This window comes from Pelecanus crispus, chromosome 7 (assembly GCF_030463565.1).
Source record: "Pelecanus crispus isolate bPelCri1 chromosome 7, bPelCri1.pri, whole genome shotgun sequence".
NCBI lineage: Eukaryota > Metazoa > Chordata > Aves > Pelecaniformes > Pelecanidae > Pelecanus > Pelecanus crispus.
Window position 1 is genome coordinate 16,444,874 of NC_134649.1, and position 71,828 is coordinate 16,516,701.

General features: G+C 39.8%; 2 protein-coding genes across 2 annotated transcripts; both read left to right on the plus strand.

Moving 5' to 3' along the window:
* Window positions 1-1,808: 1,808 nt before the first annotated feature.
* Window positions 1,809-47,234, plus strand: MYZAP (myocardial zonula adherens protein). Its single transcript, XM_075713965.1, has 13 exons — window positions 1,809-1,974; window positions 8,300-8,389; window positions 16,801-16,959; window positions 19,566-19,658; window positions 22,084-22,197; window positions 23,055-23,207; window positions 26,151-26,276; window positions 27,237-27,365; window positions 29,537-29,622; window positions 32,371-32,476; window positions 45,559-45,642; window positions 46,068-46,168; window positions 47,129-47,234. Exons 1-13 carry the CDS (start codon window positions 1,891-1,893, stop codon window positions 47,232-47,234), a joined length of 1,431 nt encoding a protein of 476 aa, XP_075570080.1. The 5' UTR covers window positions 1,809-1,890.
* A 9,068-nt stretch (window positions 47,235-56,302) lies between these two features.
* Window positions 56,303-61,141, plus strand: POLR2M (RNA polymerase II subunit M). The gene is made up of 4 exons (XM_075713963.1): window positions 56,303-56,355; window positions 57,069-57,764; window positions 58,409-58,631; window positions 59,622-61,141. The coding sequence occupies exons 1-4, from the start codon at window positions 56,321-56,323 to the stop codon at window positions 59,757-59,759; spliced, it is 1,092 nt and encodes a 363-aa protein (XP_075570078.1). The 5' UTR covers window positions 56,303-56,320; the 3' UTR covers window positions 59,760-61,141.
* Window positions 61,142-71,828: the final 10,687 nt, after the last annotated feature.

The following is a 71,828-nucleotide window of genomic DNA, read 5'->3' on the forward strand; positions in this document are numbered from 1 at the left end:
TAGTAGCATGATCATTAACATCTGTATTGGGCTTGCGTGGCAAGGTTTTGGTAGCGGGGGAGCTACAGGGGTGGCTTCTGTGAGAAGCTGCCAGAAGCTTCCCCTGTGTCCGATAGAGCCAATGCCAGCCAGCTCCAAAACGGACCCACTGCTGCCCAAGGCCGAGCCTATCAGCAACAGTGGTAGCACCTCTGGGATAACATATTTAAGAAGGGGAAGAAAACCCCACTGGGGACACAAACTGCAGCTGGAGTGATGAGTGAGAATATGTGAGAGGAAGAACGCTGCAGACACCAAGGTCAGTGAGGAAGGAGGGGGAGGAGGTGCTCCAGGCCCCGGAGCAGAGATGCCCCTGCAGCCCCTGGTGTAGCCCCTGGTGAGGCAGCTGTGCCCCTGCACCCATGGAGGCCCACGGTGGAGCAGAGATCCACCTGCAGCCCATGGAGGACCCCACACGAGAGCAGGTGGATGTGCCTGAAGGAGGCTGTGACCCCGTGGGAAGTCTGCGCTGGAGCAGGCTCCTGGCAGGACCTGTGGACCCATGGAGAGAGAGGAGCCCACGCTGGAGCAGGTTTGCTGGCAGGACTTGTGACCCCACGGGGGACCCATGCTGGAGTAGTCCGCTCCTGAAGGACTGCACCCCATGGAAGGGACCCACGCTGGAGCAGTTCATGGAGAACTGTAGCCTGTGGGAAGGACCCACCTTGGAGAAGTTCGTGGAGGACTGGCTGCTGTGGAAGGGACCCCACGCTGGAGCAGGGGAAGAGTGTGAGGAGTCTTCCCCTGAGGAGGAAGGAGCGGCAGAGATGATACGCGATGAACTGACTGCAACCCCCATTCCCCGTCCCCCTGCGCTGCTCGGGGGGAGGAGGTAGAGAAAAAACATCAGGAGTGAAGTTGAGCCTGGGAAGAAGGGAGGGGTGGGGAGAAGGTGTTTTAAGATTTGGTTTTGTTTCTTACTACCCTACTTAGTTTTAGATTTTCCCCAAGTCGAGTCTGTTTTGCCTGTGACAGTAACTGGTGAGACATCTCCCTGTCCTTATCTCGACCCATGAGCTTTTTCGTTATATTTTCTCTCCCCTGTCCAGTTGAGAAGGGGAGTGATAGAGCGGCTTTGGTGGGCACTTGGCATCCGGCCAGGGTCAACCCACCACAACATTGTAACAGGCAAGGACATTGCATAGCCGTAACTGTATTTTCTCCTGGTTTTAATTGTTCCAAGGTAATTACATGGAGACAGAGGATAATCTATTTTAAAAATGCCGTTACAGCTATTTGTTCTGCAATTTTTTTTTTTTTTTTTCAGACAAAAGCATCTCCTTCAGTTGTAACTCCTTTGATTAGCCGAGGAACGTACTGCTCATGAGATGCGCAAGGTTGCAGGGGTGCGTGCGCCTAGGCCTGTGCACAGCGCCGTAGGGTTACAGCGTTCCCTTTATCCCGAATCCTGGAAAGAGCTGGGCATCCGAAATGCTGCAGTCCGCACCTGCAAACCTGGCTCGGGGCCAGCGAACTCCAGTGCACCAGGCTCACCTCCCTCCTTGTTGGACCTTTGGCACCGAAGGCTTAACGCTGTCGCTCACGCATTGAGCTTGCACCGGCTTTGTGCCTGCCGGGCCAAGGCTGGCTGGGCTCTGGGTGCTTCGCACCAGTCTGGTACCCGTTCCTGGAGCGGTGGCTCACAAAAAGCAGCTGGGGCAAGGAGGGGAGGACGCCAGCGCAAGTCCGGCGGGGGCGGGCCGGGGAGGGGGAAGCGGGGTTCCCCCGCTTCCCCCTCCCCGGCCCGCCCCCGCCGGGCAGCCCGGCCCCCGCGGCCATGTGCGCGGGGGGCGGAGCGGCGCCGCCGGCCAAAGGCAGCTGCAATCGGCGGCAGCTCGGCGGCCCGCCGGCATGTTGCGCTACAGCTCGGGGCTCACCGTCACCGCCACCACCCCCCGGAGGCCGCCCGGAGACGGCGGCCGCGCCCGGCGGAAGGTGCGCGGGGGGGGGGGGGGGGGCGGCGGGGAGGTCCCGCGGGGGGTGGCGTGGGGCGAAGTGGCGGTCTGACACCCCCCCCCCCCCCCCAATAGCTTACCTGTGGAGCGCTTTGGGGGTTTTCTCGCTTATTATCGGCGTTTTCTCGCTTATTATCGGCGTTTTCAGGTGAAGCGCGCGGCGTGCCAGAACATCTTTCCGCGCGTTCGTAGTCGGCGCTGGGAAATGAAGAGCTTTTGGGGTGTCCCGCACGGCTTTCGTTAGCGCTAGTCCCTGCCTTTTCCTCTGGAAACCTGCGAGGAAGGTGTGCTTGTGGTGGCGACTTCCCCCCTACCCCCCCTTGAAATGCGCCTTAGGGTTTACAACCGAGAACTTGCCTACTCAGGTGCTGCCTATCGTGAGGAAGCTCACCGTCATGATTTAGATGGCAGTAGTAATTCATTTTTATAACCAGTTCCTGATTTAGATGGCAGTAGTGATGCATTTTTATAATCAGTTCCTCAAATACCGACTTACCGATGTTCGTTCTGTAATTTTCATAAATGAGGTAAATAATAGCCATGTACTAATCTGTTGGGAAATGCTTCTAAAAAGTTGTGGAAACTCTGGCAGATATGACAGGAATGTCTCTACAGCCACCCTGCTTTAAATAGCCCTTTTTTGCTGCTGAGACCACACTGCTATCATTGCGAGTGCACATTCCACGTGTGAAGTAATAAATCAAAAAAAAAAAATGATAAGAAAGACAATCATGTCATCATGACGCTTCTTGAATTTCTTAGTGATTCATAGAATCGTAGAATCATTTAGGTTGGAAAAGACCTTTAAGATCATCTAGTCCAACCATTAACCTAACACTACCAAGTCCACCACTAAACCAGTTAAGGGTAGACTAACAATTAATTTCATGTTTCCTGGCTTGGTGGTTGGATTATTTTTTTAATGAAAGTAAAACTAGGATTGTTTGGACACTCCAAAAAATTTGAGCTCATAATTGAAACAATGAAGAATGTCATGTTGCCATGTTTTACATGATAACATGAGGGTCAGGCTCTTTTACAGAAAAAAATCCCTGGCCTTAATAAAAATGAAATTGCTCATGCATGTGGAAAAATTAAGATAACTTGGAAATCATAGATATGTTCCCTACATGTCTTCCGCGTTCCTATGGAGTTTTTCTGTTTCAGTATTTCTTAAAGAAGTTAAAGCTAAGAGAATTTGTGTTTAAGTGATAATTTTCTTATTTTCATCCCCATAATATGTTTGCTGGAGACGATGTAAAATGAACTATATTTGATATATCCCCTTAAGGAAACTGGTAAAAACCTAATTTGCAGATAAAACCCACTGGGAAGCTGCTGCTCCTTTTTTTTTTTTTGTGAAATCTGACTCCCATGAGTTGTCAAAAGAGGGGAGGAAGACAGTTAGAATAACTGCTGAAGCTTTCATTTGAAAGATATGTGTCACATTCCTGTGTGCCTGTGGTCACAGGAAAAGTGCCCTTTAATTGTGTGGGGAATCTCATAGCAGAGATTTTATAAATGGAGCAGGCTAGTCAACAGATAAATGACCAAAGAAAGTACTTTCTTCTTTGCTTTTTAGGACTGACTGAAATTAAACACCCACTCCTTTTCTGCGTTCACCTTCAAAAGTCTAAAACTAACATTGGGTTTCGGGCAAAGGGAGTGATTTTTGGCCATTCATCTGACAGGTTAGCAGATAGTTACTCAACAGATGTGTTATCCCCAAACCATTTTATTATCAGACATTAGAAAGAGCAACAATATTAAATTCTGGTGATGTTAACTCTAAAGCTGATTTGAAGCCAGATCAATATTGATTGACATCTTCCCTGTGGGGGGACTGTAAAAATCTTAGAATGGGACTGGTTGTTAGTAGAACAGCTTGTGTTTTTGTGTTGCTGTACTAGTAACTTTGGTTATTCTATAAAATCATTGTTCATTATTTTAAAGCTAGCTCCGTAATTATTTCAGTACATAGTTAACTATGATCAAGGCCTTTCTGGGTGCTTTGTTTTTTAGAAGGGGGAAGAAGAGACTGAAGAACATTACTCAAACTGAATCTGTCGCCTGTATTTGTTTTAAGTTGCACCCTAGTGATTTGAGTAGGATGGTAAACACGAATGTGGATTGTGGATCTGGGCCATGAATTGTTAACATTTTTAACGAACCTAGATTGGCTTTTTTCTTAACTGCCATACTGCAGTAGCTCTCATCTATGCTGTCCCACTAGCCTCTTAAAAATTTGGTAAAAGAGCATGTCTTCACCTGTGCATTTCCGTTGCACTCAGCAAACTTTTACTGTCCGATGTTGTGCCGGGCCAAACCTGTCAGTCTTTGTTTTCCTGCCTGCATATTTGTTTTACAAATGATGTCAGATGAGCTTTGGAAATACTGCTCCTGGGTTGTTGGTGTCAAGAAGCTAGGAGCGAACACAAAATGTTGGCACAATTAAGATTACTTATATTGTTGGCTTGCCAAAGCTACAGATGCTCCAAATCAAACTAAAATCTGATAGATTTTAGCCTAGAAAACCTGATACCTGCTTCTTCTTCTACCCAGTATTTCTTTTTAAAAGTTATGCCCACAAAGTTACAACGTCGATGACATAAAGGTAGGGTAGAAGACATGTCTGTCCCTGTCTTTCTCCTCTTGTTCTTACTGTCAGTCAGCAGTTGAAGGAAATTGAATCACAGCCTTTTCCTTGCTAGGGGAGTTCTCTTTCATTCTCCTCCCTGCTTTCTCTCTGCTTACCCCAATTTGTTTCTGGAAATTACTCCTTCATCCTCAGTTGCACACTATTCTACCACTGTTTGGCACAGAGTTGAGGCTGTTCCTGTTAGGATTTCATTTCCATTTTAAGGCAGCACTGCAGCAGCTTTTTGCTGTTGGAGGAGGGCTTGCTGCCATTTCCAGCCTGCTCATTCATTTGGTCAAGTAAACTTGCCGACAAATGGTGCAGTGTGTTGTTTCTTCAGGAAGCACTGCACAGCAGGAACAGTATAGGTCCAGTATTCATAATTGCTTCTGGAGGTTAGAGGAAAAAGCAGTGCCTGTTGTTTTTCCCTTCCAATCTCTGTAGTGTTCTTAAATTTTAACAGATTGGTCTGTAGTTCTGTCCTTAAGAGTGCATCATCTGTGGCCCAGGAGGAGCAGGAGTGAATGGCTACTTTATGCGTTTGCTGCTGTTTCCCCAGGGATGCTGAGGAAGTCCCATTGTTATAAACAATAGCAAAAGTACAGCCTGTATAAGTTTGTCCTAGTGAGGAATTGGGTGGTGCTTTGCTGCTGCCGTACAAGCCTCGCTGGGCATGACTTCAAGGCTGGACTCCTCAGATGATTGCCAATGCCACCTTCTGTTTGGCATGCAACAGGCTGCAAAGTAAAGCATTAAAACTTTATTTTGTATCAGAAATACTGCCAAAAAGATGATACTGGTTTGAGGTGTTTTAAAAGTAAGGAGCTAGCGTGGAAATGAGGAAGTGGCAGCGGGAGAAAGCATTTTGGGAGGTAATAAAGAAGGCAGTGTGAAAAGGGCAAGAAAAACAGTTTAGATTATAACAACCCTTTGATTGTACAGTGTTTTTAGTCTCAACAAATTACTGTTATTAATTTACATTTCCAACCTAGTTATGATTTGACTGCCATCTGTACTGGGCTTCTGTGATTTCCTTCACAGTAACCCTGTAACACATCAATTGCTGTAATGTGATGGGCAGTCATGATTCACGAACTGGTATACAGGTACAGGGATAATTACTTATTTACAATCACTGCACTGTGAATCTCTAAGTATGTTGGCTATAATTAGTCCCATAGTGATTAACAGGCAAGCCATTTGCCAGCTTCAGAGAATCATGCACAACTCCATTTCTCCTAACTTTGAGTTGCTAGTCGTTATCTGTTTCTATTCATTTGAGGTATTTTTCATGTCTCCTAACAATCCTTTCATTCCTTTTAGTCCAGTTTTCCTTCATTTGAAATCACTGTAAGAAAAAGTTGGCCTCGTCTATCATTTCCTGCACAGCACAATTTCAGTTCTATTTCCTATTTATGGGTCTGGTCTTTCTTTGTTTCCCTACATGGAGGAATGCCAGACTGTTTCCCTTCTTGTTGTAAACAGGCATGTTTTAAGAGGAAAGAGCCTTGCTAAGCTAATGGGAAGAAAGAACGGGGGGAAATGGAAATTAAATAGGTGAGAAAAGGTGGTATTAATTACCTTAAGAATCAATGAGCTCCAAAGTTGAGGAGTTTATTAATAATATACTTTGACAACTAATTTGTAAGCAGCAAGCACCTCCAGCTTCTGCAGTATATGGGGAGAGTCTGGTGTTCTCAGAAGAACAAACACAGCAGTCAATCAGTGTCAAAAGCTCATGTGCAAGGATTCATAATTTTTAAATGTATTTTATTGTTTCAGAATTCTTTAGCAAATATGAAAGCATAACCTGCTTTTATGTAAGTTTTAGGGGTTTTATGTCACATTCTCTCTGGCTTCTTCTTGTAGATTTGCTAGCATACAGATGAATGATGAATTAATGGTGAGGAGCCCATTGCACAAAAAGTAGCCTCCACAGATGTGTCTAAAGAGTAGGTTATATTTCACCTTGATCTTGTTGTAGACTTTTTTTTTTTCTTCTTCTTTGTAATACAGACATAGCTCTCATATTTTATAGGAGCTTTATCTGTATCTCAGGACACTGTTCCTTATTGATGGAAGGCCTTGCAGACCTGGGAGACCAAACTGAGAGAGGAAGATGGAAGGCAATCCAACGTAGCATTTTTTTAATACAGTTGACAGCATACCGGTAGTCTAAACCCTGTTGATTTGTCATCTCAACAGATTTAAAGGAAGGCTGGAAGAAAAATAGTGAAGTTGCTGCAGATGCTTGCAGATAGGCCTTCCAATTTTTGCTTGGGAAGGAGAAGAAGTTAAAGCTTGTTTGAAAAGTTGAAAAAGGTCCATTGTTTGGAAGCAGGGAAAACGGGAATCCTTGTCATGATGCTGAATAGTGGTGCTCTGAGGAGGTTGTGTTGTAAAGAGCCTTGAAAGTGAAGTAAAGTTAGCTTAATTGATATGAGAGACAGTTGGATGAAATGAATTATAAAATGGTAAAATTTGGGGTCTGTGAAAAGGACTTTGCTGCTGTGCTCTGAATGCCTGTGAGGATAACGTCATTGCCATTTTCAAGGCAAAAGGAAGTGCTGTAATGACCAAGACATGAGCTGTGACCTTGGGCAAGTGCAATGGAAAGGTGTATTTCAGAGAGAAGGTATACATTCAGCATGACTGGAGGTAAGTAGTTAGGAGAAACTACAGAGAGCTAGATCAGATGAGATGCTGGGCTATATATAGAAAAACAGTGGTGATGGCCCACAGTAATCATGAAAGAGATATTTTAGACATTTTGAGGAAAAGCTTTAAGAGCCCTGTTTATTGTCAACAGACAGCTGGCATTTCATGGGAGGGCATTGTACAGCTTCAGATTTGGACAGACAAATTTCTCATTTTAACATTTGCTATGCTCTCTTTAGTTGTTTTCCACAAATATGTCTCATGAATAGGACTAAGACTGAAAGTTTGAACCATGTTTCTTGTATGAAATGCTTTGCTTTAAAAATATCATTGCAGTAAAAATCTCTCAGCCAAAAGCTAGGCAAACCGCAGTTGAGGATAGAAGGGTGTCAACCCTATTGGGCTGTTTCCTCAGCAAAAGAATGGCTTTTCTGAAATCAGATAGGAAACAATACCTCTTAAATTTTCTCTGAAGCGTTTTGAAGATTAGTTTTTACAAGCAACTTGTATGTATCAGATTTCAATAATATTCCTATTCACATTCAGTGGAATTGCAGTACTGAGGTATCCTTGGATCAAATACTTGGATATATACTGAACAGAAAAGAGGCATTCAGTCCAGAATACACTTTGTGTTTCTAAATAATCCCTTTTGATGATTAAAAGTATGCCAAATCTGCAAACAAAGCTGAGAAACTAGAAAATTATGTTCATTGTTCTGTTATCTCAGCTCTCAATGTCATTTATGAGTATATAAGAACATGTTGTTGCTTGAAATGGATTTTTGCTATTTCAGGTCTGTAATTATGGGGATGCCCTTGAAGTATTTCTTGCTAGCGAAAAAAACCCTCCAACCTTTAAAAAATAATCTTTTGTTAGCTATGTGGCAGAAGGTAGAAAATAGTAAATTGAAACTTGAATGTTAGTACAGTTCATTCTGTAAAGCAAGTTATTAAAATGATTTTTTGTAACACTTAAATCTAAAAGCATACCTTTGTTTTTCTTTCAGATGAATGTCTGTAGGTTACGCTTAACAGTACCACCTGATGAAGGCTCACAGCCTGAACAGGGAGCAAAGGAACCTGAAAGAAAGAAAAACGTAAGTTTTAATAATCAAAGTTAAATGCTGTATAAACCAGGAGTATATAGTAAATAGTAATAATTAATTTTGTACAGGGGTGTTTAGTTGTAGCACTTAAGAGTAGCTTCCCCCACCACTTACTCTGTCATTCTCTGTCAGTTTGTATCTGATTGCAGAAACCGCCAGACTGGCCTAAGCATATGGGCCCATTGCCCTAAGAGTAATGTAAGTTTGTTTTTGAGGAGGATAGATATTGACTCCTGGCTTACTCACTACTCAGCCCAATAAAGTGTAATAATAAGAAACAAGTGTGAATGATTAGGGCTTGGATAATTTGTAGTGACTTTCTTATGTGACCAATTTTTTTCTCTGTGGGACCTTTTATTTAATGAGAGCTCTATTTCCCCCACAATACAAGTGAAGGCAAGTGGGTTTTGTATCAGAGAACGTTAAGGAGAGGATATGAAAGGTAATAAATACATTATTGGGCTCATCTTGTATTCCAGTATATTGCACAGTGATTTTTAAAAGATAGGTCCGTTTTAGCTGAGACCAAAAAAATGGTATGCAATTTAATTATTTTATGTTCTGAGCAGTTTTTCTGAAGTTCAGTACTTCTACACAATTTAAAGACTTTTAGAAAGCGTACATACAGCCTTCAGAGCCAGGTGGGATCTAATTAGTCAATTTCATAGCAATTAAAAAACACAGAGTAACTGTGCCATCTACTTGTGTTTTATGGTTTTTGTGTAATTAAAAAAATAGCCCTACAGATTGTATAGTCATAGTATACAGAAGCAGCTACAAAAAAAATCACTGATCATGAACTGGTTTTTCCTCATGTCTCTAAAACAAGACAGTAATGTATTACCTATAGATTTTTATGGTCTATGTAGCATATTGCCTTATGTATTTGAATTAGTTACACAGTAACTTACAGTGCACACAGGACTCTTGACTAGTCATGCTTTCTTTAATTTAAAAAAAAAAAAAAAGCATCTCCTAAAAGCAGTGATCGGATATCTCTGCTGATCCACCCATATTCAACTGACTCAATGTTAATGAAATTACTTAAAGCACTTTGAGAATAACAGGTTTTACAAATGTTAGATAATCCTCACACAATCCTATGAGAACTGTGCCCCCTTCTTGGAAATAGAGGTAATAGAGAGAAATTAGGGAACTGCTCAGTTTTCTGCCTTGCACTTTACAATTTAAGGTCAAAAAATAACAGCTTCACCAAGAATCAAATTTAACAGCAAGTCTCTTGTTGGAATCTAGAGTTCTATGCTGTCTTTAAACGCTGAGTATTAAGAAAATGGGAACATGGAAAATGTTTTTGGTATTTAAAATATATTAGTGTGATTTACGGAAATGAACTGCAGGGGTAACCTGTGGGATTGCGCGTTTTTTGCTGGAGTGCTCAGGCAGATCAGGCAGCCCGAGCCTGGCTGCCAGGCGCTCTCCTGTTTGGGCAGGACAAGTGCTGGAGAGAGACGGACTCTTCCCTGCCTCTGCGCGCTGCTGATGAGGGAGGAGAGCAGAGACCTGGCTGTGTCAGTGCCAGAAAACTATAAATATACCATGGTGTGACATTTGGTTGTAATCTCCTCTTTCAAATCTTTCATCAGAAGGAGATGATTTTGAGCTGCCCTGATGTGATGTAGTGATGGCTTACTGACTGTTGGTTATTTTTCTGTATCTTTCTGGGGCTCAGTACCGTTAAGAGATGTTTCAGTTGTGAAATCAGCTAGTGAACTGCACAGAAGCCCTTGCTAGTGCTGATCCTCCCAATAACTTGGTTTGGAGCCTGATGTTAGATCAGAACTGATTCTTTATTGGTTGTGTTAGTAGCTGTTAGCTTAGCCTTCTTCACTGTAGTCCAAGTTGAGCAGAAAATGTATGCTGTATTTCGTTAAATCTGTATGAGTGCATTAAGTTTCCAGATCGACTTTTTTATTGCTATACATCCATGAAATAAAAACGAACCAGTGTAAGAGATTAAAACAAAGTGATGGAGCTGGGCAGTTTTGTTGCAACAAAATTACTGCAGGCATTACTGTACTGGGATGGCCTCTCCCTGTCTTTTGTGAAAGTGACAGATGGTGCACAGAGTTGATCTCAAAAACTGAAGGGGGAGTTAACTTGTGCTCCAGTGTGTCAGGCTGGATTTTTATATTCATATTTAGGCTATGATACCTTGAAAGAAGCCTATGGGAACTGAAGTCACAAGTAGAGGCTTGTTGGTTGGTTGGTTGGTTTGCTTTTTAAAAGCCTACTTGCTAAATATCTCTGAATTGTTAGCACTTCAGGTAGAGAGAATCTGAAACTATCCTGATTTTGTTCTGTTATTTCTGTTAATGACAGATAATGGATGACAGTAGTGTGAGGCTGTTTACTTCACCATGAAGTACAAAGGAATATTGTGCTCATCAGATTGTATGCAAAATCTGCATGTCCTGAAGCCTGCCTTGTCTTGCATAATAAAGGGCTACCAGACAATTGTATTGTCCCTGTTTGGGATTGGGCTTATTTTTATCCATCAGTCCCTTTCTTCATTGTCACGGCTAAATTTGGAAGTGTCATTGGAAGCTCAGCTAGGCATTTCAGGGCAGAATACGGAGATACGTATAGACAGATTTTTTTCTTTTTCATTTGGTCACATGGACAAGAGAATGAAAATGAGATAACACACTAGAAATTTGTGTCGCTTTCCTGTCTTTATGGCTTTCAACAGAGTTTGAGCAGTGTTTAGTCTTAAACTCTAATTGGTACTTTGGCTGTATATATCCTCAAACTCTTTAATTTTCTTATGTTTTTAAAGCATCCAGCCAAGAGGTGAAACTGTTTTTGCTTCCTAAGCAGGAATACAGAAGCACAGCGACATTTTTTTCCCCAGCAAAAAAATAGGGTTTAAAGAAGCCAGAAGGGGAATTTGCTCCTGTATGTGATGGAGAGAATCAAGCAGAAACTTACGTCAGGCCTGGATCAAAGAATATGAGTGCGATGAACGTGGGGCTGTTGTGCACACTGAATCTAGGACAGTGCCTACTTTCTCTGCTGATCTGCTGCTGCCAGCCCACTCCCATCAGCGCAGAAGAAGTTGTGTCATAACAAATGTGGTTCACCTGCTACAGGTGGCTGATGGTACTGTTTCTCAGCCTCTCCAGCACTGATTGCTTGAGTTTTGATGTGTACTAATTAAGTGACACCTTCATTAAAAACAGCACTACATGAACACCACAGAAAATTCCACTGACTCCTGTGGTTACTGCTGTATTTGTTGCATCTTATTTTCTTAGTGTATAAATGTTGGTATTCTGTGTACGGATTTCATTGATTAGATATGACTTTGTATAATGCTTGCCACTTCTACTTTTTGAGATAGGCACTTAAATTCTGCATTTCAAGGAGCTTAAAAGTTGGAATCTGTTAAATGATGCTTCTTATTTAGCATCATGAATTTAAGAACACTCATGTCTATGTTTTGGCATATTTTCCCTATTTTAATACTATATGAATAATATATGAAACATCTGTAAATGCAACATGAGTTTCATGGGCTGTAGAAGGATATGAAAAAAACCCATTAAAACATAGCTACCTTTTGTCAGAGCACAGTAACTTTCCTTGGTGAGCTCAATATTACAAATTTGTCATTCTGCTGAACAGAAAATATGTAACCTGAGTAACAATGTGAATGTTCTTGTTCCTTGTATAACTAGTGAACAAACAAAAGATAACTGGATATTTCAGAAACCTCTGGAATGTGGCAGTTGAGAAACAGATAAAGCCTTGCTTAACTGCTATAGTTCTGGTTAAAAGAAGAGTTTTTAGATGGTGTAGGTAACCAGAAGATCATGATTTAGCAAAATTTTAAGGCTGTACGAGTACTAAGCCCAGAATTGTGCTTGTCATCACATTAGATGTCCCTTTTCCTCAAAATAAGGTACCTGCTTCCAATTTTGGGGCAGGGAGAAAGTATGAAGTATGGGGGTATCTGACTTTAATTTCAAAACCTGATGGAGATAGATTACGAGGCAAATCATCCTTCAGTGTTAATTACATAATGCCAATAAAACCATGGGCAATACAAAAAGCAGCTAACAACTCTTCTTTAGGGTTTGTTTTTATAGTGTCTTTGCTTCACCTGTTTCGTGCTACTTGTGCTACTTCCTTGGACAGAGACATAAACAGGATGCACGGCAATTATCAAGACTTTTGCAACCTTGGGGTGTAGGCTTCTGTTTTAAATATTTATTCATTAAGTAAATACAGTCTGCATTTCTTTGGTACGTGCTGTGTGATCACACCAAGTGCAACATGACTGTTGCTGCAACGTAGACAAAGCATGTTCCTGGAAGCTGCTATAGTATTCACGTGTATCAACGTGATGTGTTCTTGCTGTTACCTTGGACTATCATATAACATACATGACTATAGGTACAAAGAAATATTCACAAACTGCTTAAGCTAAGCCTGCCTTTTCAGATCAGCAGCTCACATCAGAAGGGATTTTGAGCACAATTTGGGGGAACAACTGCGCTTGTTCCAGTGCAGTGAGTGCATAGGCAGGTGGGGAGTGAGAACTTCCCTGTACTCTGGAGCTGGCTGATATTTTGACCTTAAACAGCAGTAGTTAACTAATCTAACAAAACCTTCCATCTTCAAGCACTTTTCTGGTTAGCTTTACAGTATTTACTTGCCCTTAAATGCTTGCATGTGTTTGTTTATCCTGTTACCATCACAGAGATGCCTCACTGCAGATCAGCGTGGAGACAGGTGAGGACCTTCTCAGAAAAATATCTTAGTTCTGAGAGTGGGCATGTATGGGACATAGAGGAAAACAATGAAAAGTATTTGACTTAAAAAACATTCTGTAGTCTTTGGGGACGTGGAAAATCCAGGATTTGTGGAAGAGGAAATGTGAGAGAGAGAGAGAGGACATGACAGCGGACAAGGCAGAAAAGGAAAAAACACTGAAGGGAGAAAAATAAACAAAGGTAGGCGGAAGTAGCTTGAGAGAGGAGACGAATTGGCAGAAAGTATACTCCATGCACACTTAGTGATGCAGTTCTGTGGAGCAGTTTGAGAACTGAGCTATTCAGCAAGGCCTCCTTTAGAGGCAAAGGTGTATTAACCTAGTCAACAAGCAAAGCAACCCATCCACCTCTCAACCCTGTATTGAGCAAAGTTTTCTGATTGTAACCCTTCCTCTAAGAGGTGATGGCATCAGGTTAGCCCTTTTTTTGTCAGGGTATATGCTGAACCCTGAAACAAGTGGTCATTGAGTGGAAATTCACTGAGTTACCAACCAGAGAAAAGGAGGAGTAGAAGGTAAGCATAGCTGGAATAGAACAGCAAAGAAAAAGACTAAAGAAATATGAGAGCAGTTATTTGTATAGTTGTTGGTTCACACAGCTTTAAATCAAGCAAGAACTGTACTGAAATGTTACCAGGTGCTTGCCTGGGGATTGTGATACAAAGGAGGAATAAGGAGAGGATAAAAGCAATATCCTGTATTTTAAGTACATTGTAGAACTGGAACACTCAACAGATGATGGAGATTCTTTTAACCTTCTGAAAGAGAAGTAACAAAGGGATCTTGGGAGGCTTGTGCAAATACAGACAACAAGCAAGTTTAGCATTGTTGCAAGAGACATGTAACCAATCTGGCTTTGTGCATATTTAATCCTGCATGTACTGCCCATTATGATGTAAATTTAAGTCTGTTTGTGAAATATGTACGTGCCATGGGTGATTCTCCAGCTGCAAACCCATCGTCTGAATTTGTAGGTCTTTCTTAGAGGGGAAAAAAAAAAAATCCTTCAAAGCATTCTTTAGGAATGTGTTTATAATATTCTAAAAATAAGGAACTTGGTCACAATTTTCATACAGAACTCTGCAAACATCACTTTAAACAATTCTGCTAATGTTTCAGAGGCACAAAGGATCTTGGTAGTTGCTATTATTCAGCTGTTCACCTCAGAAAAAATGAATGATCATGGGTAAAAGGTATGGATTTATTAATTCAGTGTCTGGCACCTTAGTAACCTCTAAACAATAAAAGTGATTATTCATTTGGTTACCAGATTATTCATTTGGTTATCAGGAAGATGGAAACTTGTATGTAATCCCTTTATCCAGATGCAGGGGAGGGGCTGTGATGAAACTATCAGAGAAACTGTACAACCCTAGAAGCAAACAAACACAAAAAAATTTTTGAGTTATGTCCCCATCTAGTTTCTGTATTTTCTCTACTCTCAAAAAATCAGGTGTGGTGTTTTTGTTTGTACATATCCAATGGCAAAACAAAAACCTGAATAATACATAATTATGAAACTTCTGATTATCAGGATATGAAGCTTTGCATATAATGTTTTCAAAGTGTAAAATGGTGTCATGGATAGGTAGGGCTGGTTGCCCAATTTTTTTCCATTAAGTGGTTTCAAGGCTTTCTTTTTAAACGGTTGCTTATAGCTTTGTCGTTCTTTGCCTGCAATGTTCTTTATCAGGTGTCTGCTCCCTGATTGTTCCCCTCCCAGCCCTGCACACACAGACCCAGAGCTTCAGCAAAATGGTTAAGCTATTAATGATACAGTAAAGGAAAATGTGTAGGATTTACAATGTTGAGAAGATCTGTCAGTGCCACGCAGGAGGGACACAATATAAAACAAATGTCTATCTTTACCCATTCTTCTTAATGCAAGTAGATTTTCCTGTTCGTTTTTCCCTTACCCAAAGAAGTATTTATTCTTACTTTGCCACCATAGTTAGTTTGGCTGCTAAAAACTGCAAGTGCTACTGCTTTAGGCTGCAGATGCTATCATCACCATCTGTCATGGTAAGGCATGGAGACTCTCTAGGGTGCAGCTGCAGATGGGTATAAGATGCTGAGTTTCATCTCTTCCAGCCTCTGTTTGGTGTCGAAGAGGGTATTTAGACACTGCTTAGACTCTTAATTTAGTAAAGAATCTCAAAGTTTGTTGGTTTTCATACAGTGTCATTACTGAAAAACAAAACAAAACTAAACATATTCTAAGGTCAGTGTAGTAACTATTCTCAGATTTACCTGTATCCTGGTATATCTAGTGTGAGAAAGAAAGTTCAGTAAAATTACCTATAACTGATTTGTTCCCAGCACTGGGCTTTCAAAGACAACGTACAAAGCTAAGCAGTAACAGCTGTGTTTCCAAGATTGTGTCTTTCTAACTTTCTATTTGGAAGTAATCACTAATTTTGGGTTCCTAGTTTGCAAATATTTGAAGTTAGGTAAGAATATTTTTTTTCCTTCTTTTTAAAAAGTCATAATGTGGATGTCTTCATCTAAGCTAGTTGTTAAATTCTTTGTAATCAAGAAGAGAAGTTAGTACTTCTGGAGACTGACTCATTTCAGATGATTGCTACAGAAGGATGTTTCTCTGGGTTGATTAGAAGGAAGCCCAGGTGAGTAGTCAGGTCAGGTGGCTACATCTGACCTTGCAGATATTTATTTACATGCTAAGGGAAATGATATCTACTGTGTGCATGAATATTTTTCTTACTAAGTGTATTGATGAGGTGAATAAGAGTCATCTGTTGCAAAGAGTGCCTTAAAGTAAGACATACAATTATTACAAGTACGGTTTACCAATTTCGAAGTTTTATCCTCCTACAATAGTTAACAACATTGGATGACCCACATGAATGCTGTTTCACAGCTTTGCTTTGGCTCTTACAATGTCAGTTCTACAACTTCTATGAGAAATGCAGCCCTGAAATGAATGTTTGATTGCTTTGGAGGTCCTCAGCTTTAAATGCAAACTGAAATTCTACTTTGTTTATCTCCAAGATAAACAGATTTTTTCTGAGCACTGTGTAAGGAACCTTGCCTAAAATGTTTTAATTTCAGTTTCTTCTGAGAACTTTCTAAAATTTTTGATTAAACTTGTGAATTTTTGTGTTTCCTGCAGCAGGGAGTTTGGGGAGTAAGGGGCAATTCTGTGGTTGCAAGAGTTTAAAGGGAACTGTGAGAGCTGACAATACTCTGGAGGAATGCAGAAAAATAGCACATGTTGGTGAATGAAAATAAGCCAGGATAACTTTTTCTCTTGCATGTCTCTACCTCTCCTTGCACAAATCCAATCTGTTGTCTCTAGCTGTACCTATATCACTTCCATTGAAGCCAGTGGAAGCTAGACATCTCTGTCATCTCTATCAATTATAAACTGGTCATTGATCTTCCCCAAAACATGAAGCTTGACAATTTGGCCCTAAAATATTTGGGAACTAGTGTTCTCAGGTACTGTCGTGCTTTAACGATAGTTGGCTGTCTCTCCTGGCCCTATGTTACTGTATTTTTGTTTGTTTTTTTTTTTTATTCTAGTACTGATTTAACAATAACTCTTTTTTTTTTTTTTTTTTTTTTTTTTTTTTTTTTTACTTTTAAGGAGCTCTACCATGTACCAAATGGCATGTCTCCAGGGAAGCTCTCTCATGGGATGGTGTATGGCGTTGTGCACCGAACTGACAACAACCATAAGAGAGAAATGGTGGTTTATGGCTGGTCAGCTGATCAGCTGAAAGAAGAGATGAATTACATTAAAGAAGTGAGTTATGCAGCTTCAAAATTTGTCAAATATCCTTTCCATATATCCATGTAGATCTGTGAATGTGTATGGGATGACTGCTGTCTAGCCCAACACCTGAATTTGAATTGGGAACCTACTCAGAAGCTAAAGGCTTGCCTTGCTACTATTCAGGCTGGGAAAAAAGCACGCTATATGCCTGGGAACTGTGTGGTCCAGACTCAAGGCCTCTGTGCCAAGTGATACTTGTTTATGCTGGCTGACTGGGCTACAGCTGGGCAAGCAAACTGCCAAACAGATCTTGGGGTTCCTGTCCTGAAGCCTTCAGAACTTGGAATGTGGTACAGAAGAAACTGTAAGCAGACACCTGAAAGGATAAACTCTCTTCTTTCTTCCTCTGCTTCCCCCATCCCCAAACCCCCCAGTTTTGAAAAGGCTCCTAAACTAGGTGACATGGTAAAATCCCTTGGGTATATTTTGGGGCAGCCTTAAAATAGTCAGCCTAATAAGGATGACTTTGTACTACTTTCTCTGTGCATGCTCATTTATCATAATTGGCAGAAGCTCTCCTGAAAGAAAAAAAAAAAAAAAAGACATTTCTGATGCTGCTGGTTTCTGTGCTTAAAACTCAGCATCTCTTTGCCTGTCAGTCCTTGGCTCTCGGGCTTTGGCAATAACCCCCTAATTAGCCCAGGGCAAATAATTTGACCGGCTCTTTCCATCCACCTTCACCCCCCCAGGAAGCTATTGGTCAATGGTTGTCCTGTTACACTGATTTAAGTGCAAGGTGAGTTGATGTAAAAGGGAGGAACGCTGACTCGAGCCAGCAGTGTAAGAGACTGTAATTACGTGTGCTCCTAATGTCTGCCTGGTCTCTAGCTATCAGCACTTGCTTCTGTCCTTTCTTACTCACAGTTTGTTAGCTCCCAGCATTCGCCACTCTGAAGTTCCTGCACTCCCAGTTAGGGTATGTCACTGCTGCAGCGCAGGCGAGGCACGCAAGCTGCCTCAGCCACTGGTTTGCTGCCTGGGTGCTGGTTTCCTGCTAATCTACCCTGCTGGGGTGGTGTCCGGGGATGGGCGAATTGGCCTGTGGCAGGGGCAGCTCCCTGGGCTGCACTGCTTCTGGTACCTGGCGCAGATTGCTTGGCCCGGGACCATCTCCCTGCCCTTTTCTGTTCACAGCTGGCTTGTGGCATGGAGGGACATGTCGAACCAGGTGAACAGCATGTCTTGCATGTGTGTTTAAGGGTACTGATCCTTTCAGGAAAAAGTGGGAAAGACATGGGAAGAGATGCACTGGCCCTTGCTCTTCCATCTTCTGGAAGCTGTATTCAGCTATGCTAATTTGTGAACTTTTGTCTGTCAGATAAGTTTCACCTTTAAAAGTAGTCTTAAACAAGAGTCCTCAGCTTGCGCCACGTATGTGCTGACTTAAATAGACCAAAAATGATGGGCCACATCAGAACTGCTGACGCTTTCCTCTGTCTGTGAGTCAAATTTGCACCTTGCAAGAGGGGGCGTGTGCGTGCATGTGCCTATGTGTGGGTAGGGACAGGGTGAGGGGTGCTTTCCTGAGGTGAAGTGAAGGTGTCAGCTTCCTTCTGTGTTTCTCATCCTAAAGGGAGCACATAGTTCAGGGTAAGCTTGTGCCTACTCCTTGCATAGATTTGGTGGCCAACGTCCCTCTTTCTGGGAGAGAGTGGGTATTCTGCGGAGCTGCTAGAAATATCCCCTCTTGTATAAGGCCCTATTAATGTTTTCCCATCGCTCCTTCGCCAAACCTGTGCAGGGATGAGGTACGCTCACTACCCTAGATTATCTGCAATCCGTCTGTGTTTGATAGAGGTGAGGGAAAAAAAAAAAAAAGAGGAGTTTGAATTACGTAGCTGGAAGGCAGACTGTAGGCAAACATTTAACTAGTGTTTACAGTGTGGGCTCTTGAGAAGATTGGTTCTATGCATGACTGCAATGGCATGTAAATCCAAGCTGGCTTCCAGCATGCTTTTTTTTTTTTTTCCTTCCTTTTCTTTTTTTAGAAAGGCAAGGTATAATTTACATCCATAGCTCTTAAATAAAATCGAGTACTCCATTATTTAGATTTGAAATTGCATTGGTAAATTTATGCTCATATATTGTTTAGCTAGATAAAAGCCTAAAAGTCTGAAATTAAAGGGTTTATCTTCAAAGGATACTCAGGGAAAACTAATTAACCACTTTAAAAAGTATGAAGGTGCATTAAATCCATGTGTGGATGCTTTTTTTTAAGAAAGAAAACATTATATGCTCAATTAATTTTAATTCCTTTAGTAATCAGGTTAGAATGAGTTACGGATAATTTAATTGAAATCCATTATTTAAATTATTAATTTACAAGTGTTTAAGTGTGTATAGAGAAGTTTAGAATTACTCAGATACGTTTATTTGTATCATCCCTATGTAGACGAGTCTTGAGGCTTAAGTTTTTGTCTTGTTCTTAAGAGTAAATTGCTGTTGATGAAAAGGTAGATTAATAATGGAAATTACTGAAAGTAACAATGAAGGACATAGAAAAAAACCAATCATGTCCTAGTATAAACACTATCATCAATAAGCTTGATAAAGGCATTTGATTTTTCTAACACCAGGTGAGAGCAACACTGGAAAAAGTAAGAAAGAAAATGTATGGTGAATATGATGAAATGAAACGAAAAATACAGCAGCTTACGAATGAACTGAAAGTAAGTATGCATTCATTTGTAGGGAAAACATATGAGAATTTCTAGATAACACTGGGACAGTTACTTTTTTTTTTTTTTGCTTCAGCAGAACAGAAATAATTTCTCAAACCACTCCAGTTCATTGTTTTATGTGACATCTATACTTTACTTTATTTATTTATTTTTCCCTCCAGGAAGGTAAAGTAGGACAGGGATGCTTTTGCATATGGAATTACTAATTGCCTGCTTCTTGGAAATAAAAGAATGATTTGATAGCATTGTCTGTGTGTATTGATAATTAGTGGAGACGTTTGTACCAGTAAGCTGCCAGGTGAATTGAACAAATAACTTAAACGTGCAACTTAGTAGATATCATTTCAACAGATTTTGCTCTGGTTTACTGCCTGTATTGTTTAAACACTATAATAAAAGAAGTAGCAATATTCCTTAGTATTAAAGTGCATGACAGTTCTAAAAATGACTTACCTTTTGGTTCTTAATTGAACCTTTCAACGGTCATTTGATGACCTCTCTTTCTTCTGACATGCTGGTTTAGCAAGAAAAGCTGCTGCAGTCTGTAGAAGTATCCTTCATATTAAACCGCTGAGTTTTTTGGTCCAAAACATCACCCTGAAAACTTGCTGTGGATTTTATATTCAACGCTGGTTTTCACAGCCCTGGTTCAGAGGAAGCTTTGGCAATTAAATGTATTCTGACTTCAAGGGACTGGGACCTTGACTTGTACCCTTGTGCCATCCTCGTTTGGAGACTGTCAGTTCCCTGCATGCTGTATTATGTATAAAGATCAGAACTTGCTGTTAAACTGGTACTTTCACTCTGTGGCAACGAGTCTCAAAAAAAAAAACAAACCAAAAAAAAAACCCACCCTGACTTGAGAGGAAGAGGGAGAGAAAACTGCATTTCTGTAAACTGTGTTAAATAGTCTTAACGATGCCAATGAGGTGAGTCCCCCACCCAGTATGCATGTAGGCAAATGCTGATTCAGATGCAGTTTTGTCATCTTTGCTGCTGATACTTACTGAATAGCAGTGGTGATACTCTGCACTTCCAGAACTTCCTGTCAGACCAGTAGAAATCCTGCATGAGTCTGAACATCTCTCTTAATTAAGGGTTTCTGACCAGCTCTGACAGAATCTCTAGGTCTGAAGCAAATTAGCAGTTTATGAAGCACTCCTTCTGACATGAGTGGCACATTATGAGACACCCTTCCCCCTTTTCTAATACTTTAGAATGCCTGAAAGAAAGCACAAGTGTTGTTCTGTCTAATAATAAATGCTTTTTTTTGTTTGGTTCGTTGATTTTTGGTTTTGGTTTTATATGACTGCCATCTTTCGTGCTATTTGGGGATCCCGTTTAAAATCCTTTATATACTCTTTGCTTCAGCTTTGAATCACTATGCTTTTTTCCCATCAATTTTCCATTAATTTTTGTTCATAAAGTTTGTTTGAAGTTTGTACTTCCAATATCCTGTCCTGGGCAGTATGCTTCTTCACAGAAGTTCTTACCTTGTAACTTTCTTAATCCTATTAAGCATTTCTACTTTTGTTTGTTTGTTTTTACGTGAGCGCACCTTTATATAGGATTAACAGTAACTACTTGGCTTCTGCTCCCTATGCTGACCTAATCTGTGTATCACTTGGTTACTAAACACTAATTGTTCTCCATAGCAGTCCCTAGTGTTCTTACGTTTTTATCAAGAAACAAATCTGGTCCATCTAAGAATGTGAGTTGGGCTGGCCTCCATTAGTAAATTTTTTTCCTCTTTATTATTGGATGGTTCATAATCATTTACACTGTTTGGGTTTTGGTCTCTTCTTAAATGGTGTCATTTTGTGCCTTTTTTTTTTTTTCCCCTCCAGTTTCTAAGCGTGTGTGTGTGCATAACAGAAGATGACAAATTTTCACACAACAAAGCTCTCTGCTGACTACTTCTACCTGCTTTGTATTGTTTCATCCTTAAGACGTCTTGATGTTGCTTCTTTACATACCTGATTAGTCAGTTCCTTCTTAATTAAGGCTATTCTACTGTTCACCCAAACCTTTCTAGATTTCCTCATTTCTTGCATTCTTCTGCTTTTCACTCTGTGACTTTTTACAATCTGCCCACTTTGTGTATATAAACTTCCTGAATAGACATCTGCCAAGTGTCCTCTTGTCCTTTCAAAAAGATCAGCTTTTACAGTGATTATAGACTAGCAATAAACATAGATACTTGTGCCTTATTTCTGTTAGCATACTTAGAATCTAAGTTTTGTTTGTTTGTTTCTGAGGTGCAAGAATGTGCTTTGAGGCCTGTATATTTTAAGCATCCTAGTACTGTGAAAATTAACCACGGGGTCTTTCTCTTCTGTAGCTCCCTCTGAAAGAATAGGTAAACTTGATCGTTATTCTATATAAAACTTTTTTTTTTTTTTTTTCTGCTCAGGTGACAAATGCTCATCAGGAATCCTTAGAGAATCATGTGCGAGTGCAGGCTGCAGCCTTAGATAGCTTTAGTGAAATGAACAGCTCCTTGACATCAGCATCAATAGACTTGCAGGTACATTTTAATAGCTGTTTCACAGCTGACAACTGCCTTCTCTGACACGGATTTAAAAGCATACATAAAACATGGATGACAAATACAGATTCTAACACTAAACAAGCTCATAAAGTACTGTCTTGGATATCTAAGGCAGCTAATTTAGGAAACTAAGAAAAAAATATTCCAACACCTGTGCTTTTTAAAAACCTGTTAAAAAATAGTGTACAATAAGAAGGTTCTGATCTGTAGCAGACTAATGCCACTAGTTGTCTCTACGTGTCTAAGGTGAAAATGTGATTTGTTCTGTATTGTGCAAAAGGGTACATCTCCTGACTTATTTATACCTTCTGGTTAACAGAAATGGAAGTGGCATACTTGGATGCTAAACACTTGTGGACTTTACATACCTGAGAAATGTAGGGGGAGGGAGAAGGTGGGAATGAATTTTCTGTTTTAAAGACTTCCAAATTCCCACGTATCTAAGCTGAACAACTTAATGTTCCTGCTTTCTTGTATGTCACATTTTTCTCAGCCTAGTGCATTTAAAATGTGTAGCGTGGCCCTTGGAGAGAAGAAAGGAAGATTGTTGGGACTAGTATTCATACCGAAATGTATCCATGTTCCTTTCTTTTTTTTATAGTGTTCCAGGACTTGATTGCACTGAGCATGTTCCTCACAGAAATACCTTCTAGAAAACTAAATACAACAAAAGCCATAATTTTAAATGTTAAAAGTTGCAAAACTGTTCACACTGCATTGACACATCAGGAAACTCTCAACTGTTCTGTCTGTTCCATAATCTCTTGACTATATTAATTCACCAAATTATTTGTGATTTTTTTGTTAATATGTGGTTTGCCTCTTTCTTCTAGAAAACTCTAGTGGATGTTACATTGGAGAACACTGATATAAGGGAACAAATACGGAATTTAAAACATACACATGAGCAATCTATGGAAAAGCTGAGAGAGAAGCAAAAGCAACTGGAAACGGCACAAATTGAAAATCAGTTACTGAAATTAAAGGTGCGGTATATCAACTCCCCTAAGAATCTTGCACAGTAAGGACATTAGGAGTATGTTAAATGAATTCCTTTGCCTTATTTGTAAGGGGTGCATCATTCTTCATGCCTTCATCATTCCCTAGAGCTGATATATTCCTGTGAATCAATACTGTTTAAATAACAAAGACTCTTCAGCTGGCAGCAGTCAGTCTTTCCGTAGCATGGGATTACCATTCAGGGATATTGTTAGGTAAAAATTCAAACCATTACATGGTTATTAGTGTTCGTTGCTGTAAGTGAAGGAATATTATAACTCTATGCTATAAGAATTTCCTGATGTTGAATTTGTTTATTTGTTATTGCTCAATTTTTAATAGGTAATCTGTTAAGTCCTATGAGCATACGGTCAGCAGATACGTGCTGTAACAGCAAGTGTCTTGAGAAGAGAATTAAGCTATTTGTTTCAGAGAGATGCAAGGGAATAAAATGCAAACTGGAAGTTTTTATATGCCAGAAAACTTGACCGTTTTCTCCCCTCATCTCCCAAATGTATTCCTTTAATCTTACTGAAAAAAAAAACCCAAAACCCAAACAAACCACAAACAACCAAAAACCCCTCTTCTGGAAACCTTTGCATCTCTTAAAATTGCTCAAAATAGACTAAGTTGGATATAGTAATGTATCAGAACTTGTCACTGTGAAATTAAGGTAACTGCTGGTTTATTCATGTTAAATTTTGTCAGAGAAGATGTTTCTTTTTGGCTCTCTAGTGACTTGCATTCATGCTTAATGATGAATGGTTAAAAGAGAAAACATTAACATAAGTGCATAACAATTTACAATTCATGTTCTAGTTTCCTCTCATAGTGAAGCTTTCCTCTCACATAGTGAAGCTATAAAAGTAGGTGCATTTTGTACCTGCTATTGTCAGCAGGAAATAAAATGAGGGAAAAAACAATTAAAAGAAGAAAGCAAAGCTGATGCAATTTAAAACAGAAATTTGGACTTAAGGACATGCACCAACAAGTCAGGGAAAGGCATGTCTGCTTCTAAGAGCAGAGAACTGCAGGTTGAGTCGCAGTTCAGCTGAATGCTTAAGGATTTGTTTATCTTCAAGCATGTCAAGGTCTGCAGAATACATGCCCTGCCTTAACGAGGAAAAAGTTTAAATTTTGCACTCAGAGTTGCAGTTTTATTGCTAAGTTAGTGGATAAATACCTCATTGCTGTCTTTGAAAGTTAAACATAAAATTGTGCATCAAAGATGCCAAGACATCTAGGATTTAATTACAGGGGTGAATGTAAGAGGATGGTGTGGAATCTGGGAGGTTAGTAGTTGAAAAGCAGTAATGACTGGCAACTACCATATACCATGATTATTTTCTGGGTAAGAGAACACACCCATGTAGCTTATTAAGTAGGTTCAGTTTATTCATACAATCATAACAATAACTGAGGTTGGAGACGCTGCTTAAGAGTATTGTTACAGATACCCCGATGCGCCTGCCTTTTTATACTTATTTTTACTCTCCTCATTGCTTAAGCTATAAGGAAAGGAATGATGGAGAGACAGTGCTGGAGATCATAGTTCAGTTCAGTGTATCTTAAGGACTCTGGGTTTTGACTGTTGGCTTTTTCTGAATGATGTGATTCTTTCAAGCTTTCTGAAATGAGGAAGGGTTTGTGTTGTACTGAAACTTAATTTAACTCTAGTCCCTCTCACAAAGTGCAGGTTACAACCCCTGCCCCAGTGTTGGTCTAGGTGAGATGCCAAAGGGGGCAACTACAGTGCAAGTGGAGTCCTTCAGAGCTCAGTCCTGTTTCAAAGGATGAAATATGATGTTGTTATCCTACAGGGTAGGAAAACAGCTTGTTCCCACCATGCAAGATAAACACAAGGGTTTAATAAATCTTTCAGTCCTTGAAATGTAAAAAAAAAAAAACCCAAACCAAACCCGAAACCCCAAAAACTTAATCATCAGAACCAGGTATTTTGTACCTGTGTAAACTGTAGTGATTGGCAGGGAACCCTTTATTCTTCTCCCAGATGACAGTATATTCCTCCTCTTCCTGACATTTTTGTAGCACCCACAGCATTTCACTATAACCTTGTCTGATTTTTAGCATCTCTAGTAAGAGAACTAAGTCCTGGATTAGCTATTTTAATTTGCTTTTATTGCGGTTTAGAATAGATGGGTTTAAGCTGTGAATATCCTATCTGGTGTTTAATCACTGAGGGTGTGGTTCAGTCAGTGTTTTGAGCCAACATAATTCAGAAACATGATTTCCCCCTTACCATTCCTGCCGTCTTCCCTGTAGCAGTAGTAAAGTTTCTGGTCCTGTGGTTAAAAATTAATCCTTCCACACCCCTGAGTATATTAATTTTAAGTCTGATTGTTCCCTCATCTGCTTTGCTCCATGGTCACTTCAATTCTCATGCCTACACAAAGAGCAGTATGCGAAAAAGCAAGAGAGAGGAGGGAGGGTGCAGCCGTGTCTTCTAGTTAACAACACATAGTCAGGTCCAGCTTAAAATAATTACTGCTTTGAGTGTTTATGGTCATTTAGAAACAGGAGTTGAGTCTAGACCATCTCTAACCTGCTTCTGTAAAATGGGGGGAGACAATACCTTTTCAATGGGGAAACAAAACAAGTGACTTGGAGGCCGTTATGGAAGGGCTCAGTAAATCAGCATAGCCTGGTCTTGGATAAGCAATGACTAGTTAAATTTAGACGACATGGAACTTGATGAAACAGTAACTTCTACAAATTCAAATGGCTTGTATACTGGCAGAGTGTTATAAATGGTCTTGATGCAAACGAAAATCTGCTTCAGCAGTGTCAGATTTATAACAAGGTGGAGCTGAAGTTCAAAGTGTTATTCTTACATCATGTGCACTCTGTTTCTCCTGCTGCTGTACTGACTGATGGGTCAACGGTGACTTTCATCCTTTCCCCTCTCATAGGTGGAATCGTCGCAGGAAGCCAATGCTGAAGTCATGAGAGAGATGACAAGAAAACTGTATAGTCAGTATGAGGAAAAAATGCGGGAAGAAGAGCAGAAACATAAAGCTGAGAAAGAAATCCTCCTAGTACGTACAGCCAGTCTGTAAGAGTGGTGCTTAGCTTGGGTGTCATTTCTCAGTCGCTTAATACTGCAGAGTTGACGTGTTCCTTCACTCCTGTCTCTGTGACTAGTGACGCCACGGGTACTAAGCTTTCTAAGCTTTTGGGGTTGTAGGGCTGAGAAAAGAATGTGTTCAAACACAGTAACAGTAATGAAAATGTAGATTTCAAAATTTGAAATGGAGTAAGTTGGTGTGTTATCAACATTATTTTCATACTAAATCTAAAACACAGCACTACACCAGCTACTAGGAAGAAAATTAACTGTATCCTAGCCAAAACCAGGACAGTTGGGTTCTTTAACTTCTGATTCTCTTAAAAAAGGAAAAGATAATGTCCAATTTTATTGACAGTTTAAGAAGGGGAGGGGGGGAACAACTTCACTGGACACTGCTGGAGCAAGAACTCTTCATGTCCCCTGGTTTCCCTCCACCCCCAAGTAAAACCTTTCTATGAGCAGTTTGTCATTGCATTTTCCTAACTGATAACCATAGGTAATGACTGAGATTGAAGGTAGATTCCCCAGCCTCTTTCTATTCATATTGTTTTATACATGAGGAAAGTACAAAGCTGAACGTGGCAAACTTTGGTGTTTAAAATGCTATCTTCTGCAACAGCATCTTTTTCTTATGCTGTTACTTCACAGCATCCTCAGAAGGGAAAACAAATATCTAAGAAACAGCTAAAAGTTTTTCTCAGATTTTTCATAATGATGCGTTACAAATACCTGTGCACTTCAAAGTGCCCCAAATCTTTTGTTCCATACAATTCACATTTAGGGTTGCAACTCTTCCAGACTTCTGGGCAGGTGTAGTGAAAAGCTTTGAGCTCTGCTTAAAAGCTATTAGCCTGGCTCAATGGCCAAAAAGAAAATTCCTCATTAATATATTGTATGTTAATGTGACTGTAAATGCTCTTATTTGAAGGAAGAAACGAATCGGCTTCTGAAGGCTATTGAAGAGGCAAATAAGAAGATGCAGATTACAGAAACAAGCATACAGGAAAAAGACCAGAGAATTGGTGAGCTGGACCGGCTGATTGAACGCATGGAGGAGGTATGAGAGTTAGTGCAGAAGTGCATGGAGGAAATTGGACGCTTTTTTTTGTGTGCGTGTGTCTGTTGCTCAGTACCCTGTTCAGTGACATACCATTGCTGTTTGCATCTTGTTTCCATATAAGTAAATGGACCTGGACTACCATAGAGACACTGTGATTAAGTGGTTCTTCTATCTTTCTAGTGGCCTTTACAGGGCCTTCAGGGCTGCCTAAGGTGTCAAAATTTATTCAGTAAATTAACCATGATTTTAAAGAAAGAATTTAAAAAGACCATTCAGTCTTCCTTCAGTGTGCAAGGTCTCCTAAGCCTAATGAAGTAGTAATCATAAATGATCCAAAGTCTCTTAGAAATGCTGTTGGTAGGTCCATTAAAATGTTTTAGTTACGAATAGACCTTATTATTTGCTGATTGGAATTGTATCTCCAAATTTCTCCACATGTGGATGAAATGCTAAACTGAAAGCTTCAGACTAAAATGCTTTGAGGGTTTTTTGTGGGTATGTAGCAGCCACTTAATCTTCCATGCAGGTATCTATCTTATTTAGATTGTGGATCAGAATATTTTGAGGAGAGAAGAAAAAAAACATTTTTACTGCCTTTTAATCCAAAACTTAGGTTCTTCCTTTCCTGCTAGCATTAAAAAATTTCAATTATTCCTCTCCCTGGCTAAATATTCCCTACCAAACTGTAATTGAGAGCAGATTTTTTGACAATTTACTTTTAAAGCTCTGAAAGCAGAAATGCTTTCAGACATTTACCTCTTGTGACACTGGCAGCACTACTGTAAAACTAATTGTAGCAGTTTTTGCATTGCTTCATTTTATTTCCTGCCTTTCCTTCTTCTCTTTTATGGACTCATCTGAGTTTTGCCCTGGAGCAGAGTAGTCAGATTATTATTATTTTAATGTATTGTTAAGCCTAAGAGTATCACAGTACCTCTCCTTGCATAGTACACTGCATCTGAATCTCATTTGTTGAACCTTTTCACATATCTGAAAAAGCTTTTTATCTTCTCAGACAGTTACAGTGAAATTTCTTCTTTGTTTTCTGGTGTCATTCACCTAACTGAGAATGAATGTTATTGTTTAGTCCTTAGACTGAATAGTGTCTCTCCAAACTGTATAAGAGCAGCCCTTCCAAAAGACTGCAATGCTCTTGGATGTATTTTGGCATTTCTTATTTCACTCAATAGCAGGCATCTCATTATCTTTAAAGATCTGTGCCTTGCTATCTAAAATACAGAAGCAGAGAGCATTCTAGTAAGTGGAGGGAATATGATCTTCTGTTCTTACAAGTGAAGTGGTTTTTCACCAAATTTAGTTTTGTATAGTCAATATTTGTTACTGAGAAATAGATTTTTATAAGCCAGTCTCGTTGGCTTGACTGGGTAGTCCAATGTGCATTTGTATTGAGCCTCTTTTGCCTAATGCTTGTAAATCTATTAGTAGAATTAGTGATTACAGTGAGAAATCATTCAGCTTTATATGCCCCTTTAGTAGCTCCATTAACTTTGTCTGTGCTTTAGCCTACAACTTCTAAGTATTATGCAGCGAATATAGGATTACAATATAGTTCTTAAGTACAGATGAGTTTCTTCATGTTGGTTATTTAATTTGCTCTTATCTGGCTGATACTGCAGAGTAAAACCGAATGCCTCTTAAATTCCCATTAAAGTGGATAGCAGATTCCTCTGTTAATCTGTGTTGACTCAGTCCCCAAGTCCTCATAGATCTTCATGAGTGCTGTGCTGGTGGATACCTAAAAACCAGGAATATTTGGCGAAGAAAATAGATCAATACCTTTATCAATACCTTTTATCTCAGCCTTGGATTGAGAGATCTTTTTGGAGGGATAACATGGAAAATTTGATATTTATGTAGTTAAAGATTGTGATGACTCATCTTTTTATTCAAGAAATTCAGTTTGAAGTACAACCATCTATGTTCGAATAGGAAACGGAAAACTCTGATCTTATTTCCATGCATAGCTGGGAATTTGATTTTTATTATTATGCATTCTGTGTTCCTTGGCTATAGGAAGTGCATGAATTTTGTTTAATCAGTTTCTATTTTAATTTCACAAATGATCTTTTGAATTGCAATGAAATATGGTTTGTGAAGCCTTTACATTTTGACATATGGAGAACTGAAGGATAACATCTCTTGTTTAGGAACGTCACCAGCTGCAAAAACAACTCGAATTAAATGAAATACAAATATCTGGAGCAAAATCTGAAAACAACTCTGACAGTGAAAGGTGAGATATGTCTTGTCTGTGGAACTTCTAGTATTGCTAGGAAACTTTAAGGGTGAGTTGGCTTGTTTTTGAAGACACCTGAATTTTACTTTTTCTAACTTGAAAGCTGCAGTCTGGTAGGGATTGTCCATCTGAATGTGACTTTATTTACATACAAAATATCAAGAGGATTAATTTTTGCAACAAAAAACACTTTCATGCATCTTTCTCAAAGTTGTTTGCAAACATGCAGAATACATTTTAGATGGAACAAGTTGTGACATATTTGTGGATTGCATTTTTCTTAAATCTGCGTTCCCAAATTCAGCACAGAATGATCCTAAGTATGAATACTTCCATTATCTCCTTCCAGATTGCTCAACACAGCTTTAAAAGAAAAGACATTCTGTGTCCTATATTAAGCTGTAGGACATCCCCTTTGAAAAGATGAACTCTTGAAGAGAGCAAGAGTTTTGCATATAACTGTCAGAGGTGTCTTTTTTTTTTTTTTTTTTTTTTTTTTATAAAAGAGGAAAAGCAGGGAATGTATTTGAGGCTTGGAGGGGCAGGTCCACACATGTGATGCACGTTAACGTATGCACATGAACAAAATGAAGGTGTGGAAGAAATCTGTCATGCAGCATCACAGTGCCGAAATAAGCTATGAAGTTATCTGTGGAAAGTGAGGGTGATGTTATTGGCAGTGAGACCTCTGTTCTTGAAAGCACGAGGCTTAGAAGAAAGATCTGGTGGTGTGGTGGCACCTGGATGTGCTGTTTCTGCCCACAGGTGGTATGTGCATCTGTTACTACTACTTTGAGACTGACAGAGCACCATGACCAGGCAAAAGAAAGCTTCAAGCAAAGCCAGAGGCAAAGTTTCAAGAGAAATCTATCCAGCACTGAGATAATGTAACTGCTGTTGGAGTAAAAATTGCATCCACCGCTTAAAGGTTTATATGACACTACTTGAGTGGGTAAAGAGGAATTACAAGCAGAGACTGAATAATTGTGCTTGATTGCTACTTATATTTCTGTGGCATCCAGAAATTCAGTTTTAAGATTTTGGCATCCCACTGTTCTGTAGGAAGTGTAAACATAAAAGGAGGTCCCTGCCGAGAGCATCTCACTGCCTAGTTGTATTGATCTGTGACCAGCTTATCTGGTTTCAGGGTAATAACGTCTTTTCACAGCAGCTTGTTAAAATAATAATTTAAAGTGAACAGATGTTGCATACAAAAAGTAATTATCCTTCATTTCCATATTCTTTTCTTCCTTTACCTCTGGATAACACATACTCTTCTCGCTTCAGTGTATCCTGCCCTGTCCATTCAGCATGAAAATTTATGCTGCAGTAAAAAGGGTAAAGGCAATGTTCAGACAGGAATTTGTGCAATGCAAGCAAGCACACAGTTGCAAGCTATGTGATGCAAGCAATGAATCTGTGTTCAGATGCTAAAGTCTGTTCTTAAGTTCTTTTCACCTCTCTGTAGCCGAGCAGACACTTGAGCTCCACTAGAGGAAGGACCTCTGTTCCCTTACTGCCTTGCTATCAGTGCTTAAAATTCTGAATCTTTCAATGAGAGACCAAATATGTGTTACAATTGCAATCAAAATGTAAATTGCAGTTTTGTGAGACCTTAATATTCAGGATTGAAAAACCTGCAGGAATGCCTTGGTTTTTGAGTCCTTGTCAAAGTGCTGCAGTTACAGTTCTGTAGAGTACTTCACTGTTAATAGAGACTCTTTCTGGGAGGAAACAGCATACAATTCAGTCATTCATTGGAATCATGTCATACAGTTTGCCATCTGCTGCTTTGCCTTAGAATGGTTGTTCTATTTGCAGCTTCAACAGTTTCTTCTGCTGTGCAGAGACCAAGATGAAAAAAGCCTTTTTGTCTTTGATTCCCCTCCTCCACTTCTCAAATTCTGTCCGGTCCCGAACCTAGGAGTACAGAAGTTTATTTTGTAAGCAAGCGATTGCTTTCTTTGAGGAATTTCAAGAATTGTACATTAAGATAAAAATGGAGACTCCCATGGCCAACATGCCAAAAACTTATTAAAAAGATTCCCTCCTGTCTCTTTGCAGATTCTAAAACTACTTTTCTAGCAAGCTTTCAAACCAACTTGTGGCAGGAGTTCTGTGGGTGTTCAACTTCTGTGTTAAACAGATTTGAGGAAATGTAGACGCTATCTAAAGAGTTATACATACAAACTTAAAACAGGCGCAACAATTCCTGCTGACTGTTGATGAGTTAATGCTACTCCAGTTAGCATTCTGCTACTGTTGGCAGCTATGCCAAATCCTTGACTCAAGGCTTCTGTGTAGTAGGAGAGCTTTTAAAAGCACATCAGCACATGTGCTTCCTGGCTTTTATTTAGTATGTATTTCCAAAAAGTTTGCAGGTGGTAATAAGTCAGGATAAATATGTCTTTCTGATGATAAAGATCTAGTTGTCTAAATGCCTTTCAAAGAAAAACAGACAGCTTAAGGAGATGATCTTTGTCACATTGCTTAATTGTCAGCACTTCAGGCTCTGAGTAAGCACACCAGTATGCAAGACAAAGGTGAGTTGACTTGGGTGGAGACAGCCACTTGGACTAAAAGACTACCATTAAAATGTACTTTGGACAAACTGACATCTCTCAGTGGAATTTGACTTGCCTACCTCTTGACCTACTCTTCCTGATTTATGGTGGGATTGTGGGTGTTGTTCTTGTTTTGCTTATACTGCATAGCTCCCCACTTAATTCTTCCATGTTCTGCTAGGTCACAGCATTTGGAGGAGGTAGCAGCTAGCCTAAGAGAACGAATCAAACATCTGGATGATATGGTCCACTGCCAACAGAAGAAAGTCAAGCACATGGTTGAGGAGGTGAGATCTAGTAAAACAATTCTGAGTCTTTTGGGAACACTGATTCTTTTTGTGCATAATCCAAGGAGAGCTCTGTTCTGTGTGCAATTTCTGTATGCCACCTTAGTTACAAACACAATGGAAGATGAGCTAAGCATCTGGAGCTAATGAAGCAGAAAGACTAGGTGAAAGCAGTTTAATCCAGAGGCTGTGGGTTATATGCTGTGATTTATAGACTGACGCTAATTCTGGAACTCTTTGTGGTAGCCCAGGAAATACAACATACAACTTGCAACTTAATTTGAAGCATTCAGAGGATAACTGCAGAAACAATGCAACCTAGTCATTGAGTGTCTCCTTCTTGTACAGAAGTGGAAGGCAAAAACTGCCCTTTAATTTTTTTTTTTTTTTTTTTTAATGTGGTTCCTCACAGAAATAGGGGGGCAAACACAGTTTTTCACCACTCACCTTTTTTATCCTAGTCTTGGGACATCATCTTAGCTGATATAATTTCCTGTAAAATTTTAAGTGGCTTTCTGCTGGAAGGCTGCTTGAAGTGACAGGCTACCTACATGCCAAGAAACTGTTTAGCAGTTGGAAGGCTGTGATTGCAAACATTTCTGTTTCTCCGAGTGGATGAAAGAATGACATGGGAAATCAGTAAATTAAGTTTAAACTGGAGATTTACAAAGCAGACTGACAGGACTATTACACTGAGCCTTGCCATTGCACAGAGGATAGGCATTCATGAAATATCTTTTATTTGTATTTGGACATCACATGTGCACAAAATTCAATGTTTGGAAACCATTCTAACCTAAGGCATTCTTTCTGCATTCAAAATGTGCTATTATAGGATTTCTGATTAGACATGGAGTTTTTCCATTTTTATCAAGGTTGTGTGGGGTTTTTTTAATATATATGTAGATCTCTTACATTTTTATATATATATATATTTACCTATATCTGTTTTGTTTTATAAGGTTCTGATGTAGTCCTGGTGTATGATCAGATGTGTGATACTAAGTGTGTTTTACACAGAGGGATGCAAAAGTTTCTATGTCTTTGCATTAAAGTTCTTCTGTCATATCATCAGCGTAGAAGACTGGTATAAAGTCTTGAGGTTTTGTTTCTAGTTCAGTTTGCCATTTTCACTGTTTTCAAGCATCATAGTGGGTGGTCTAAAACTGAACTAACAATCTTTATACCATGGTATTCTATTAAGGAAAACTTCTCCAGTCTAATAATCCAATCCACCTAATTAATGGATTATGGGAACAATTATTTAATCTGTTTTGTATCTCTGTAAGCCAACCATCGTATTATGAGCTTTTTTCTTGTTCTAACTGAAAGTTCTAAAGGACTTGTCACTTTGTGATACATGTGGCCACCCAGATGATTCTAGTAATATATAACAGAATGGTGGCCTAAGCTTTGCCTTTTATTACTAAATATATTTTAAACTGCTCAATGTAACTTGACCTCTAGTGGGCTGCACTGGTATAACAAATACTTTCAGTTCCGTGGAGTATTTTGGCAAAAACATGTATAGAGCTTGGGCCAATGATTATTATTTCATAAATACTAGGTTTAATGGGTGAATTTAGCTTGCTGATTCCTTGTAATGTATCTCAGCTGGTACCTTCATATACACCGAAAGTCCTTCTAGATCTTTTGGTTATCCTATTTAACAAGTAGAATGTCAGATGACCAACCCACTACTTAGCTGTCAAATATGACTGCTTTTAATTGATGTCTGACTACCTGCTTTTCAAAATCAGTTAAATCTCTCTACAAATCCTTGACTGCCATTTAGCCACAGGGAATATATTTTTGCTCTCTCCTTTAGTCTTCATGTGTTTTTAGTTTTTCTTTTAATTCCATTTCCTTGAGAACTGCATGAATGCACATAGACCTGTAGCTACCCAGTATTTTCACTAGTGAGCTAACTAAAGACTCCTGTAACAGAGGTTTGATAAGGTCAGATGGTACCAAGTACATTAGGCACTTAATGTTCTTTTTAATTTTATGCTATCCGTGGTTTGTGTTTGTACTGCGTTTGAGGAAATATGCACATTATAGTTGGCATGCACTATTTTAAACTAGACCCTTTTAATTAAAGGCCTAGAAATAGCAGCTTTAATAGTACAGAGTAGCTGTCCACCACTGGGGAAGATAAAAAGCACTGCAGATGTGTATGCCCTGAGCTATCCACGCACGTGGTATTTTTCCTGATTTTGTGCTCCTCTCTACGTAAATATTAGAAAAGTATTTTTAGGCTCACTTTAAGCAACACATACTAACTATGTCATAGAAGCTGAGAAATCGGCAACAAAAATACTTCTTAGAACGTAGGCTGTTGAAAAGGGATGCTATCTGAAGAGTCTGTTCTGGAATTAAGTTAGAAACTAGGGAGCAGCAGCAGTAAATATACTTTCTAGAGTAAATAGGGAAGATTTTGTAATTGCGCTACTACTTAAGTCCCAGAAAATGTGTTCATCAGGGTATATTTGAATGCATGTCTTCTCTACATTAAATTTAATCAAATGCAGAATGTAATAGCTAGGAATGTCTAGAAAGGTGTCATGAAAACCTGCCATGTTACTCGTTATTGCAATACTTTCATGGCTGGTGAACACCCTAACATTCCATTTTAGGGTTTATGATAGGTATTATAATAATCAATAACTTGCATTTAAATATCATCGAGAAAGAAAGAATGATCAAAGTAGCTAGAAAGCCAGCTTTCTGAAACGCTTAGCTTCTCTGTTGTATGATAATAGACTGAGGACAGGCTAACCTGTGAAACTCAGAAGAGAAATGTAAAGAAAGTAAATAGTCAAAATTGTCAGCAGTGCTTTTGTTAGAAGCTGAAACAAAGCTACTGTATGAACTAGGTGAGAATGATGGCTAAGCCTATGCTTGCTTGACTACAGGATGAGCTTTATTTAGTATTAATCTTGGTATATTTGGACACAGTTCTGAAGTATAAATGAGGGGTTTATTCTTTCAGTGTAAACCACAATGGGTTTATGCTGTTATCATCTCTGAATTAGACAAAGTGCAGCTACAGAAATGAACATCATTTCAAAGGGGTGTTGAACAAACAAGATATGCTGCTTCAAACTCATATGGAGAACTGTCAAAATTGAACAAGTACTGAGATGAATCTGCTGGCTGAAAAATCACAAAATAGATTGCCCTTCAGGCCTTTTTAGGGAAAGATGATAGATTATTTGCAAGTGACAGATGCAGGGCATTCTGTAAAAGAACAGCAAGCAGTCAGGAGGAAGTGAAAGAGAAGCTTTATAGTGGAGTTTTGTGATGCAGTAGGCAGGTCTAACACCTCTAGTGCTGTTTTAATGACATTTAAAAATGTGTTAGGAGGCTGTGGTCAGTCCTAATCTAGGCATGCATGAAAGGGGATCCTGGCAGCAAAGCACCAAATGTAGGAGGCCATGGAGGAAAAGAGTACTAAAACCTTCCTTTTAACAGGACCCATCTTGTTGGTACTGAATGCAGTAGATATGTGACCTGTGGAATTGAGCCCAGGCAGAGAAGGACAATCACAGTTCAATGTGCTTATACTCCTTAGCGAAGAAATCATTTGCTTCTAATTTTTTTCTCTGAAAATAAATCCTTCCATCTCAGGCATTAATAGAACATTTTTCAACTTGACCTAGTCAAACCAGTCATAAATTAGATAGGAGAATGGAAAATAACTTTCAGAAGAAAATAAATGGAAGAAATAAATGGAAGTTTGCTGGAGTCGGTGACCTTCAACATCGCTGTGTTAGATCCCATGCATGCCCATTTTTCAGCCTCATAGGGATTCTCTGCTGTGAGAGCCAAGATCGCAGCCCATTAGAGCACCAGATGAGCAGGAAGTTATCCTGCATAGTCTTAAAGCCTCATGTTCTTGTTAGATAGAGACTGCAGATGATTTAAGGCTGACAGATTTATTTGTGTGTTGAACTTGTTTGTTAAACCTATTTGTTCCCTGCTTAGTGCTGGCAGTTGAAAGTACAGGACCTGCATTTGGCAGGTGTGTAGAAACCCAGCCCTGTTCTCATACTATTTGTACAGAGCAGGCTTTCAAAAAAAGAGTGAGAAGAGGCAGGTGGCCAGAGTGGGTCACCCAGAGCTCAGTGGTGGAATCTGAACATTAATAATGGTAGACTCGAGTAGCTTAATTTTTTTTTTTTTTCTTGGCCCTTGCCTTTGTAGCCATCTTAAAGTATGGCTGGACAGAGAGAGACTTTCAAAGACAATCAAGAAGCCAGTTTGATCAGAGGAAGAATTTGGAGGGAGACTCACAGCATGAAAGATGGAAGCATGCAAACTTCAGGCCCTTCCACTAAGGAGTTTCCAATGCAGAGACAGAATTGGGCAGGCAGATGCAGGCCCGGAGACCCTACGGGAGGGCATGGGAAGCTGCTACCACATTGTTTCTTTCAGGGTTGAAATTGCTCTTGTTCTGTGAGAGGGGTGAAAGCTTGTCTTTTAAGTTATCTATTCAATATGGTCAATCAGTTTATCCTGTCTGTGCTAGTGTAGGAGATGGGAGAGAGTTTAATGTAAGATAAAGCTAAAAGTCTTCAAATGAAATAGGAAACATTGATTTTACATCAGCAACAGAAGTATTTCTGGGCTTGATCTCAATTTCAAACCTTGAGAGATTTAAGAGAGCTTTAGTTTTGAGATTTGTGCAATTAACATGGAAATGGATTGCAGTTTCATGGCACAATAAGCTTATTTTATATGTAATATTGTTTCATTGTTGAGAAAAGGGAAGGAAATGAGCATTTATGTTTTGTAAGCAAGGCAAGTGGGTTGATGCAGATACAGGGAGCTGTTCTGAAGGGGACTGAGAAGAGAAAAGGATATTTGATTCCATGCCAAGAAATTATCTACAGAACTCAGATTTCACATGAAATTCCCCTAACTACTGAATTGAACTGTCTCTAGGTCATGGCCCATGAGCTGTTCTCCAGCTTTAGTCTCAGATTCGTTGGATAATAAATGGTGACCAAACACCAGGGAGAAGCTGTATCCTGTTCTGTTGTGGAAGACACTTGCATGAAAGGACAAAGTGCTAATGAGCAAATGATATCCCAGATACAGAAGATACTTTGTATTGCACAAATGGGGAATAAAGAAGAAATTTTCCCACTGAAGACTACTTAACCAGCTGAAAACTGCTGTATCAAGATACTCCAACTCCAGATCTATAGCAAAATATCCCAGTTTTAATATGGAAGTACGGTTTCAATTTTAGGTCAAGTGAAAGAAGCCAAACAGAAGCAGAGGGGATGAGAAGATGGAATTACCAGCCACAGACAGATGCCAAATTTTTACTAACCAAAATCTGCATACCTACAGTAAAAAAAAAAACAAAACAACAAAACACACAACAACAAATGTAGAAAGAGAAACCCACCTTGGGAGCTTGGAGGTAGAAGATAAATGGCAGAACATAAATAACTCGCCACTCCCCCAGTTCAAGTGTTTGGCATGCCTCAGTGGATTTGAGCAATACAGTATATTGCTTATCTATTGGCAGAAGTAGAATCACTACTGGTATTTGGTGAGAGTGTTTATACATGCATAGCATCAGCTCTTTCAGCTGGGAATTGCCTGGCCAAGTCATTAATTAGAAAACTTGCACATTACTAAGGTAGTTCTTAATAAGGTGTGTTGAACTGTTAGACAATGTGCCAATGTTTATAACTCATTAGGACATCTTGGCCCTGTGGGCCTGCTTTAGCAATAGACGTACATCAAAGACTGGTGTAATGTGTTCATACAGCTCATTAATTTAGGAAGGTCTCTAAGTTGGTGCATTAACTTCAATCAATCAGTTGTTACTTTTTCTTTAAATACAGTATGAGTTTTAAAATACAAGAAGTATTGAGTGGTCACTCAAGTGATTTAAGGAGGATTAAAAGGCAAAGGTGCTCATTCCTATTTACTGTATTACATTCCCTGAAAAAATTTCAACACTCTTGTCTAGCCTCTGATAAATACCACTTAAGGTCCAGTGAAATATTGGACTGAGTAAAATCCTGTTTTCCTTGTACAGCAATTACCTCTGATAGTTCAGGCTGATGTTGCAATGTCTTGTCTGTCTTGTTTTGTATCATATAGTATGTGTTTGTCCTGTGTTCAGTCATATTTATGACCGGTTTGTTCATGTGTCTGTATCAGTGTTACAAATGCCCAATCCATTAATGGTAGATGAATAAGGAAAATATGAGATACTTGAATAATGTATAATACTTAAATATATTAACACTGTCATGTTCTGATACATATTTTAAACTAATGGATGATAATATAAAGTGGTAAATGTTGACTGAGTTTACCTAACAGCTGGATCTGTTCCAATCCAGTAGATCACTGTATATTTCAAGCCTCCAGAACTGTGTCTGAGTACACAGAATAAAACAAAGTTTGCTGCTTCAGACTTTCTTTATAAAGGCTCTACAACTGGACATGAACTTTAATTCTTTTTAAGATGCTTTTTCTCTGTGCTTTAATTGCTTTGTAATTCTGTTGACTTCCCTTCTAATATCACTACTTGCATCTCCAGCATTTCTTTAGAGACTCTTTCTTTTAGGTCTTGCAATTCTCCTCCTGACTGTTCTTCTTAGGTGTTCTATCCATGAGATCAATTTAATGCTGTTGACTCGTACGTCTAGCTTTCCATGTTACTGAAACAAAGTTTAGTTGCTTGGTTGCTTGGAGAAATTCAGAAGGGCAGCTCTTCCTAGAAAGTATTTAGACAGTCCATTCAAGTAGCATGACAATTTTGTTTGGTATTTGAGGAGATGTACTGGAGATTCTATAAGGTGCACTAGTGAGAAAGAAACAGATCTTCACTCATGGGATGGACAGGAACAATTTAATTTTCTGGGAGTTGCTGCAGGATAAAGTGACAGTCTGGAGGTTGAGGGACTTTGAGAGAAATGACCTCAAGGTTTCAGAAGGAGACAAAAGCATAGAGGTGGTAACAGCAATAGGACTGAATAAAGGAGGAGAGAGCTTGAAAAGAAGTGCTGTGGCCATATTAATCCTGAGCCAGTGGATAAATTCAGGATGATTCACATTGCGCGTGGGCCCTTACATGCTGTTTCAGATCATTGGAAATTGCAGTGGGTATGTGAAATGCATGCTGCGCGCCCAACACAATCTGCAGAGAACTTCATGGGTCCTGCCATGACAGGGAGAGATCAGGTGCCCTTCCTGTGCCCGACAGCCAAATGCCGGGGATTGCAGTGGAGTGGCCAAAGGGCTGAGCTCACGTGCCCCCTGCCGTGTTGGCCTGTCGCCAGACCCAGAGCTCCTGAGCAGCATTGTGCGTGCTGAGCGACTGAGACAAGGAGTTCATCTCTCCGAGTTGTTACAGCACTGGGGGGGAATGCGCTCTGCTCCCCAGCCCCTGGGGTGGCCTAGGAGCGTGGGATGCCCCTCAGTTGCTGGCAGACCAGATAAATTACAAACTGTAGCTTGGGCCTTGTAGCTCTTCCCTTCTCAGTGTTGGAATAGCCAGATGTCTCCCAACAGGAAAAGGGAAAGCAAGAGCAATGAATACAGTGGCATGGGGGAGGTAAGAGAGAATGGAGTGATAGGAAAAAGGGGGGTGGTGTGGCCCAGGGTTGCTAAATTCACATTTTTACTGTTAGCCAAACTGTTTTGAAATGAATGAGTGGGTCTTTAATGTAAAATGATATTGCTAAGTAGGTTGCCAGTTTTGTTTGCTTAATGTGGATGTGAAAGTTATAAACATACTGGTAGAAACGTGGAGGGAAAAGATGGCTAGTCAGTCTAACAATGCAAGTCAGGTCAAGAGGTAAGTGCTAGGGAAAGTCTGTCTGGGCACTGCTAGAGAAATTTGGAAGAGTGGAGGCTGAAGGATGTAGCTGAACAGTGCTTGTAGAAAATGATGGAGAAATTTGAGAGGGTAGTTGTGCAAAAGCCAGATTTGGGAGCAAGTTGCTGAGTTGGCAGTGAGCTGAAACGCTAAAGTCTGCAGACACAGCAAGGATGAGGTATATTATAGGCCTTGGGCATTGAGCAAAGAAAATGTAGGAACATCTTGGTGATGATTTTGTCCTGGAGTCAGTCCAGAAGTGACTCAGATCCAAGAGTCAGTCCGTGGAAGGTGAGAGTCTTTGGCTAGCACTGATTTGTTTCTGACCCTAGACTATTCTGGCCTTCAGTTGGGCCTTCAGTTCAGGATGGTGTTTGACCTGTCTTGCTTCTCCTTTCCTTCTCCTTACCTTATATTCAACCAAAAGTAAAAATCTATTGCTCTGTCACCTGCTAGTTGTTCTCTTGCTTTATGCAACTCCTTGAAACAAAGACACTCTCAAGACTTGGGTTTGTGCAATACAGGTTTATGGTGCTGTAATGTTATTGTCTTATTTTAGTTTGCCATAACTAACATTTTTATGGAAAAATCAAAATGTCATTAAGTAGCGAGGCATGAATTTTATTTTTGAAGTGCTTTTACCCAGTATTAGCGTTATGATCGGGTGTTCTTGTTACATTCCTCTCTCAAAGGAAGCCATCGCTTTTACTTTATGCAGTGTGCCTTATATAAATGTATTGAATTAAGGTTGCATTTTATGTAATATATTAAGATAATCCCCTAAAGTTATTCCTGGTTTTCCTGGTTTCCTGTGACATACCCACTCCAGGGTTAATCAAATCAGGTTTTCTCAGTCCTGGTGCTAATGGCATAAGATGATGTGTACTCAAGTCCTTATTCAGTAAATAAACTTTTTGTAGTAAACTGCTCCAGTGGGATGTGTCATCTGTGTCAGGCCTGTGGGTAGGTTTAAAGGCGTGTCACAACTTTGGAAGTTGTTTCAGCCCTTGGACTGCAGTAGCTGCTGAGACAACTAGTTGGCCATGTGTCTGGGGGTGCGGCATGCCTGTATGAAGTAATACGGGGGTGCCCTGCTACATTCTGGCCCTGCTTTCCTTCTGCAGCGGCCTCAAAGGGTAGCTCTGCTGCATATGCGGAGCGCAGACTGCAGGACATTTTTCCTGGTGCTGAAACAGCCTCTCTCATTTTTAGCCACTGCTGAGTTTATTTCTCCTGGAATGTGTTTGGTCTGCGTGGCTGTGTCTTTGAGTTCGTAATGTTCTAAAGAGCCACCGAAAAGTCTTGTACAAGTTACCCAATTCTCAGCCTTATCGTATCTGTGATCTGCATGGTCTAATCCCTTCCATTCTATTTTACTGCTAGACTAAGACTTTGTGTGCATGATGATATAGTACCACATTGTCCCTTCTCCATACTGTAGAAGAGAAGGCGTGTTGTAAAATTCTGGCAGAATCCTTCAGCGGGACAAAGCAGATTGATTTAATGGGGTCTATGTAAATGTGTTAAAATGAGGCGGGGAATGCTGTGTTCAGTCTGCCAGTCTTTCCGGGATTCTCACACACACACACACACACACAGAGAAAAGTAAAAGCAGTAATATTCCTGCCACATTACACAATGTCTTTGTGGAGTTCAGGTTTGTGTTTGGGGAGGAAGCTGTTTGCCAAGGTCTTCCTCTTTGTATTCTCGGTTAGATTTTTAGTCCATGCTCATTTTTGCCTTCAGAGTACTCTAGTTAAAATAACTCAAAAACATCCTTAGGAATTTTGTGTCTCTGTAATCAATGTGAAGAATAAACAAATATAAGTTTAATTTTAACTTATGCTATATCTATTTGTACATAATACTGGTAAACATAATGGTTAGTTGTCACAGTTTATTTCACGTCTTAGAGCATCTGTATCATAGAGTGAATATAACTGAAGGTAAATGGCTATGAAACACAAGAGTTTGGTCTTGCTTTTGGATAATAGATAATTCGATCACTTATTTGGAAACAGAAATATTTTGTGTTTGATGTAAAAACCAGAACAGGCAGCTGACGAGATATATTATCTTTAATAACAAGAACGGATATCTGTCAGGGCAAACCCCTCCTCTGATCACATAGCTGTGCTTGGCTTCAGTCGTCTTTGTGTCATACTGATTACTGGTGTTAAAATTATTTCCTTGTATGCATAATAGGAGAACAGAATATTAATAGAGAAGACCCACTTGAAAGTCCTAAAAGAAGAGTTTATCTTTTCTGAAATGGAATTTATTGGCAGGACTGAAGCTATTGAACCAGTGAAGATATAGCTGACTTAATTTAGTCATACTGTTAAACAAAGTTGTAATTAGACATGAAGATCAAAAAATATGTTCTATGATTTTCTGAAAATGCTACAAGCTTTGTGTTTCTGTGATTTGAAAACTGAACCAATAATAGCTTTAGATGACATGGATAGTTTCTACATGCACTTTAAAGTAAAAGAAAAAAAAAAAAGGAAATACCTGATTTTGAGAAAGATGGATGATGATAGCACTCATATTCTGTAACTGTTCAGCTGAAAACACTTACTGTATGGAGTTTACACTTTAGCTTTTCCAAGTAATAACTGATCATTGTGTTAATGAGATGAGATAACTGAAGATCATGAAGACTAAATTAAAGTTGAGTTGGTTTTATAACTTCTTATTTTTTGGTTTAATTTATGCATTTGTTTTGCTTCATTTTTTTCATAATTCCGTATGTTTTGGTTGAAATGTTTTATAATACCTAGGAGTAAATTTTTGGGAGGGTGAGAGTACTACTGTTGTTTTGATTATTGTAGCTTTGAGTATTTTATTATTCTCTTTTAGCAGGATGTGAATATTTCTACTAATCATTGTTTCCAGACATGCTGAGAAGTTTTACACTGGTAGTTTTGAAGGGGTTTGTTAGTGTTCTTTCACAACATTGATTTTTAAGGTATAGAGTTAAAAAGTGACTGGTGAGAGTGCATGGAAAATTTGACCCAAGTATTTAGAAGTGGTCTTTCTTGCCTATCAACGTAACATAATGGCTGCCAGGAAAAATAATGTATTCTGAACTTCCCTTGATTTTATTTTGGCTGTTCTACAAAATAAACTCACTTTAGTAAAAGTCGACTAAATTTTTTACTAACAAATACTTTTTACTTTTTTCCTTAGAATTGTATCAATGAAGCCCACAGCCAATCAATAACTTGACAAAATAAAGCTACCTCAGTTAATGTGAAGTTTTATAGAAAAGACCTATTTTTTATTATGCATAGGTACTTTTATAACTAACTTGTGATAAAAAAGCTATAGGCAGAGATCCCCATTGTTGGCATATTGCCCAAAAATGTGAAGGAATGTGCAGGATACACACTTTTCTAGTGCTGTAATGGCAGTTTGAATATCTTTCTTTCCTCATCTAACACAGCTTTAAGGGGTGCACTTTTTTATATATACAGCAGTAGAGACTTTACTAAAAGCAGTGCATGGCAGACTCTGGCATTCCATTTGTGATGTGGACCATCCATTTACTAGCTTGGTTTACTCTTCTGATTCTGCTTTCAGGCTTAAGATCAGAAACTTTTTATATCTTTAATTTACTTTAGTGAGTTGTGGAGACAATTGCCTTAGATAATGCAGTGTTTGGTAAAGCAGAAGTTGCTGGGTGGGCTTTGCCTAGTTAAAGAGAGCTGGCATGGAGCAGGGAAGGGGGTTTAGCTAATGATGTTGCCGCACCTCAGCTGAGAGACACATTCCCATTGACTTAATAGGCGGAAAATAGGGTTTTTGACTTTCATGTCGTCAGACCTGAAATGGCTTGTTCAAGAAAGGTGGATTGAAATTTAATTGGAAAAATTACTGACCTGACAGCATTTAACACTGACAGCAACAAGAGTATCCACTGCTATCAGCTTTCATTGCTGTTGCTGTAGGGCAAGTCTTGCATAAGCACAGAACACAGTGGGAAATCCGTCTTCTCCCAGTACCTACCTGCATGCAAACATGATGCAGAATCTCTTTTCTCCCTCAGACTGACCTTTCAGTGCACTTCTGATGATTCTCCTTAGAAATATTTTTAACACTGCTTTCTGCATCTGAAGTAGACTGTAAGTACAGATACAGGAAGCACCTTCTCTTCGGTGCTGGTAAAGGGGTGTGTGTCTGCAGCTGTCTGTGAGTAATAACCTGAACAGTAACAACTGAAGTTGTTATGTAGCTGTTGCTTTGTTTTGCTCTTTCTATTAGCCGCTATTTTAGTAGGTGTAGTCAGCAGGGGTTGAGAGAGAATAACAAGTGACTTTTCCTTTGGTTCAAGGAGAAAATCCGGTTTGTTTGCACTAGATGCTATTATCTCCTACATGTGGTCAGCTGAAAGGAACTGACCTCTGTGCCACTCAACAGGTCTCAGGCTATCACTGATAATAGTATGAACCTCACACAGCAAATCTTGCTTTAAGCAAAGGCTTCAGAAGAATGGAAAAGGAAAACTGTGGCTTTAGGATCTTTAGAAAGCCATTTCCACACAATCAGAACAGCTTTGGGCCAGCAGCAAGGGACTGGTATGAAATCTGGGTCATACCTGCTTGTGCTGTTATTAATGCAGAAGTTATTGTTGTATGGCTCTATAACCAGCAGAAATTCCAGAATATAAAGAAGATTGTCTTCTGTTCCATATAGAACAGTGTTAAGATGCAATGCTTCTGGTGCAGGTAACTTTATTTTAATTTTCATGAACATTTGCAAATAACTGCTTTCCATTCCCTAGCTATAAAATGAAAAGGCACTTTTTTCCAAGGAGTCTGGTATGCCAGGAAATAACTGAACAAATAAGACCTTCAAGAAACTAGCAAATGTGCAACATATTTTTGGGTGTAGTTAAAATTGACTAGAGCAAAGGCCTTTGAATCAGAGATGGAGTTTTCCCTAGTTTGCTTTGTTACATGACAATGTTGGAGTTTCTGTTCTCTTTCCAGAAAAATACAAATTCTTAAAAGCCGTGTTAGTATATGTGTATCATCTTTAGATAAACGATCCTGATTGTATGGGATGATAGGTAATCTGTGGATTAAAGCAGTTCATTAATATGTGTAGGTATTCGACTGTTGCTGAACAATAAAATTAAACGTTTTCTTCCTGTGGTATCTAGGTCTTTTTCCTCCTCTTCCCATCCCCATTAGACTAAATGTCTTTGTTTTATTTTTCTTCACAGATTGAAATGCTAAGGAAGAAAGTAAAAGAAAAGGAATTATTTATAATACAGCTTTTAGAAAAAATCTCCTTCTTAGAATGTGAGGTAAGGCATTACCTTTTAAGTTTATATTATTGTGATTATTTTATGAAACCAAATAAAATTTGAACCAATGTCGCCTGACGTTATCTGGATGCATATTTACTCTATGTATTTGCTGTTCTTCAGTATGGAAATCAAACTTACGACACCAGTCACATGAGGAATGTATGTAATACAAAGTCTCAATATTCATGCTAAGTTTCTTAACATACAATTTTATAACAGTATTATAATTACTTAAAACAGAAGCTTCTGAATAAAACTGTTGGTTTAATTTTTTCTTTTTCTCAGAAGTAAGGATTCCTTTATTTTCTCAATAAATACTTTTTTACATTATTTCTTGCGGGGAGAAGCCAATATGCAATTTCCTTGTTTAATTAACATAATTTAAATAAGATAAACTTGTGGTGAAAATTACTGTTTTCCAGAATAAAGAATTACAAGATAAATTGGACTACTTAATGGAAAACCAACCAAAGACCAATATAGAAACCAGAGATACTGGTGTAGGATGTGATCTTGCATACAGGTATTTACTTCTTCTGCTTGTTCATAGGAAACTTCTTCATAATGTCCCTTATTGGTGCTGTATTAGTAAACCATTGTGCTAATAAACTGTTAGAGTGGATTGTGGAGTTTTGCAAAATTTTCCCAAGTTTAAAAGAGCACATCTACTAGGTGTAGTGTACTTCAATGACTTCTGGAGTAGTCTGTTGGCATGTTGACTTGCACTTGAATCTTCCCCTCAACAAGTCACCGCAGGGAAGAGCAAAACAGGAACTAAAATAGTAAGGTAAGGAGGACCATTGCACATTACTTTTACTACCAACAAGTAAACTTGTTCATCTTAACTGCCCCGCAAATTGAATCATTTAGTTTGAGGAATGTAAATCAGCATACAAAATCAGCAAGCTGCAATACAAACTAAAATTTCCTTCCCAATTTAAAAATACACTCATTTCAGTGTTCAGCCTAGAGCATATTTTAATGGCATGAGCTTTGACACCTCAAAAATAGTGTTTTTCACTCAGGTTGCCAACAGAAAGTTATCTTTGTTGTCCTCTCTGGGGCCCCTCTGGATGTAACTACAGCCCCTACTTATCTGATATTTTTCCTGTTTTTGAGATTTATCTCTATGCAGTTTAGATTTTATGGAATTACTCTTCACAATTAATTGTGTTCTTAAATGTAATATTGCTGTCTTTATTGTTGCAGGACCCTTAGTCCTAGCAGCTCTATTGCTGGACATTCCAGTATGTGCTCCAGCAGATTGCCTGCATATAAACTTTTCAGTATCTGCCACAGTTTTTATCAAGTATTCTTTGTGGCATTATAGAAAAGAGATATGGAACATATCAAATACACCAAATAGTTTACTTTTAGCCTGTCAATATCAATAACAAGGCACAAGTTCATCGCCGTGGCATTTCCAGCCCAGCTGTCTGATACTCTGACGTCAACTCTAAGCTTTTTCTTGTCTCCTTAACAGTACCAGTACTGAGAACAGAAGATCTCCTGAAAGTGCAAGGCCAGTGAGGACATACACCCCATTCAAGAGAGTGTTGGAATTTAGCACAAAGAACAGTACATCTTGAGCATTCAAGTCAACATGCTTTCTAAATACGATCAAATATCTTGCGCCTTTGCAGCTTGATTAGATAAATTTTTACCAAGTCATAGAGAAGAACAGCAGCATGGAATCTTGCTAAATTTATCCTGAAAGGAGCTTTTTAGTAACTTCGTATCTGAAGTTACTACTGACGTTAACTGTGAGGGGGATATGGAAGAAGCAGGATGAGTGAAGCAGCAGTCAGTATTGCTTCCTTAGAAGCTGTCTAGTGCAATGTGTCATTTCAAATGCCTGTAAGGAAGGAGCTGTGTAGCTGTACAGGTTTTTTTTTCTTCAGTTGTATTGTAATACTGTTTGTGTAATGAAGCTCTTAAATATATTTATTTTCAATACTACTAGAAGCAGTATCTGAAACTATGCTGGCAGAGGGTCCGTGCACAAAGTATGAGGGCTGTTCATACCTGTCCTAGAGACCTGGTATAGTTGACAGCTCTGTTCACCTGGAAGAAGTTCACTTGTAACCAGCACTCTTTTGCTGGGAGGGAGACATGCAACTGGGCTATTTCAAACAATTCCCTCAACACATGCAGATGAATGTCATGTTTGTTGCTTAAAACAGTAAGCGATAGAGCAGATTCTAATGGATTTTGCTTTGTTAGGCTGAGGCACTTGTTTGCACTTCCTCATTCCATGGGATAGAGCAACTCTTGGTGATACATTCAGTTGTAATTGTGTAGGAAAATCCCTGTCACGTTTTTAAATTTACTTTTCCATTAGATAAAGGAATTTTCATTAAACAGAATTTTGCCTACAGCAACCTGCAGCAGTCCCTGCAATTCCTGCAGCAATAGCAATCCTGAATCAGGATTTTGATTTTTGAGTACTCTTTTTTTTTTTTCCTCCCCTCCCCTTCTCCAAAGCACTTAAAATCTTACCCTTGACTTCAAAGTACCAGCAGGAATGACTGCATCTAGTACTGAACTTATTTAAATATATATATCTAGGGTATTTTTTTACATCTTGTTTTGATCTCCCAGTCTTAGTGAACTAAAATGACTTATGAATATTTTCTTCTAGTTCTATTAACATGAATGAAGGGCATTTTTTTTTATTACAGTAACTGCTACAGAAAACAAACTACTTATGTTTTCTATGATTAATATTGTTCTTGCATTGAATGTCAGTCCCAGGAGGTATTCACCTTGCCACAGGGTTTCACAAAGTGATTGCTTGTATCTCCAGTCTAATGCAAGTTCTTAAATTCAGTACTGTTGGTGAAAATTATGTATACTCAGTAGATTTGTATTTAAAATAAAAATATTGACCTCATAATCAAATCTTATTCCTGCATTATTTCATGGGTTTCTGATTTTGTTAGAGAACTTTGTTTATTCTGTAGCTGTGCTGTTTAACTGCTAAATAAAGAAGACTGTTTTGATATGGTACAGGTATCTTGCAGGAACGTGAATTGCTTGATATAATCAAAAGCACACACAAAATAAAATGGGAAGCTCAAACTTCTCCAGCTTTTGTGCTCAGATCATCCTCTGTTTGCACATAAGCTATTTTTTTCCTCGCAACCTGTTCAACTCCTGAGAACTTAAAATGGTCATTCTTTCTAAAAAGTCAAATGCAATATTATGGATTGTATTATGCACGAAATTCAAGAAATAATTGCAATCAAAGCCATTAACTAAAAGGTAAATTATCTACTGTGTGAAGGAAGCCTGTAATCTTCACTGCTATAGAAGCTGCAAACATTAACAGCTGCTCAATGTTTCTTTTAAAAAGAATAATTAAAAAATACACTGTTAGTTTTAATAGCTCTAAAAGGAAACTGTTTACTTTGCATGTGATGGGGGAGTGCAAAAGATCTCATAGATATCAAAAGGGCAAAGAAAACCCTCTAGCTGTCACATTAGTAAACAGGCTTACCACACATGTGCTTAAATAGCTTCTCCCAGAGAACCGGTGCAAAACCTCTAAAGAAGGAAGGGGCTTTGAAGAGAATGTCCCCAAGAATGAAGTCTGCTTGCTATAAAACCAGTCCTCAGACAAAGCACCCTCTCATTGTGCAAAGCAGAGGACTTGTCTTGTACCTGAATACCAAAGATATGGAAACAGCTGACACGGGGAGAAGCTGTAGTCTTAACCGTGCATAGGGCATTTTTGGTTGATGATGTTTTGGTGCTTGAGTGAATTTGGGAGACTGAGTTTGCTGAACAAAGTTCCCAAATAACAGTTAATTTGATCAATAACTAAATGAATTATGGTTATGAACAACTAAGATAATGAAGTGAAACTCTAAATGAGAAAACATTTAAATTGGAAGTGTATGTTGATGAACCCAAAAGATGATGGGTCATGACCCACCTCAAATTTCAGGGATAAGCTTTGTACTTGTGTAATCGTATCTCCCTCTAGTGGCTGATAACAGCAAATACTTGGACAGTCTGAAGAGAAGGACACTAAAAACTAATGCCAACTGGCCATATTAATGTCCTTTAAGGATGCAGCTTTAGTTCATTACATAATGCCTTTTAGCATTTTTTGTGCCCAAATAGACCCTCTATATTTCAGGAATTTAATTCTGAATCATGGTTTGTGAAAGTTACCTTCAAACTTAAGATGGATGGATGAAGGTGGTATTTATAGATAAAAAGAAATGCATGTCGTCATAAAATACATTAACTGACAAGTTTAAATAAGTAAAAATATTTTATCCCTCTGGTTTTGTCCAGAATTCAGAAAACAGAACCTGCTGACTGTGAGGTGCTCAGTGAATGGTAGGGGAGGGCAGAATGAAGTATCAAAATGCTGTTTTGACACGGACTTCAAAAGGAAGTTCATTCTACTTCTAATATACTCCTGAGGCTCTCCTCTGAAAATACTGCAAGCTATTTTAACTCAGAGTTGCAAAATTATGATCATCTTAACACTTCCAAGACTGCGGCAAGGTGTTGAATTATTACTGTAAAAGTTTTCTGTATAAACTCTGTCTTGACTGTTTGATGAAATGCTATTTTTTTTCCTAAACAAAATAAGGATTGGAGTCTATGCTATATTTTAAGAGCATTTTGACATGCAATGAGCTGGATGACCATCATTTGATTGGACCACTGGTCTAAATTTGGCAATTGAAGAACAGGAGAGGAACAGTATTTATATAGTTGTGTTACATGAAAATGTAGAGCTTTCCAGTCAAATCAGCAGCAATGGAAAGTAGCATAGATAGTAACAAATGTGACTGAAAAGACTGTAACACTTCAGTATAAATTTTGTCAATTTGAGATTGGGTTCATTAGTACTATAACATTAGAAACTAGTAAAATTTCTGTAAACATCAATAAAAGCCATATAGATAGGTCCCAGAAAGTGCATTCAATATAAGTCAATTATATGACTACATTTGTACCATGATAAGTATTCTTTTGTGATTTATTCCAGATACTCTGGAAAGTATTTTGGGATACAGTTTTCATATATGCTATATATAATGCAGTTACATTGCACGCTTTTAATACACCCTGTATGTAGGACTTGAAAAGGATAAATTGCAATAAATATTGTATTTAAACTTTCTATTCTGTTGTGTCAACATTCATTTGGAAATAAACTTACCTTAAAACCTTGCAAACTCTTACTCTACACAATCTTGTTTGTTCAAAACATGTATGAATGCAAAAGTGGTTCCTCTGGAGCCTTGATGTTCTTGTCAGTGTTTCCTTTGGCAACGGGTTCTTGAGAACAGGAACACACTCCCTTGCTAAAGACTAAAGACTCTTCTCAAAGCCAAGTAACAAAAGTAGATGAACTCTTTTATGAAATAAAGAACTATTGACTTGCACAGGATAAACAAGAACTGGGCAGTGCAGCTCTTGCAAAAAACCCAACAACTTCAGATCCCACAGATAACATCTGAATACATCTGGGATGATGCTCTCCAGGCTTCAGCATGATGAGATTGGGATGACCGTGGCCCACCTTTTTTTACAGTTTATATCCACTCACTGATAACAGAGATTTATCTTTAAGACTGTCACAATGAAACAATCTACATGTCAACTAAATACGGAGAGGTCATGCAAACATGACAATTGCAGTGTTATTGGTTTGCAATGCTGAGCTGACGAATGTTAGGTTTTTTACTTGAGTAATGCTTCCCTGTATACGTGTATTCAGTACAGATTGCCAAAAAGACCTCATAAAATCTTGCTGAGATCAGCAATGCTCAGTGCTGAACCTACAATATAGGATTCTGGGAGTTGAATACTAATGCTTTTCGGAGAGGCTTTAAATCCTTGTTTTGACATCTGAAGACTTTTAGACAGATGAGCAAATAAGTAAGACATAAGTTCTCTCCGTATTGTTAAGTCTGTAACTCCGTACAGGAAATCCCTGCTCCACAGAATGGAGACGTACATGCTGAAAGTTTCATTCCACTTGTTTTATTTCATTCCCATTCAGCACCTGGGGGTATTTACATGTGTAAAAGAAGAAATGTGCTTAAGAGACCTGATGAGTTAAGGCCCTTCCAGCCCTACCTCATGCACTAGAACATGGAAGAAACACAGGAAAACAAGGCAATAGCAGCCATCTACAACTTAAGGTATGTGAAAACTTTCAAAAGAAAAAGGGACCGGGTGGATTAAAGAGGAAATACATAGAAGCGAATATCTATGAGGTTACTATATTCTGTAAAGGTGTGTGTGGTGTGTAGGCATACTACAATAATCTGACGGTTGCTTCCCACATCAACAGTATGTTGATAAGTATAAGCATATATAGGATTGCTTTTAAAGTGTTTGGGGCTTTTTTAGATAAGTAAGGTTAAGGGAGGAGTTATTTTCTTTAAATTAAGGAAAGTAAAATGAATTATTACAAAGGTGCATCATGCTGGTTAAAGAAGTTTTCTTTTAAAAATGAAATTAAAATTAATCATTTTAATTCCAAATATTCATACATTTTTTTCTGTTGTTTTGGGGGTGGTTTATTTTGTATGTGTGGCTTGATTTCTCTCCTCCTGCCCCTCAATATTTCCACCTACGAGCGGAGAAACTGTAGAAGTAGTTTTTTCCCACCTCAAAACCTACTTTCTAAAGTCTCTTTTGCCCCTTTTCCTAGAGAAGAGTAACATTTATGTATTCATAAAGTTGAAGAAAGGAGAAAAGGACAATGGAAACAATACCTTTAACAGAAAAGAAGCAAAAGTGTTAGTTTTACTTTTAATACCAATTTTGAGCAGACTCAGATATTTCTGACAGGAAATTTTTCCACCTGAAAAAACTCAGCCAGTTGTACTTCATGGCTATCTCCCCCCAAATGTCATATGACTAGAATACATTAGCTTAGTTGTAACTGGCATTGATAAAACAGAAATACTAAAAATTCAGACACAAATGTCTGTTGCAGTGTTCCTTGTAACTGGTGTAATCTACCAAAAAAAAAGAAATCTATGCTAGAATAAGTTGCTTAGTTATTTGAATACCTTTCTTTTCAGCTATACTATATGTGAAGATGAATACTCCTGGGGCAGGCTTTGCTTTGTGTTCTTTTTTTCATGTGGCTTACTCTTTTTTGTTAGTATACCTGATTTTCTTCTTCATTGACATTCTAATAATTTAATTATCTTGTAGAAATAATACTAAATTGCATCGTAATTCCAGCCATGCTATTGCGGAATAAATTATATTTAACTCTAGATACCTAGTGACAGAAAACAGACTGACTGAAAACTGTACCTAGTAATAGCTCTTGAGATAATGCCGTAAGTGAGAAACATAGGAAAGCACATTATGTAAGAAATAATAAACCCCCCAGTTTTGTTACATACTTAGCTCACATGAATGCTGATCAAAATATTCAAGAAAGTGATACAAAATAAAGCCTCTAATCAAAAAGGCCAAGCATGCTTTGAGGAAAATAATGAAAATATTACTGTGCACTGCAAATAATGACAGTGTATCAGTCTCCCAAGAGAAGCAAGAGCGAAGTCCTAAGAATAAACTTGCAGTACGTATTGCTGGATGGTGATTACTCATGTTCAGAGGGTGGCTAGTGAGGATTTTCCTACACACCTGTAGTTCGCCCCAGGGCAAACAGTAAGTTTATAATTCTCCTCAGTCCCACAAGTGCTCCATGCTTCTGCTCCTTGACTGAGAAAGCTTAAATCTATTTTTCCTTCTTCACATTTGTATCTAAATTGATACTACCTGTATTTCATTGTATCTAGGTGCTGCCCATCTCTCCATAAAAAAGAACCTATTTGTTCCGTCTCCTTCCAAATTTCAGCTACTTGTTCATCATTCTGGAAATGTGTGTTACCTGTAAACAGACTACAGTATTCCAAAACTTTACAGTTTGGGAGTGCTGAGATGAACAACATTCCTTCCCAAAGACCTTGGACAAACACAGACTTGGTGAATGGTATTCCAAGTAAGGCTACAGAATCATCAGTTGTGATTCCCAGTGCTCATGTTATTAGGACTTTGTTTATTAGGACTTCATTTTTTGCTCTAATTTTCTGTGTTTATGCAGTTTAGCACATAAGCTGAAACCCGCCGTAAATACCAGCATTACTTTTCTGTACATGGAATAAGGGCAGCTGAACTGAGTGAACCATCATCATTGTTGTGGTTTAACCCCAGCTGGCAACTAAGCCCCACACAGCCGCTCTGCTCACTCCCCCCACGGGGGGATGGGGGAGAGAATCAGAAGGGTAAAAGAGAGAAGAGACAGTCAATAGGTAAAGCAAAAGCTACACACGCAAGCAAAGCAAAACAAGGAATTCATCCACTGCTTCCCATCAGCAGGCGGGTGTTCAGCCATCTCCAGGAAAGCAGGGCTCCATCACGCGTAACAGTTACTTGGGAAGACAAACGCCATCACTCTGAATATCCGCACCCCCCTCCTTCTTCTTCTCCCAGCCTTCTACGCTGAGCATGACGCCATACGGTGTGGAATATCCCTTTGGTCAGTTGGGGTCAGCTGTCCCGGCTGTGTCCCCTCCCAACTTCTTGTGCACCCCCAGCCTGCTCGCTGGTGGGGTGGGGTGAGAAGCAGAAAAGGCCTCGACTCTGCGTAAGCACTGCTCAGCCGTAACTAAAACATCCCTGTGTCATCTACTCTGTTTCCAGCACAAATCCAAAACATAGCCCCATACTACTATGAAGAAAATTAACTCTGCCCCAGCCAAAACCAGCACAATCATGTAAGTGCAGAGCAGTAGTCTAATGAGATCGTTCCTTCTAGACTCCCACTTCCATGTGGGCAGAAGCAGTGCTCTGTTTCCATGCCCAGCCCTCCCACTTTCTCCAATCTGCACAGGAGAAAGAGGCTAAAAAGCAAGATAAAATGTTCCTTCTTGCACGATGCAGAAAAGTTACAGAGATGGCATAACTTAAGTGTGCATTACAGAGGCAGCAATTCAGAGAACTTGCGTCCTATAACAGTGGGTGATCGCCTGGTGAGAAAAACTCACGGTGATTTCCTCTTCCCTGAACTCTTAGGGGAAAAATCCCTGAGGGATTTTCCACAGGAGATGATCCAGGTTGTGCATAATAGACAGTGAAACCGTCTCTTCAACTAGTCACTTCACTTGGCTTTTCTCACCCTGATGGTGGTATTTTTTTCCATGGGCAGCTGCCTACTTGATTAATCTCATTTCCCCTGGCCCTCAGCCTTTCCATTCACCTTCCAGCTGAGCAAACAAAGGGGCGGGCAGCCATTTTAAAACGCTTCCTCCTCCAGTCCCTCCGGGGTGGGCCCTCTGTTCATCCTGTTCATAAAACAACTGTTTTAACAATCTCTGAGAAATGTGCTTCTTTGCTATTACTTGGATCAAGAAACCTCCACTGGGATCAACTTTAAAAGGCTGACATCTACCACCTGGGAACTACCATTCAGCTAATGACCTTACTACTGCTAGATGGAGCGCACTTACTAAAGCGCATGGCACTTGTATCCATTAGTAAAATTTGCAGCAAGCAGGCCCACGTTCTATTACAGTATGAATTTCTATATTCGGTCTGTGTATCACACATGTTAAAAAAGAAGTGCCACGTAAAGAAAACTGTACCAAATCTCTGCACATTAAACCTTGAGTCCTCAATCGGAATCGATGCTCTGCTAAATGCTACTCAAACACAAGGAAATGGCATGGCTTTTGTCAATGAAAATGCAAAACAATCAATGCAAGAAACATTGCGTCCTATAACAGTGGGTGATCGCCTGGTGAGAAATCGCCTGGTGAGAAAAACTCACGGTGATTTCCTCTTCCCTGAACTCTTAGGGGAAAAATCCCTGAGGGATTTTCCACAGGAGATGATCCAGCTTGTGCATAATAAGACAGTGAAACCGTCTCTTCAACTAGTCACTTCACTTGGCTTTTCTCACCCTGATGGTGGTATTTTTTTCCACGGGTAGCTGCCTACTTGATTAATCTCATTTCCCCTGGCCCTCAGCCTTTCCAAAGCCTTTGCAGCTTTTTGAGCATGCTGAGCGCGCCGAGTTCAGCAACAGCCTCTGCTCCGCCCAACTTCTCGCACCCAGGCTAACGTGAAATGTGCTTCTTGAATGCTACGGCAATCGCTGTAATTCGGATTTTGTGCCGCAAGGATCGACGCTGAAGGCACCCGAGGCGGCCGCAGCGCCAGGGAGCCTGAGCCGCCCCGCCCGCGCAACAGCTGCGTCAGCCGAGAGAAAACACACGTCCGACGTAATTTTAGGCTTGTGGGAGTTACCAAAACGAGTCCCCGGCCCTTGGGGTGAAGCCCACCGCCGGCCTCTGCGCCCCGAGAAGCCCCGTCTGGCGCCCCTCCCCTCCCCCGGGGCGGTTTCTCCCGCACCCCGCGGGCCTCCCCGAGGAGGCGGGGCAGGGCCGCTGGCTTCACGCAGCGGCCGCGTCGGCTTTGCGATCCGACCAAGTCCGGCCCTGCCGCCCTGCCGTCGCTTCCGGTAAGATGGCGGCCTCGGGGGAGCTGCGGAAGCGGCGCCGGCGGCGCCGGGCCCGGGCGGCTGCCCCGCTGACAGGCGGCGCGGGGCAGCATGGCAGCTGCGGGCGGCGGCGGCGGCGCCTGCCTGCGGGGCCGGAGCCTCCCCGAGCTGCGGGAGATGCTGAGGCGTCAGGAGCGGCTGCTGGCAGACCGGTGAGGAGAAGCGGAGCGCGGGCGCCGGGGAGCGGGTCAGGCCTTCGGCCGGCTTCGCCCGTCCCCGCGTAGGCGGCAGCGGCCAAACCTCTTCCTCTTGTTTAACCCCTTTCAGGGGCTGATGAAGCTGCATGCACCTCGCAGGGGCTTCCAGCTTTTGCCGCAGCGGCGGCGCTCTCTGGAGGTGCCGAGCGGGGCGCGGGGCTGCCGCCCCTCAGCGCTTCCCCTCGGGCCCGGGCCCGGTTCCCGCCCGGCCGCTCTGTCGCTGCATTCGGCTGTGGAATCGCGCAGGGTCTTCCTGTCTGGGCTGTCAAGATCACAGCCGGGGATATCGTTCAACTTATACACGTCTGTGTGGTTTTACAGCCTGTGGGCATTCACAGTTACGGCTGTATGGTTATTTCTGGGAATACGGACAAAAAAACCTGTGTACTCCGCTTTGATGAAAATACTAAGCGATATTGGCGCACTGCACCTTTCAGAGCAGAGGTCACATCTTTGAGTAGAAAAAGACATAGTAGTTGCTTTATCACAGTATGCATCTGAGGCTGCAAGTGCTTTGCATCTTACCGCTTTTCAGAAATCTAGTATGTAAATAAGAAACTTAATGCTAGAATGAGAAACCTGCCATGTTAACTATTCTAATAAAACAATTCTGTATATCAGATTGAAATAGGATTGTTTATTCCCTGTTAATTTTTTTTTTGTCTTAGGAAATTCATTGCTAGGCTTCCAGATAAGGGTAAGAAGATCTCCAATTTTGCTGAAAAGCTGACGCTTGCCATTTTACAAGAGGAAGAATTAGCAAGGACAGCTGAGCTGTTATCTGCTGTCAGGTTGGAGTTTCAGGTGAAACAGGAGGAGATTAATACAAGCAAACAGCAAGTTATCCTAAACAAGGACACAATAAACTGTGGAGATTCTTCAGTCTTCAATGAAAACTCTAATATTAAAGAAGTTTCTGAGATTTCTTCCCAAAGGCAGGAGGGAGAATGTATTGAGCAAGATGCCACAAATACAGCTCTGGAAAATCAAAGGACTTGGAGAAAAAGTGATAAAGTAAAGACTGTTACGAAAGATCAGAATCTTTTTTGTGAAGTTGTCTCCACGTCAGCCACAAGCAGTCATCTGAAAAATGATCAGCAGGTATCTCAGAGCAATGCTGAGGATGGTACAGAAAGTACAGCTGCTCTGGACAACAGTAAAGACACATTGGTTGATGCCTTTCAAAAAGTTACAATTGTAGATGGGGATAATAGTGAAAAAGTATTAGAAAAAGAGCAGAATGTGGCTAAATGTAAGGGCAATATCTTCGGAAGCCTGCACCACAAGACACCACATTATATTGAAGTTCTAGAGTCTAGAGCCAAGAACCCAGTCATAAAAAAAAGCAAATTTAAAACAAATGTGTAAGTATTATGGAATAGAAAAACCTTTTGCGAAATAATTGTCTTATATAAAATTGGAAATGGTACAGGGCAAGCATGGTGGGTTTATTTTCTTGTGGCGATTAAAGAGATTTAAAGTCATATGATATGTGAGGTTAACATACTGGCTCTTTAGCATTAAGTGCCACAGAATCTCAATATTGAGCGGTGAAACAATTGTCATCAATCTTCATAGAGTTTCATAGCTTAAGCTACAAAACTATTAAGCAGCTGGCAAAACTGTCATGTGGATCGATTCTAGAACTTTAATAGCAGGTAGCCTTTTGCTTTTCCTGCACCTCTAGAGAAATTACAATTCACATTGTCTGTCCTGGTAGCAGTAGTAGTTTATACCTTGTGTAACTACCGAAGCATTGCAATGTTATGCTTGCTAATTAATTGGCATACTTTTTTTGTTCACTATCAGGAGTAACTTGTGATACTGTCTCTCTGCAGAGAAATCTTTTTAGTTTTTCTGAATGCTGCTTATATTTTGTTTATGGTGTCATAACACTTCAGATTTCTTTTCAACTCTTACATGTTGAAAATAACAAGTTTTGGAACTGAATTTTTTCAACCTTGTGCTGCAGATTTGGGTCATAGCTTTTCTGGTTTATCTCTTCCAGATTATCAGGAGAGCAAAGTGGATCATCGCATGGTTCCTCATCCAGTCAATCACCTGGGGGATTTGGCTCTCTAATTTCTACTGAAGAAAGACGATTTAGAGATAAGAAACATTTGAATGACATCACAGCAGCTCGGCTGCCACCGCTTCACCATTCCCCTGCTAAGCTATTATCCATAGAGGAATCCATAGCAATTCAGATACAGCAAAAAGAAGCATATGAGGTACAAATTTAAGATTTGGTCTGAAAAGTAATTATATAATTAGGATCACTCCTAAAAAAAGCAAGCATAAGGGGATCTTTTCATACTGATTAATTTGATGATGAAATTGAGATGGGTAGACATTGAGGAAAGACACTTTTTCTTGCACTTGATTCTTTTAATCATATAATTAAATAATGTCTTAAGCCCTTCTGAAAGTGTTATTCCTGCATTCATCAAAATCTAGTGTTATTTTTTGTGTATCGATACGCTAACCTCATTGCACTCGCTTCACCTCTGACTAGAAATTTAAATGTATACCTTGCCTATTAGTCTTTAAAGAGTTTTTGGCCCTTGCATAAATGAGGGCCTAGCAGCATTTGTTATTCTTAAAATATGCAAGTATCTGTGTTTGCCTTTATGTACGCTGTGCCTGAAGAATCTGAGTTCGGAGGTTCTTCAAATTCTGTTGTAATGGATTTTGATTTCGACTTGCCAAGTAGTGCCAAGCTAATGTTTAAATTAGATCCTATTGTAAAAGCATTTGCTGCTGCTTATTGTTTTAAAAGCACTTGCTAATTTAGTCATCTTGGCACTTCAAGGGAGGTAATTTATTTGGAAAACGGGGACAGATTTTTTTGCTGAGGTTGCTGAATGACAAGCATTGCTATTGCTATGTGGTTAATGGGCACAGCTGCTCTCTTATGTGGATTGATTTTGTTCTGTTAAAGCTGACATTAGTGTATCACAGGTGAGGACTGCCACATGGGGAATTTCAACTGTTATAAAAAAGTCTTCAAAGATTAATAACACAGTTATGTCTAAGTGTAAAAAGAAACCTGAAATTCCTTTGCTAGTTAGTAAAACTTTTGATTAAGCTCACTCTGGAATTACTAATATTACTATGTCAAGTTTATATTTTAGTATATTAGTTTCTTTATGACCAGGATAAAAATGACAGATGAACAATTTTTCTAACTTGTGTCCTTTTTTTTTTTTTCTTTTATATAGGAAATGCAAGCCAAGCTTGCAGCACAGAAGCTTGCAGAGAGATTAAATATAAAAATGCTCAGGTTTGAACCAGAGGGGGAGGCCTCGATGCAATACAGAGAAGTGAGAGATGAAGATTATTTTTCAGCAGAGGACTGAATTCAAGAAGGGATGTCTGAGGATGAGCCATGTAACTGATCTTTGTGCAGTACTTCTTAAAACCCAAACCTGGATATTGAGAATGCTTGATCTAGTCAGTTTTTTCTTAAAATTTTAACTTTATGGCTATGGGAAGGGTTCAATATAAACCTCATAAATATAAGTGTTATTAAGTGGTAACCCCAGTGTCATCTGGGGACTGTTTTGAGCACTTGGGGCAGTTAATCCTTGTGGAATGCCCCATAGTTTTCAGCTGCAGCAGTGAGCTCTTTAATACGCTTTTGCGGGCTATGATGAGTCATCTACAAGAGAAGGTTTTTTCTGTGCGGAAATGTGATTGCAAAGGACATTGGCACACATGTCCATAAAGTCAACGAAGGTACCTGTGAACTGCTTGCATTTATGAAAGCTCTTGTCTTGTATAAATGTGATATACTTCTTTTATCTACTTAAGGTTATCTTGCTTTCACCATATGGTGAAAATACATGCCCGGACAGCTACAATAAATATGTGATAGTTAGGCTTCTTATCACATAAGAACTTGTTTCCGTGCCCACACCTTAAAATAACACTTTCTGCTCTTACGTTGTAATAAATAGGTTAAGAATTTCAAGTTATTTTGTACCTCAAATTCTGTTTGGTCTTTAATGAAACAGCAGAGTCCCTTTTTGGTGATTACTGCAAAGCACATCAAGAGATCAAGTTAATCTGAAGACTTTAATACTTTTATTAAAGGTTTTGGTGTTTTTCCATATTTTTGTACACTGCTTTCATACATTGGAATACTATTTTTTCATAGTCTGATACTGTAAATTAAGAGATCTGCCCTCTGATTTTCTTGGAGAAAATGTCCTGTGTATTTTGCAATTTTAGCTGTTCTTTGAAGATAAAAATTTTTTTCCTTACAATAACATTTTCTGCCTTTTGATATGAATTTTGAAAGATAAGGAACACACCTGAGAAGTATTTCACAATGATATTGCAGTGTTGACTAGGATATTCCAGCCCTAATATGAGTTCAGTTCTAAAAAAAAAAAAAACCTCAGAGATTCCTTGTATAGCCTGGCAACACCTGTTTTCAGAGATGCTGCAGCAGCAGTGTGTGCAGGGTAGCTGTGTGTGCAAGGCTCGCTCTGGGTGCATACATATTCCTGCAGAAATGGTATCTCTGGAAACCAACAGCGCTCCAGATGTGAGTCATTCAAAAAGCTGCACGATGTCATCTAGAAATGGGAGATGAAAGTCTCTGCCACTTCTTGAGTAGTTACAACATTTTATTAGCAGGCAGTAACTCTCCCAAATGCTCCACAAGTGCTTCCAGGCAGTCCCTGTGGCACAATCCATACCCTGGCAATGCAGTTTGACAGGTGGAACTACTGCTAAGCTAGTATGTGGTATTTTTTGACTAGGTCATCTGTTGCTCATCTGTGATGCCTCTTTCCTGTACCCTTTCCTCTCATGGTTTTCTTGTTCTCATTGTTCATTGGCTTCTCATCAGCTGTCTGCTCTTCCCTTTTCCTCATAAGACTTATCTCCTGTCACTAAAGCAAATTCATATTCTGCATCCCTGCACCACCCATTCCCTTTCATATGACATATTGCTCCCTCTGTCTGCATTTAACTTCTGCCATGTGTCACACATCCTCCTGCCATCGCTATCTTCTCTTGCTTTTTGTAATTCCATCTAAATACTAGCTGTGCACCTGGGTACCTTCTACATGCCTTAGTCACTTAAATATCTTGCAGAGACCTGAATGTCTTTGTGTTTTTGTCACAGCTGCCCTCCTACTGAGGCTTTCCTTTCTTATTTCCTGTTTGGTTTCAGACTGTGCAGATGTTTGCCACTTCCAGGCCTTATAACCTCTTTACTGCTTTATCTTGGTTTTTTCCCTCTCTCTTTTTGTGCTTCTGCTTCATCCTCCCAGCTTCTCACCATCACTTGTCTTTGTCAGCACTATTTTTTGGCACACTTGCAGTCATTCACATTCATCCCTCAGCATCCATGTTGATGACCCATCTGATCCCTCAGTTGTATGTATTTCTGCCCTTAGTGTCTTTCTTCAGTGTGTGGCTCTGACTCCACAGGCCAGTGGAGTGCTCTTTTCTTGTAGATGCAGTTCATCTCTCAGATCACCATTGCCTGTGCTACCACCTGCTCATCCAGCTGGATCGTGTCATCCGTCCTCCCATTATTTTGGTCTGTTGTACTGCTTAAGGACAAAGAGGCCTCAGAAGCATATTGGCTTTCCCTTTGCTGCTGCATGAAGCACAAGTTACCATTTCCAGGCCTGTTTGCATCTCTGCCCCTCGTTAACATCATCACCCTTGTCCCTGTACTGACTGTGCTGTCACACCTTTAAAGTTACTGCATGTGGTTTTTCCATGCTGGCTTTCCTGTGCTAAAGGAATTTACACAAAGCTACACAGTTAAGAATTTGTTTTCTCAATTACTGAAATCTAGCTCAATGTAGGCTTCTGCTGACCAGTCTTTTATGCTGATTAAAATTATGCTCTTTCCTTGATGCTTTTAAGGTTTTGCTCTCTGAACTTTGTGAAGCAGAGGTAGTTTTCTTCACCTGTATTTTGATAGCATTCAACATGTTGGGACTTTGCCACGGTGGATCCCCTGAATGGGCAAATTTCACCCTTAAGGAAAAAAAAAAAGTCACTGTAGTAACAGGTGAATTGCATTGTATATTTGTTACACAAGTAGCAACTGTTCAGCACAGTGCTGGGGGAGTCCTTGTGGAAGAGTGCTGTGTGGATGCAAAACCAAGCCTAAGGTATGAATTTTAAATTATTGCTAAAGGGTTTGTATTACTGCAAAACCTGGAAGCTGTCATGGGGGGTTGTTGGTCCTAGGTTCTGAGCACAGGTATGTACTTTGCTTTCGTATCACTCACAAAATCTTAATTCAAAGTCAGGTACAAAGAGAGCCCTGTGTTAAGGAGGATGTGCAATCCAGAAGTTTGTAAAAGGTTAGAGAATAAGGGGATGAATCCTGGAATGATTTAGTCATACTGAATTAAGTTTCTGATCAAGTATGGTGGTGTTATTGTGTATTTCCCTGTTCTCCAGTTCCAGAACATTTCAAAACGTACACTGAGAATTGAGGAGCTTGCTCTCTTTTTTGGGAGTGGATTGTTTTATTGGAGTGGGCTGTTAACCCTGTAGAAAAAATAAAGAATTGAAAATGTGTTTCTGAAGTTCCTCATGTGACTAGTGTTTTGTTTTAACTATGTAAAGTTTGCCGTCAAATTTTGGGGAAAACTGGAAACTTTTGCTTCAGTGCTCCACAAGGAAAACACTGGAGATGGAGTTAGGAAACAGTTGCTATATAGGGAAAGAAAACTTTTGGGAATGCAAATGGATGAGAAAAGATCTGTAATACCTAAAGCTGGGCAATCATGCAGGTCTGAAAGATGGCACAGAGACAGAGCTTAAATGGTGTGCTGCAAGTCTGAGCGCTATAGCGTGTGAGGCAGGTGTCTATGTAGCAGCAGCTGCAGTCCCTTGTTTTTTGCATTGTTAGGAGTACCTGATCCCCTAACTGCACAGAAGAAAAGCACCTTTTGGCTCTAACAGATTTTCTGTTCACAGCTGTAACCTTTCCCAAGGGAGAGAACATGCAGTCTGTTTCGCTAGCGGTGGTGATAACATGATCTAGAGGATTTAGCAGCCTAAAAATTTATGTTAAGTATTTGGGAAATAATATTTGAAAGAAGAAAGACCTAAATGCTGCTGTACTTAATTGTTTTGGGGGACTATAAGAGTAACTAAGGGTAGAAAAGATGCAGAAGTCTCTCCTGGTTTTTAGAGTTAGACCTAGCTGACAGAGCAGCCGTTCTATTAGTAGTTTTCCATCTGATGGCTTGTGGACTGCTTCTAAGGGCCAGGTGATCAAAAAGAAATCAGTGGCAGTAAGCTGCAAGTTCCTGCATGGAGGAAATGGGGCCTGCAAATTGAGAGAATTTGAAAATCATGGCTCTGTGCAGTGGAATTTCTGAACCTGTCACGGGGATGCAGTATCAGGAGACAGGGAAAAGAATATCTGGACACTGCAGCCTGATGAGTTCAAACTTGAGCAGGAAGCCATGGCAAAAGCTGGTCATGCTCCATGAGCAGGCCCTGGGCAGTAGTTTGGGGGTTTCTGTATGGAACTCGCAGACAATTCCCATATCACAGGCATACCACAAGCTGGCAGCCTTTAGCAGTCTCACGGAGGAGGTAGGACCTGATTAGCCTGAGTTGCAGGTGGAGATCTGGCTGGCTGGTTGTTTTGTGCAGCTCCATTGCAGAGCCAGTTCTTTGGATCCAGGAGGCTGACTGTAATCTCAGTTGTGTACCATGCTGGGTTTTGCCAGTTAAAATTATCTGTAGTGGGACCCTGTTCAGAACATTTTTGGCCTAGTTTGAGTGGCATCTGGCTCATCATTTCCCTTTAGCAAGTTGGTCCCTGCAAGGAGTATCCTTGGGCCAGGGGAATTGCAATGAATTCCTGGCCTATACCAAATGAATGGCATAAAGGGGACAGGGAATGGGATTCCTGTGTTGGAAGAAGCTGTGCCCTACCCTGTGGGCTCTGCTGTAGGAAAAGGTGGCTTTTCTCTGCTTTGCCAGCCTTGCTTCTTTTTCAGAGCAGTATAAGAAGGAAGCGTAATTTCTCCAAAGTGTCTTGTAAGGACAAATTTTTCAGGGAGTAGGGCTTGCATGGTGTGGTCTTATTCTAGGGAGGTGCTAACTGAACTGTATTTTTCCTGAGTTTGTGGTTCATGTTTTGTTGCAAGTCCACTGCTCTTAGGGTGGTATGTGTGGAGATCACCACTGAGATTTCCTGGTTTCCTAATGTTTGTTTTTAGGTTGTGAACTCCCACGTTCTGGGAGGGAAAGGGAAGTAGAAAAGACAGCTGTGTGAAAACAACATTTATTTTGCTGTGGTATTTTTTTCTTTTTCAGTAAGCTAACGATTGTGTTTTATTCTCATACTTCTGCAGTGCTGTGTCACTGCTGACGTTGTGGCAGGCAAATGTTAGCTGACTGTACTCCAAACATTTTACACTCACATTGACTTTCCGTGGGATACGAGTGCTTAACTCCGTTTGACTCCTTTGTAAATACTGTAATTATTATTCCATACGTATGCAAAGCTTTAGAGGTATTTAGTCATCTCTTGTTTAAAGCAGCTGTTCCGATCATTTTTTTATTAAGATTTTATTAAATTGACCCTTGGTTGGTGAAGCATGAAAGCATGTACTGAAGTCAAAGCTTGATTCCTCTAGGAACATTTATGTGCAAGTGCTCTATTGGCTCTGTGTCTTGTTTAATCCCTGCGTGCAAGGGAATTTGTGAATAAGAGTTGTGAACCAATTACTGAACGTGAGGAGATGACACAAATGAGCACAGTGAAATGTGTGTGGGAAGCAAATTGATTTTCAACTTGCTAGAATCATTGAACTAAGTATTTCACTTTTAATCATCCAAATATGAGTGGATGTGTCCTCCAGCAGTAAGCATAAGAGAGATTTCTTGACAGGGAAATTTGTAAGAATTTGTACTAAGTGACACTCTCATTGCTTTTCTTTCAGGTTTGATACTGGGGACCATAACTGCATCATGCACGAATTGGCGCATCTCCACTGAAGTCATGAGGGAGATAAGTGGAGCCATAATGCTTAATGAACATACTCATATTTTCTCCCTCTATCCATGCAGCTGGTATTAATGTAGTTGCTTATTAGATCAAGGCAGTGATATAATGCGGCAGGTAGCTGCAGTCCAAGGTTTTGCTGAGTCTCTGAAGCTGAGCACTTGATAGGAGATATTCTTTGTATGCTTCTCCTGAATAGAAATCTCAGTTGCCACGTTTCTGTCCATGTTTTAGTTCTGTTGGTTTTTTTTTTTTTTCCTGAAAAATGTTTTCTCAATTGTTACTTGATGCTAGTCACATATATATTTAATTTACTTGGAGGTTAGTCAGACAGTGATGGTAATACTGTAGTTCTGGTTATAACAGCATGTGATCTCCTGCATCCATCTCTGAACTGAAGCTATCATCTGCACTGCCTTCCCAGTGCCTGCAGGTTGTATGCAACCTGTGCTGCAATGAGCGCAAAATCTGTGACAAAACTTGCGATTCTGCAAGAAGCTATGGGGTTTTTTTACGGCCCACACAGAATCACAACTGAATCTGGAGGTGCAATGACACCATTTGTAGATCTCAGCGAGGGAGAATGACTCTCAGCACGGCTGAAAGCTTAGCTATTAGGGCTTTGTCTGGTAGGTGGATGCAGCTTCTGAAACTGACAGTGTAGAGAGAGAAGTAAATTACATAATCAATGAGATTTACATTTCCAAGTCATTTAGACCATTATCCATTGAATTTGCAAGGTGTCCGTCTCTTACTGATAGATTAGAACTAAAATGGGTAACATTCCTCACCAAGAGAGGAACCCAGTGTTAGTACCTGGGTACTAACATGAAAACATGAAGTGGCATCAGTACTATTTTCTCCAGCGATCTTGTATCTCTAGTTCCATTTATATTGAATTAGCATTGATTTTTTTTCCTCTGTTTACTTACAAATCTTAAAAAAAAAAACCAACCCCTTCCAGAATTTGCCTACAAACCAAATGAACCAACTGATTTTGGGCAACAGATACAGATATAACTGTAGAGAGATACAGATAGATATAAAAAAAGGAGCTGTGTTAGCCAACTATTGGCATTTGAATGTAGGAAATCTTCAGAGACTGTGTGATAAGCTCTTTCTGTTTAAATCCCTCTTATGAGTGGCCTGTGTTGTCTCCTGGTTACTATAAAAGTCTTGATGTAATTGTGGTTTCCAGAGTTACAGATCCATCAATTCCATTTGTAATTATGTGTGAAATTACTTTGTCATTGGGTTTCCCCCTGCTTTTTCTTGAAAGGGGGGGAAAAAAGCCCAACACAGAGTCACAAAATCTTCTTTTTATGCAATGATATTTTCTTTACTGACCCAAGTTATTTCATATTGGTTAGAAGTTCTTATTCCCTGGTTTCACACGTATTTCTCTGAGCTGCTTTAAATTGGTGTTGTACTGATTATAGTACTGCTTAAATGATAGCTGATGATAAATATTATCCTTGCACAGACATTGGGCATCATCATGTGTCATGTCTGCAGACCAGTTTTTTGCCTGCATGGCAGATTTTTGTGGCTGTGAGCCAGGAATTTTAATGAAAGAAAACATCAAAGATACAGAAGAAATGAGAATATTAGTCAAGGAAGATACACAGTGATGCTCTCTGATAACCCCTGGTAATTGACATTAGAACTATGTGGGAGCAACTTAAATAAACATCTGGACACTGAGTTTAGACATTTCCAGTGACAAAACCCAGACAGATCTTCTGGACTTGCAATAATAAATATTTCAGCGCAGTCCACATGAATCAACTTAGAATTCTGTTTTCAATTATTCTAGTTTTATAAATATATCATAGTTAATTATTCAGGGATAGAATTTCTTTTGAAGATTAAGGAATTTGATGTTTGCTTCATTCACATAAAGTTCCATTTTTTATTTATATCAAATTTACTTCTGTTTGCACAAAAACAATAGCGCAAGCTTGCCAAAAGCCATTAAAGCAGAATGCAACCGAACTTTTCCTGGGGTGGAAGGGCCTTTTCTGAAAATCCTGGTAGTGCACTGTAATTCATTCCAGCTATGGTAACCACTTAGATTGTGCTGAAAAGAAAATTATAAATAATCATTTTAAAAAGTTATTCTCAATATTTTTAAAGATTCTTTCCTTATCTTTTTTCTTTTGGTAACATGGTAGTACTAAGAACGTGGTGTCCCTTACAGACAGTGAAGAGATGTTTATATGTACCAAAGTATTTAAAAGAAGTAGCGATGAAGCTACAAGACTGAATGAAACACTGGTTGCAGTCCAGATCTGATCCTGGTATTACAACTGTGATGAGGGAATGGCTAGTAGAAGCACGCTCAGTTTTTGTGCAACTTTTATATTCCTTAGAAAAGCCTCTAGTGTGGGCTATAATTGCAAAATCACTTATTTCAGAAGGAATGAATCGCGTCTCTGAGGTTGAAGAGTTACTGACACATTATATTAAAATGACTACATTCATGCATTTCTTTTTTTTATCATTATTATTATTTTGAGATGATCTGTATCTTTGTTGCCAGGGGCCCTGGACAAGCTGAGGGATTCTTCTGGAGAGTATTCAGGATTTAGTAAAGTTCATTGCCACTTTCAGTTTAATTTATGCTTCCCCACAGCCCAGGCTGTCAACATCAGTACATGCTTCTACAGTTTCCTACCTTGGCTGTCACTAGCAGGAGCACTAGTGTAAGCTGGCTGCCAATGTTGTTGAGCCACTGGTTGAGTTATGCTATACCAACAGGTTAAGAAAGTTTTAGGGAACTGCTGTGTTAGCCTGACCTACAGGTCATCATCCCTTTCAGAGGTGGAAGAGGCAGAATTGTGTTTTAAGTACAATTCAGAAAGTCCCTTCTATGCGAGCTGTCAAAATTGTTGTGTCCTGAGTCAGGCTTGGGTTCATATGGCAGTTCAGGTTAGAAGGGACCTCAGGAGCGCTCTTGACCAACCTCCTGCACAAAGCAGAGTTGGCTATGAGGCCAGATGAGGTTGATCAGGGCTTTAATCCAGTCTGGAATTGAAAACCTCCAAGGATGGAGACTGTACAACCTCTCAGGGCATCCTGTTCCTATGTACAGCTGTCCTTCTGGGGTGTAGGGGGGAAGTTTTTCTTTAAACCCAGTCTGAACCTCTCTTGTTTCAGCTTATGCCTGGCTCTGTCTTGATGACCTCTTCATAGGTACTGGAGGGCTGCTGTTCAATCCCCTTGAAGTCTCCACTTCTCCAGGCTGAACAGGTACACTGCTGGCTTGTGCAGCTTGCTCTTTACCAAGACCCTCAGGGCCTTTTCAGCAGGGCTGCTCCCCAGCTTGTTGTCATTTCTGGGCAAATCATAGGCAAGCATGTTAGGAAGCTGCAGGCTGACAAGTGCATTGTATTATTCAGTTTTGTCACAGCTCTCCCAGATCAACAAAGTATGTTTTCTGCTTTCATGTTTTGGAAAAAAACCCATAAGCTAGCCTGGTTATCCTGATCTAAGCCTATCTAAAACTTCAATGTTAATTAAAAAAAGGCAATTTGTGCTTTGCAACCCTTTCTATGTACTATAAAAATGATGGATAAGGAAGCGCAGTGAAAGCTATAAATCAGCCTTGAGCCTGATAATCTAATAAGAGCATCTCTTTGGCAGTTTCACCTCTTGCTCATTGATCTATAGCTTGGCAATTAATTTCCCCTAGTTTTAACCTTGTATTTATTAGAATACCTAATTCCTTATTGCTAAAGCTATGCACTGGAAATTTGTAGTGTTCTAGTTCAGACAGTGTAATCTATTTATTGTTATAGGAACACAGAGGAGGAAGACAAATTATTTAGAGGTTTATCACTTGGAGAGAGGCATTTGCGGAAAGACAGGGAATAAAGCTGAACAGATAAAGCTAGGTGGAAAATGTAGATTGTGACTATTAAGCAAAAGCTCTTGTAACAGAGGGATTATCTGTTGAATGATCCCCTATGGGAAAGCATTAGGTTCTCATCTGCAGGTGTTTAAAACACCACTGGACAAAGTACTGACTGCAGAGAACAGCTCTGTGCTGACCAGGTAGACAGGTAATCAGGATGCGCTGCTGCTGTTCTGTGTGCTGCCCTGTGCCATAACTGCAGCATATCCGTCTCTTACAGGGCAGTCACTGTTTTCAGTTCTATTTATGATTAAAACCCGAGGGTCTGGTTTGACTGCCCTAACTGCCATAGAATTTAATGGAAATTGCTCATCAGATCCTGAATCTGAAATACATTGATAGTTCTGGCTTCCTCCGCCAGTTTTGTTTTCTGATCTTGCTGAAAGGATGGGGCAGTCTGGGTAACTGCCTTACCATCTGTGCCCTGTTCCAACATTGATTACTTTTTCTCAAGAATGAAAAATGCTGATTGAAAACAGTAATCAAATTAACTTCAAATTATTTGTAGCAGATGTAAATTCTCTTTATGCATTCCTTTTGTGTAAAGGCAAAAGAGCCCAAGCTGTCTGTCTTGACCCCTCCTTTGACTCAAACTGCCATGCAGCAGAGAGGAAGTGAACTTTATAGGTTTGTACTTAGTGGCTGTTGAGACACTTGACATGTGTACATTTGAAATCTTAAGTCATTCCTCTATTTGGGTATTTTTATTTCCGAAGTGATTATGAAGTTTTGTAGAGATCCAAAGATAACAAACCTTTAAGCACATACATTACAAGCTGACTTTAGCACTCATGTGCCACATACCTACATTATATGCAGAGAAAGTTTAAAAAAAAAAAAGCAAGATGTAGAAAAAATGTTAATCAAGTAAATATTTCATTAGATGGTAAAGCTACAGTTTGCTACTTTATAAATAGCACTTTGTTTAAAAAAAAGACACCCCCCCCAAAAAAAAAAAAACCAACCCACAACCAAAAAACCAACCCAGCAAACAGCATATATTGTTATTAGGATATCAGAATCCTTCTGCAAAACAGAATATAGGTCAGGTATCTTAGCCAGATGTTCAGAGGAGCTCTGTTCTCTATCTTACAAGTAGTTGCTCAGGGTTATCAATTGTGTTTGGCTTTTAGCATAAAGGGAATCAGCAAAGCACCATTTCAGATTTCACCCATTATGCCTGTCTTACAGGGCATCACACTCCTTCACAGAAAAGGGGCTCTGCCTTTTGTGCTAGAGAGATCAGACTGTGCTTTTACTGGTGGACTGAGGATCTGTGAGAGACCGTCACCCAAACTGCACATTTCCTACCTTTTAAAAACAGGGAGATAAAGATAAAGTTTCATAGGTCTGGAAGGAGCAGCGGTTTGTGTTTCGGCCCGTGTCACGTCTGTCTAACCTGTGTATGTGGTCCATAATTCTCTGCCACAGCTTAGGAGGCAAGTGCTTCAGAGAACTTGGTGTGCTCTCTTTCAAGTGTTGGTGCATAAGAAATGATAGATCCAAAATATTTGGAGGCTCTAGGAGTCAATGGTGCAGAGATCAGGATGAAAGCCTAGAACGCCTTTTCCAGCCATGTGCCAGGGAAGGGGAGCATGACACTCATCCTTAAACCTAGCCTATACTTAATACTTATATGTTCCCTGCTAAATTCATGTCTAAGTAAATAGCTTTGCTGGTGGGAGTAGAGGAGACATGAGAGTCAGATTACACTTTATCGTGGAACTTGATATGAAATCCATACTTTGTTGCTTGGAGACTGCAGTGAGATGGATGTCTGTGGTAGTAATATAAGAGGATGTTTGTAGGAGGGCTGTATGTCACAGCGCTGCCCTGGATCAGATCGCATTTAAATACATTGTACATGGACTTTGATCAAGGACCACCTGGCCAGTGGAGAACCAGACTTACTGAAGGACAAACTCTCCACTCTACAGACTGCCACTACAGCAGGAAATGTTTTTCCAGGTTATGGTTTTACCGTTAGTAACACTGTTGCTGTATAATACAGGATCACCCAACAGTACTAGTTCAACCAGGATACTATGTGGATACACAGCTTATTTCTGTTTATTCAGCCAGAGCAGCCAGTGTGCTTGTTATGCTGTCTTTATGATTTTATGCCAGCTGTGTACGGACAGGCAATACTCAATCCAGCACACAGCCTGCCAGGAGAAAGGTATTTTTCAGAACAGCTGGAAGAAATGGGAAACTCATGGGGTCAGTCTGAACCAGTGTAACCATTTGTTTCACCTGCCCAGTAGTGTTTAGTTTGTGGTCGGGACTAGGTGCTTAAAACCAGGCCTGCAGCCTTGATTGAGCCATGCCCTCAGTAAAATCCCAATTTGTGCTTCTGGCTGGAGAGTTGATGCCCCCCAGAGATCGCCCTGTTCCCTGCTGCAGAGCTGAGCTGTGCCATACAAGACATTTTGTGGTTTTTGTCATTGTGCCAATGGTTCAAGGCTGCCATAGTAATTTTAAATCCTAAGGTAGAGAGAAACCATT

Coding starts and splice junctions, on each gene's coding strand:
- MYZAP (XM_075713965.1), top strand. CDS start 1,891: ATGTTGCGCTACAGCTCGGGGCTCACCGTCACCGCCACCACCCCCCGG. Junction 19,659..22,083: donor AGCTTACGAATGAACTGAAA/GTAAGTATGCAT, acceptor TTTTCTGCTCAG/GTGACAAATGCTCATCAGGA. Junction 29,623..32,370: donor AACAACTCTGACAGTGAAAG/GTGAGATATGTC, acceptor ATGTTCTGCTAG/GTCACAGCATTTGGAGGAGG.
- POLR2M (XM_075713963.1), top strand. CDS start 56,321: ATGCTGAGGCGTCAGGAGCGGCTGCTGGCAGACCG. Junction 56,356..57,068: donor GAGCGGCTGCTGGCAGACCG/GTGAGGAGAAGC, acceptor TTTTTGTCTTAG/GAAATTCATTGCTAGGCTTC. Junction 58,632..59,621: donor AGCAAAAAGAAGCATATGAG/GTACAAATTTAA, acceptor TCTTTTATATAG/GAAATGCAAGCCAAGCTTGC.